Source organism: Prionailurus viverrinus, chromosome B4 (assembly GCF_022837055.1).
Source record: "Prionailurus viverrinus isolate Anna chromosome B4, UM_Priviv_1.0, whole genome shotgun sequence".
NCBI lineage: Eukaryota > Metazoa > Chordata > Mammalia > Carnivora > Felidae > Prionailurus > Prionailurus viverrinus.
The window spans coordinates 40745529-40799086 of record NC_062567.1 but is presented as its reverse complement, the minus strand read 5'-3'; the positions used below and the strand labels follow the sequence as shown (position 1 = coordinate 40799086).

At 38.4% G+C, this 53558-nt stretch overlaps 2 protein-coding genes across 3 annotated transcripts; one reads left to right on the top strand and one right to left on the bottom strand.

Annotated features, from left to right (window-relative positions):
• Positions 1-14069: 14069 nt before the first annotated feature.
• LOC125171205 (C-type lectin domain family 2 member A-like) lies at positions 14070-28109 on the top strand. The gene is made up of 6 exons (XM_047868413.1): positions 14070-14286; positions 15645-15795; positions 16461-16604; positions 21744-21913; positions 24896-24999; positions 26016-28109. Exons 2-6 carry the CDS (start codon positions 15750-15752, stop codon positions 26137-26139), a joined length of 588 nt encoding a protein of 195 aa, XP_047724369.1. The 5' UTR covers positions 14070-14286; positions 15645-15749; the 3' UTR covers positions 26140-28109.
• Positions 28110-32400: 4291 nt separating this feature from the next.
• Positions 32401-43649, bottom strand: LOC125171204 (killer cell lectin-like receptor subfamily F member 1). Of its 2 annotated transcripts, none has more exons than XM_047868412.1 (6): positions 43513-43649; positions 42498-42596; positions 41017-41106; positions 38383-38537; positions 37612-37724; positions 32401-35049 (listed from the first exon to the last, which is right to left on the bottom strand). In XM_047868412.1, exons 1-6 carry the CDS (start codon positions 43622-43624, stop codon positions 34917-34919), a joined length of 702 nt encoding a protein of 233 aa, XP_047724368.1. In that variant the 5' UTR covers positions 43625-43649; the 3' UTR covers positions 32401-34916. The 2 variants fall into 2 exon arrangements, 1 of the variants encoding a protein (XP_047724368.1); XR_007154220.1 differs by having other exon boundaries at positions 35019-35049; positions 37497-37724.
• Positions 43650-53558: the final 9909 nt, after the last annotated feature.

Below are 53558 nucleotides of genomic sequence, written 5' to 3'. Positions count from 1 at the left end.
TAATTTCACAACCCCTGAGGAATGGATATGTTCTATAATTTCAATAGTGAGAAACATATAAACAAGCATGCTTTCCTCCCACTTTTAGCTACCAGAAAGCTCGAAGTTAGATTCGGTATTTAATAATCACAAGTTTTGTCTAGTTTTATGGCAATATATTAAGGTGCCTTCCCATTCTTTGGTCCTGATAGTGAATAGAATATTGCCTCTAAGTGTATATATTCCTGCAAATCAGCTCAGAAACATTTAAAATAAATTTTTGTAGCAATAAGTGTGTTTTGTTTATATTGTTTACTGTGTTTGAGGCACCTCCAGGATAGTTCTTCTATTTGTAGAGGCCTAGATTTGGATTCATACCAAAGCACCCTCCAGAATAATTTGAGAGTAGGTTACTGAGTACCAAGAGGCTTATTTTTATGTGCATTGCTTCCTGTCCCTTGAGGAACTATATATTTTGCCTCTGCTATGAACACAGTAGGGATTTGAATGAATTAATTAATAAATGAGTGAATGAAGTAAATGCCTTCATTCTCAAGATGCTTGGTAACACCAGTTAAGCTTCTAACTCTCCTTTCTTTGTCTAAGCAGCACTTCTATGAATTCAAAGGATTCAGTTGTATCTCAAGTTTCTATCAGAAGAGTCCTAAGGAGCTCATATGAATAACTGGTGTAGGAATTGAGTCAATTACCAGTTTATCGCCTCTTTGCTCCAAATCTATCATTCACCATCTCCTCTATTATAATGGACATGGCCTGTACGTTTTTCTGCCATGCCAGCTGGCACAGTGCTAACGTTTGTCAGTTGAAGGAACTGAAGAAGGAAGGCAGTCAGAGGAAGGAGTTTCTCTTCCTGGTTCCAGTGTCCTTTGTTCACCAGGCTGTTGCACAGTTGGGTTTCCTTCACTACCCGATGGCCAGCTGCATGTAGCACCTGCCCCCTGGGGAAATTTGAATCACACCTTGCCAGGTGCCTTCATAAATGAGTGGTCCCAGCAGGGCAGCTCTGATGGTGGGCTTCTCCTCATATAGGATCCGGTGGCTCTGGAATGAATGCCCAATTGTAACACCTTCTTGTGGATGCCCTAAAGGCCAAATTTTCAGGTTCCTGCTGATGTGGCACTTCAGCCAGCATCTCAGTTATCTGCTGAGCCACACTGGTGTCCTCTGCTGAGGTCAGGATTTCAGTCTGTGGTGTGGTATGGGAAAAGCCTCTTCCTTCAATGTACTATCTCAGCCCAAGAGCTGATGGCTGCTCCCTGTGTCTGATCTTGTATTCTTTAGAGTTTTCTTTACCTCCTTTTAACCAAGGCCCTGTAACTTTAATCCCCTACTAATAACTTTATATATTAAATTTTCCCAGTTCCAATTACCATGGGTTCTAGTCCCTTGATTAGAATTTGATTGATGTAAGAACGATTGATTGACATAAGAATGTAGTTCATTCAACAGAAATTTTACATGAGCCATTTTTTTCGCCTCCAGAACCTCTTGAAACTTCCCTCTGATTCAGTGGTATTCAAATTCTTTAAGTAATGGAATCCTGTTTAGAGACAAAATCCCGTGTGGAATACCAACATGGATAAAATACCAACATGGATAAAAAAAAAAAAAAAAATAGAGGAGCTTTGATTCCAGTGGGGTTGGCTCATAAGATGGCCCAGGTATGACTTCTCCTCCTTCTCCTCACTCTCTGTCCATGATGGTCTTGAAACATCTCTCTGGAGCACAAAAGATTCTCAGGACGCTGTCTTAGTCAGTTAGGGCTGCTGTAACAAAACACCACAGACCGAGTAACTTAGAAACAACAGAAATTTAGTTCACATAGTTCTAGAGACTGGAAGTGCAGACCAGAGTGCCAACATAGTCGAGGGAGGGGCCTCCTCATCCAGGCTTCAGACTTCCAGTTGTATCCTCACATGGTGAAAAGAACCAGGAGCTCTGTGGGGTCTCTTTTACAAGGTGCTCATTTCATTCATGAGGGCTCCACCTTCAAGAACTAATCACCTCCCAAAACCCTCACCTCTTGATACAATTATATTGGGCGTTAGGATTTCAACATATGAGTTTGGGGGGCTACAAACATTCAGACCACTGCACACAACTTGAGAAACAGCTCTGACTCCATCTTGCGGGCAGTAAAATAACCCTTCCTCTAAATTTGACAAATTATATTGGCATATTCACTGTAACCAGTAGGCACTGGATGGATATCCTGTTTCTGTTTCATTCAAGAAATAAAATAATGTCCTTTTAGATTGATCCAACTATCTAATCCTGGAGCAATAGGATATAATAGCCAGAACTTAAGGATCTCGGGAGGAAATGTCCTTATTTCTATTAAACCAGAGTTGACTCAAAATGAGAGACAGCGATAGGGCAGGATGGAATATTTAAAGGAAATAGATTTCTAACCTCAGTGCTGAATATTTAAGAACATAAACTTCTGCTTTCACTTCTTGAGTGGAAGACTCAGAAACTGCCAGCTTTTCTGGAAAGTCCCTATTCTTACTGGGGCAAAAAAGAAAACACTGGGGGGAAACAGCTTCTCTTTTTATAGAGGCATGTTCAGCCTATAGTAGACCTACCTTCTCAGAAGTCCTCAGTCTGAAATGTCCTCACCTCAAATCTGCACCTTAACTTAACTTTATCCCCTTAAATTCAGAGAATGAGTAAATATGAGCAACACTGCAGAGGTCTCATTCTATAGAATTAGCATCTGTGGACTGGACCCAGCACAGCCCATCAATATTTTGAAATAAAGTGGAATAAAATTATTCATTTTTGCAATTACTGGCTTTCCTGACATCAACATAAAATATCTCTGGTTTTCAAAACAGTATGGAGAGAACTGCAGTGTAGTGATCATACGGTACAGATTTGGGTGTTCTGGAAGAATTTCATGGAAGGAGGGAAGCACAAAATAAATTAAGAATGTCCTAAAAATAAGATTCATTCTCGTAAGTTTTCCATGTAATTGGTCCATTCTGGAAACAACAGATCACCAGGTTTCATGTTTGCAATCGTTCATAAAAGCAAAAAGACACAGAGAAAACACTTGTCCCCAGCTCCTCTTATAAAAAGAACTATAATAGAAAGGCTCATGAACTCTAATTCCCAGACTGTGCATTGATTATTTCCAATTTGATTCCACACATTTGAAACAGGATGACATAATATTTTGAGTGTAAGGAAAGTGAAAACCAATGAACTTTAAGTTATTGAATACAGAAGTTCAAATTGCCAATTGAGTTAGGAGTGGAGAAGGTGATAGAACAGAATTGACAACTCAAACTTCTACAAAAGTCAGGAAGTCATGTGAGTGTGGAAGTTTAGTGAAGACCATGGAAAATCAAAGAACACATATGCCACATTAGTGTCTGCACATAGAGTTAAGTATGGCTGAGCCTCCATTCAAAGATTACCATGAAGTTGGTCACAAGTGGGACCTAGGCATGTGTGTTTTAAAATCAAAGTGCTTCTGTAGCCAAGAATCCCTTATCCAACAAGGCTGTCATTCAAAATAGAAGAAGAGATAAAGAGTTTCCCAGACAAAAACTAGAGAAGTTTGTGACCACTGAAACAGCCATGCAAGAAATTTTAAGAGGGGGGCTCTGAATGGAGAAAAGACAAAACAAAACAAAAAAAGACCAAAAGCAACAAGGACTAGAAAGGACCAGAGAACATCAGTAGAAACACCAATTCTACAAGCCATACAATGGCACTAAATTCATATCTTTCAGGATTCACTCTAAATGGAAATGGACTAAATGCTTCAATCAGACGACATAAGTGGTCATAATGGATTAGAAACCAAGAACCATCTATATGCTACTTACAAGAGACTCATTTTAGAACTAAAGACACCTGCATGTTGAAAGTAAGGGAATAGAGAACCATCTATCATGCTAATGGTCATCAAAAGAAAGCTGGAGTAGCCACACAGCAGCCACACAAACTGTATTTTCAAATAAAGACTGTAACAAGAGATGAAGAAGGGCATTATATCATAATTAAGGGGTCTACCCACCAAGATCAAATAATTGTAAATATTTATGCCCCCGATGTGGAACACCCAAATATATAAATCAATTAATCACAAACATAAAAAAAACCTCATTGATAATAATACAATAGAAGGAGACTTCAGCACCCCACTTACAACAATAAACAGATCGTGTAAGCAGAGAATCAACAAGGAAACAATGGCTTTGAATGACACACCAGACCAGATGGACTTAACAGATATATTCAGAATATTTCATCCTAAAACAGCAGAATACACATTCTTCTCAACTGCACATGGAATGTTCTCCAGAATAGATCACATACTGAGTCACAAATCAACCCTCCACAAGTACAAAAAAGATCAAGATCATCCCTTGCATATTTTCAGACCACAACACTATGAAACTCAAAATCAACCACAAGAAAAAATTTGGAAAGACCAGGAATACTTTGAGATTAAAGAAAATTCTACTAAAGAATGAGTAGGTAAACCAACAAATTAAAAAGGAAATTTAAAAGTACATGGAAGCCAATGAAAATGAAAACACAATCATCCCCAACCTTTGGGATGCCACAAAGGCATTCATAAAAGGGAAATATGTAGCAATCCAGGACTTCCTAAAGATGGAAGAAAGGTCTCAGATACACAACCTAACCTTACACCTAAAAGAGCTGGAAAAAGAACAGCAAATAAAGCCCAAATCAGCAGAAGAAGGGAAATAATAAAGATTAGAGTAGAAATCAATGATATCGAAAAAAAAAAAAATGGAACAGATCAATGAAACCAGAAACTGGTCTTTGAAAGAATTAACAAAATTGATAACCCCCTAGCCAGATTGATAAAAAAGAAAAAGGAAAGGACCCAAATAAATAAAATCATGAAAGAAAGAGGAGAAATGACAACCGACACTGCAGAAATACAAACAATAATAAAAGAATATTATAACAATGATATACCAACAAATTGGGCAATTTGGAAGAAATGGACAAATTCCTAGAAATATATAAACTACCAAAACCGAAGCAGGAAATAATAGAAAATTAGAACAGACCCATAACCAGTAAAGAAATTGAATCAGTAATCAAAAATCTCCTAGCAAATGAGAGTCCAGGGCTGGGTGGCATTCTAGGGAAATTCTACCAAACATTTAAAGAAGAGTTAACACTTACTCTTTTGAAACTATTCCAAAAAATAAAAATGGAAGGAAGACTTCCAAACTCATTCTAAGAGGTCAGGATTACCTTGATTCCAAAAGCAGACAAAGACCCCACTAAAAAGGACAACTACAGATGAATTTACCTGATGAACATTAATGCAAAAATTCTCAACAAGATACTAGCCAACTGGATCCAAAAATATTTTGAAAAAATTATTCACCACAATCAAGTGGGATTTATTCCTGAGATGCAGGGCTGGTTCAGTATCTGCAAATCAATCAATGCGATACATCACATTAATAAAAGAAAGGATAAGAACCACATGACCCTCTCAATAGATGCAGAGAAAAATATCTGACAAAATACAGCATCCTTTCTTGCTAAAACCCCTCAAGAAAGTAGGGATAGAATGATCATACCTCAAGAGCATAAAGGCCATATACAGAAGACCCACCACTAATATCATCCTCAATGGGGAAAAACTGAGAGTTTTCCCCCTAAGGTCAGAAACACAACAAGGATGTCCACTCTCACCACTGTTATTCAACATAGTGTTGGAAATCCTAGTCTCAGCAATCAGACAACAAAAAGAAATAAAAGGCATCCAGACTGGCAAGGAGGAAGTCAAACTTTCACCCTCCTCACAGACAACATGATATTCTATGTAGAAAACCCAAAAGACTCCCCCCAAAAACTACTAGAACTGATCCATGAATTCCGCAAAGTCACAGGATATAAAATCAATGTACAGAAATCGGTTGCATTTCTACACACCAATAATGAAGCAGCAGAAAGAGAAATCAAGTAATAGATCCCATTTACAATTGCACCAAAAACGATAAAATACAAAGGAAGTATAAAGATTGAATCCCATCAATAAGTCACCTGGTTGTAACTTTTGAATTGGAGACTTCCCCAAGGAGATCTAAAATATACAAAAGGGAATTTGGCTTTGGAAGAGAAACGCAATGGAAAAAACCATGAATTTGGGAATCAGACAACCTATTTTTAGGTGTGTCAAACCGAGTTGCTTAATCTTTTGGTTCCTGTTCTCTAAAATGCACATAGTAAAATATTTGCTACCTAGAAAACAGAATTTTCATGAGGATCAGCTTTGCATGGGAAACTATATTGTATTTTTCTGAAACTTTGACAAATTTTTTTTTAGGTTTGGGGTTACATGCCACACTTTTAACCTCAAACTTTCTTCCTTTTTGGAAAACAGGAAGATGTAAAAAATAAAATAAAACCAAAAAAAGGCAAAAAAAAAAAAAAAAGAGAAAGGAAAGGAAAGGAAAGGAAAGGAAAGGAAAGGAAAGGAAAGGAAAAACACAGATGCAAGAATCTTCTCACTTTCTCACTGTTATGCAAGCCCTACCATCATCTGGACCATCTTTTCCCTCTGATGTTACTTACCACTTCTCAATGTAAACCTACACTCCAGCTGGGCCAGTCACCTCTCTGTTGTTTAAAAAAGACATAGCCATAATTATTCCAAAAGTAAGGGCCTCTGGTATTTGCCTAGGTCTGGATTAGAAGAGCAATTGTTCCAATAAGGGAAGGGAAGCAAAAATAATATAAAAATAGGGAGAGGGACAAAACATAAGAGACTCTTAAATATGGAGAACAAACAGAGGGTTACTGGAGGGATTGTGGGAGGGGGGATGGGCTAAATGGGTAAGGGGCATTGAGGAATCTACTCCTGAAATCATTGTGGCAGTATATGCTAACTAATTTGGATGAAAATTTTAAAAATTAATAATAATACATGAAAGAAAATAAAATAAAACAAAATAAGAGGAAGAGGGAGAAGAAGATGGAGAAGAAGAAGAAGAAGAAGAAGAAGAAAGGCAATTGTTCCAGAGAAGGTGAGAATTGTGATCCATGAACAGGTGGCCAAGCGTCAAATGAGGTAGCAAAGTAAAACTGAAACACTAAATGAAGGCCCCACTGCAGCAGAACATGAACCCTATCTTGTCCCTCCAAGAGGCATATTACTGCCTGAATTTGGGAACGCTAAGGTAGCAATGGAAACAGCTTCTGGGAAAGGAAAAAAAAAAACAAAAAACATTCGTCTGTTATAGTACTAGCCTAGGGTCAAGGTATGAAGAAGTTTAGGGTGATGGAAATAGCAAGAATGAAAAAAATGCTGGTTACTTTTTTATGAGGGCCTCGCAGGTCTGTACCTTCTTTGCCATCAGTGTAAATTATCTGGTAGAATAATGCCAGCTGATACAAACTCCCTTGTATAGCTTCTGACAATGATCCAGAATTCATATGCCCCCGTCTCCCATCTCCAATCTTAAAAACAGAAGATCAGATCCTGGATTACCCCGAGGTCAATGCTATCAAGTAAGGAATGCACAACACCTGTACTAAAGAGGTAACATCTACTTCCACTGTCCTTTTTTTTTTATCTTTATTAATTTTGGAGAGAGAAACAGAGTGCAAGTGGGGGAGGAACAGAGAGAGAGGGAGACACAGAATCCGAAGCAGGCTCCAGACTCTGAGCTGTCAGCACAGAGCCCGACGCAGGGCTCGACCCCACGAACCAGGAGATCATGACCTGAGCTGAAGTCGGACGCTTAACCGACTGAGCCACCCAGGCACCCCCATTGTCCTTTTGTAATGAGAAAATAAACACATTAAAAATAAACATTGAGCTACTTTTTGTCTGTTTAAAAATATGTCAATCAAGCAATCTAGTGGCGGGTAGTGAATTAGTAGGTAGCCCTCCAAACATCAAATGCTTTAAAGAATCTGAGTTAAAGAAAAGTTAAATAACTGGTAATCAAACAACAAATTTGAGGCTAAAAGGAAAAATAAATTATTTCACGTCCCATATACGAGGTTTGAAACGCAGTGCAATAGACCTTAACTTTACAAAATTGCATGTGAGATATTTATTTATATACATGTTGATTCTTTTTTTTTTCCTAGCAATGGAGGTTTTTATTTTTATTTATTTTTATCTTTTAAATATAGTTTATTGCCAAGTTAGCTAACATACAGAGTATAGTCTGTTCTTGGCTTCAGGAGTAGATTCCCATGATTCATCACTTACATATAATACCCAGTGCTCATCCCAACAAGTGCCCTCCTCGATACCCATCATCACTCATGGCAGGGAAAAAGGGTATGTGTTGATTCTTAAAGGTAAAAGTTAACGTGACATAGAAAAATTTCATATGTATAAATAATTAATTCTGCATTAATAAGCAAATTAATAAATACTTTGTGTTATAGAAACAAAGTTATGAATAGTCTATGAAAATGAAGGTACCATATTTGTTGCAAAGAAAATTGCTCGAATTTCGTCAGTGAGGATTTGACTTTCATTATTTGCTATTGCTCTGAAACAATCCACAGAACCCACGAATACAAACGTAATAATGAAACATTTGTTCTTCCTATCCATTGGCTCAATCTATTTATAGATAGGAGCTCAGTTTCTGCAAAAAAATGGAACTAAATTGAATTGTTGACTGGCGGTTAGCTTTGGCCTGGGACCCAGGTTTCACACAAAAGAAGGAAGCCATGTTGCCTAATAAATCGGGGAGAACAAAGGGGAAGCGGACCAAAGAATAAGACTGGGCAACATATTAGGGAAAAAGTATAAAGAATTTCCTTTTAAAAGTGAAGCAAAGTTTTTGGGAAAAAAATGTTAATTATAAAATAATGTGAATAATATGATAGTCCTATATAAAAATTTTATGCCTACTCCATACACTATTTATATGTACAGTTGACCCTTGAACAAATGGCAGGGTCAGGGGCATGGACCTACCTACCACACAGTCAAAAATCCAGTTAACTTTTGACCCCCCGCAAACCCGACTACTAATAGTCAACTGCTGATCAGAAGCCTACTGATAACATAAATAGTTGATTAATATACATTTTATATATGTACTATATACTTTATTCTCAAAATTAAGGAAGCTAGAGAAAAGAAAATGTTATTTAGAAGATCATGAAAGATCATGAAAGATCATGACTGTACTACATTTATCAAAAAAATTCTTAGAAAGATCATGAAAGATCATGACTGTACTACATTTATCAAAAAAATTCTGCATATAAGCATACCCACGCAGTTGCAACATGCGTTGTTCAAAAGTCAACTAGGCTTTTTTCCATACCCAAAGCTTCTGCCGACTCCTACATATGGACAATTTTTTTGCTTTAGCTTTAATTATATCTCTTCCCTAAAATCTGGAATCTTGTATACCAATGCCTACTAGACAACTTTACTTAGATGTTCAGAGGAACTTTAATATCGTTGTGCCCCCACATGAACTATTTATCACTAACTATGTTTGTTCTGTATTTCTTTTCCATTCTCTTCTCTTCTCTTCCTTTCCCTTCCCTTCCCTCCCCTCCCCTTCTTTTCTTTTATTTTTTCTTTTCTTTTTTTTGAGAGAGAGAGAGAGGGAGACAGAATCCCAAGCAGGCTCCTCACTGTGAGCACAGAGGCCAATGTGGGCTGAGCTGAAATCGAAGGCTTAACTGACTGACACACCCAGGTGCCCCTTTTGTTCTGTATTTCCTTCTTTCTTTTTCTTTTTATTTAAATTTTTTTCACATTTATTTTGAGATGTTTATTTATATTTGAGAGATTATTTATTTATGAGCGGGGGAGGAGCAGAGAGAGAAGGAGACACAGAACCTGAAGCAGGCTCCAGGCTCTGAGCTGTCAGCCCAGAGCCCGACGGGGGGCCCGAACTCGCAAACCGCGAGATCATGACCTGAGCCAAGTCAACCGCTTAACCCACTGAGCCACCCAGGCGTGCCTGTGTTTCTGATCATAGCTCTAGCAAACAAAATCCGCTAGCACCAATGGAAAACGTTTTTGGCCCCATGAACACACTGCAATTTAAATATTGCTCATGTTATTATGCCACTCCTACCCAAGACTGACTTCCCCACTTCCAATGCTTCTGTGCATAAATAGCTCCCTACTCAAGGTTTGACTAGGGCACATCTAAGTGGACATAGCCCGTATGCCCCTCAGCATCCTAAGTTCCAGGGGAGGTTGGGAAAGTGAACAGCTTTTTTAGCTTCTATGGTGGGGAAGGGCTTGCCTACCATCTGGATTCATGTAGCAAAGACTGCCTCAGCAAAGGAGAGTGACTCAGTTGCTGCACATCTGAAATGATGACAAATAAATATCCACTATACCATATTCTTCCCAGTCATCCAAATCAAATGCCTGCAAGTTATCCTACAATTATCTGTCTCCACGCATAAATCTTTGATGGGATGTATCTTTTTTTTTTTTGAACTTTTTAAAGTTTATTTATTTATTTTGAGAAAGAGAGGGAGAAAAAGAGAGAATCCCCCAGCAGGCTGCACGCTGTCAGCACAGAGCCTGACACGGGGCTCGCTCTCACGAACTGTGAGATCATGGCCTGAGCCAAGATCAAGAGTGAGACACTCAACTGGCTGGGCCACCTGGGTGCCCCTCAATGGCATGGATCTTGATGGCGACAAAGAAAAGTGGAGCAGAGGGCCTTAGTATGACATTAAAGAGGGTCGACAGAAAGACAAATTTTATTTATTTATTTTTAATTTTTTTTTAACTTTTATTTATTTTTGAGACAGAGAGAGAGAGACAGAGCATGAACAGGGGAGGGGTAGAGAGAGGGAGACACAGAATCTGAAACGGGCTCCAGGCTCTGAGCTGTCAGCACAGAGCCCGACGCGGGGCTCGAACTCACAGACCGCGAGATCATGACCTGAGCCGAAGTCGGACGCTTAACCGACCGAGCCACCCAGGCGCCCCAGAAAGACAAATTTTAAAATAAAGGCATACTAAGTAAATATATTTTAAAATACAGGGATACGTGACACGATAGGTCTATGTCTTAAGGCTACCAACAACCGACAAAGATCTCTTACAGGAAGGTCTCTAGGGGTCCGGTGAAAGAAATGGCACAGAAACGTGTAAAAACACACACGTAAACACACTCACACTTCCATATGTCTGTAATTGTTCATATATTTCTTGAAAGTCAAGACCTTATTTTATAATGTATATTTCACTATACTTCCTTTTGGCCCTTTAAAAAAAAAAAAAAAAGGACAGGGGCACCTCGGTGGCTCAGTTGGTTGAGTGTCCAACTCTTGATTTCAGATCAGGTCATGACCTCACGGTTCATGGCATGAAGCCCCGTGTCAGGCTCTGTGCTGTCAGTGCACAGCCTGCTTGGGATTCTCTCTTTTCCCCCTGTCTCTTTCTCAAAATAAACAAATACACTTTAAAAAAAAATTTTTTTTAAAAATTTTAAACAGCACAGAGCTTGCTTGGGCTTCTCTCTCTCTCCCTCTCTCTCTGCCCTTCCCCCACTTACACTCTCTTTGTCTCTCTCTTTCTCAAAATAAAAATGAATAAGCATTCTTAAAAGTTATAAGAAAAATCTTTTTAAAATGACGGTACGCAGCACAGTTTAAGTTGCATGGCCTCAAAAAATGTCTGGTCTTGACTAGAGTTTCTATATTCAGTATTAATGAATTGAATTCCCATGCAGAATTCAGAAGTTAAACTCATAGATTAGAAATATTAAAATCAATGGCATTTTTTCCCCGAACAAAAAGAAATCTCAAATAGTAGTGATTGCTTGGGCACAGTGAGCAAAAGCATGTTTTTTTTCCTGAAAATATGAAAAGTGATGTAATGGAGGTGGAAAAACCACCTGCTCTAATATTTTATAATAGACTTCTCATCTTCAACAGCTTTTATGCATGTTATGCATTTTATGCATAAATGCAACAGCCTTTATGGTTAGCTGTAAGAGGAAGAGGGCAATGAACAAGAATTTGAGAAACCCTGGTCTTTCCTTCCCTTGGACATGTACTAAAACTCTCTATCCTGAAAGACTTTACACAGTGGTTCTCTCAAACAATATTTATATAGTAAAAGAAGGGAGGTCACTCATATAAAAATATCATTACTAATACATGTATATATGAAGAGTTCCAAATAAGTTCTATCGACACTATGAGAGGGTACAACTATTTTGAAGGCAGATTAGGGGCACCAGGGTGGCTCAGTCTTGAGCATCTGACCTTTGATTTCTGCTCAGGTCATGGTCTTGCGGTTCATGGGATCGAGCACCGGATCAGGCTCCGTGCCGGGTGTGGAGCCTGGTTGGGATTCTCTCTCTCCCTCTCTCTCTGCCCCTCTCCTGCTCACACACACTCTCTCTCTCTTTCTCTCAAAATAAATAAATAAAACATTGGAAGAAAAAAAATGTGCATGTTTGGAAAATGATGCAAAGTCCACTATGGAAAAGAAGGAAAAGAAATGACCTGGATGGGGGCGCCTGGGTGGCGCAGTCGGTTAAGCGTCCGACTTCAGCCAGGTCACGATCTCGCGGTCCGTGAGTTCGAGCCCCGCGTCGGGCTCTGGGCTGATGGCTCGGAGCCTGGAGCCTGTTTCCGATTCTGTGTCTCCCTCTCTCTCTCTGCCCCTCCCCTGTTCATGCTCTGTCTCTCTCTGTCCCAAAAATAAATAAACGTTGAAAAAAAAATTAAAAAAAAAAAAAAAAAGAAATGACCTGGATGATGTAATTTCACATTTGAATCGCTTGGAGTCATTCCAAGGAGCCTACTTTTTATTCTGGAGATGACAGAGAAGAATTGAAAACAATTAAGCAACGAGACTTCTGAAGAGATTTATGATGTAGAAGAAAAAATGAGAGTAATGTGAAAGTTGGACTGAAAGAGAAGGAAAAGACTGGGCTGGAGGCAAAGTAATTAGAGGCTGTCATAGATGTGTGGTTGAGAGACGGTAAGACGCTAAAATATTTAGTAGAATTGGAGTGGGAAAGAAATATACACATTAGAAAGATATCTATGTATAATTGTGACCAATCTTATTTGTGGGAGAATATTTAAGTTGAATATTAGTCCTCAGTCTCTGCTTTGAACGTCATATGAGAGTTGAGAACAGATTTCAAATCCCAAGCAAATTTATCTACAAAGTTGGACATAGAGGCTGGAGAGAAAATGAATTGGCAAACAGAGAGTCAGAAGCCTTTACCAATCAGCTGAGTACCTTGAATAATTTATGCATTTATGCCTGGATTCATTTCCTTTATCTATAAAATTCAGTGGTTGAAATAGGGTCTTTTGTCTCTAAAATCATGACTCTACTTGTATGGATTAATTTTGCATTGCTATACAACTTTGTCCTTGCAAGTTAGATTACTGGATCTGCAACATTTATTTTTGAAAACATAACAGAGCCAGCAGGAAATGGACATATAGAGGAGTGAAGGAAAAAGGAACGTGATAATAAACGGAAAAAATACGAAAAGTTTACATGGAACTAATTTTGAAAAAAAAGGTTAATCCTACTACTTAGTATAAAGATGCTATCTCCCATAAGGGAAAATCAGAGGCAGAAAGCAGCACTCAGAGGCAGAAATCAGCACTCATAGGTAAAGTTCTTCACTGAAAACCAAAACAAAATCAGGGCACCTGGATGGCTCCGTCAGTTAAGCATCAGCGTTTGGCTCAGGTTCACACGGTTGGTGAGTTCGAGCCCCGCATCGGGCTCTGTGCTGACAGCTCGGAGCCTGGAGCCTGCTTTGGATTCTGTGTCTCCCTCTCTCTCTCTGCCCCTCCCCGACTCGGGCTCTGTCTCTCTCTTTCTCCCTCAAAAATAACCAAACATTAAAAACAAAACAAAAAAGACCTAAGAGACTGATTCAAAAAAAAAAAAAAAAAAGGCAAAATGTGACCAGGAGGGTTCCAGAAGTGCTCTAGCAAGTTAGGTTGTGGCCCTAGTTCACTCCTTGTACCCATACAGCTTTGCAATTCCTCTTAAGGGTAGTGAAGTGCACTTCCCCATTCCTTGCCTTTGAGGTCAACCAGGAGATAACCTTCAGCCAATGAGATGTTAATAGTGACTTGAAATATGCGGAATTGATGAGCTTACCCTCTTGTACCTCTGACATCTCTGTGCGAAGAGCTTCTGGAGTAGCGGCTGACTTTTCCGCCTGGACTCCGGGGTAGCCAAGAGACGAGCACACCAGACTCACGGCTTGAGGCAGGGTCACAGCCGCAATCAGCCTTGACCGGACAACCCAGACAACTTGGCCAACGCAGCACAGACTAGTGAGTGAGCCAGGGTTTGGGGCGTGCTTTGTAAAATAGCCTGAATACGGCAAGAGCTAACCGGTACGCAGGGAAAATGTATGCTTTTTAAGTAGCACGTAGAGTATTGGGATAATCTTTGCTTCGGATAAAGGCTTGAGAAAATAACCTAGCCATAGATTTCCCCATTTTCTCACTCTCTCTCTCTTTCTAACACATAGCCATGGCTCCTGAAATAAACGTTTTATTTGGGGATATGAATTAATAATCATATATTAAAACCATCAATATGCAAAATTAGAGAGAACTCTATAGCTTATAATCCAGCTTTAAAAACTGTCAACCCATTACTTTCCGTTTGTCTCCCAAGAAGGGGACTTCAAAATGCTGTTGTTGGGGCACCTGGGTGGCTCAGTCAGTTGAGCGTCTGACTTCGGCTCAGGTCATGATCTCACAGCTCGTGGGTTGGGTTCGAGCCCCGCATCGGGCTCTGTGCTGACCGCTCGGAGCCTGGAGCCTGCTTCGGATTCTGGGTCTCCTTCTCTCTCTGCCCCTAACCCACTCGCATTCTGTCTCTGTCTCTCTCAAAAATAAATAAACTTAAAAAAAAAAAAAAATGAAATGCTGCTGCTGAACGGGAGGTCTGCTTTCTACATCTGGAAATAGAAGTTGAGCATATGAGAACGCTCACAGAAAGGACCAGAACAGACAGAAGCAGTACAGTAGAGCAGAGTCGTTCAGTGATCAGAGCCAACGAATATATGTTTGGCCACATACTGGCTATATTACTTTAAGAACCCTTTTTACCTCTCTGTTACTTTCAGGAGGTTACTTCCTCTGTAAAGTAATGATAATAATAAGCTCCTGTTTCATTTCATTGTGAGTATAAATTAAGTCCTAAAACTGAAAAGCTCAGAACCAGGGCTACCATAGAGTGCACACACAATACACCTGAGGTATGATTGTTTCTATTATGATTATTAAAGTGATGCGATGTTCTTTTCACTGCAGTGTAAATTGGTATTTCATGCTGGACTTCTTTAGGATTGTTCTGTGGCTTGGATCCATCATGGTCAGAATTAACTACAAATTTTGGTAGGTCAAGGGGACGGTGTGAAAACTCTATCTGTCGGCCTCATAAACTACTGGACCTGGCTTCCTTTCCACTGAACCCCACAGTCAAAAGAATCATTTGGGAGGCCCCCACCACCTCCAGTGGCTCCTCAAACCACAGGGTAGCGGAATGATTTCCGGATGGCAATGTAGCAAAAGGACGGGAGTCGCATGATTGCTCAGACTTCCGAGGCGGTTTGTCATAATTTTGATATTGATGTGGAATTCTCATTTTAGTTTGCCTTAACTTCACTTTCTCATTTTAGCTTGTCTTCATATTGCTGACACTAAATCCAACCGGCGGGCGGAGATCTGGAATCCTGTGCATTCCCTACGACCAATCTGTATCGTTGCTTTGCTGAAAAAGAGACATGGACGATGGACTATCGCTGGGGAATTCAGATTTCCAGTCTAAGGGTAAGAAACGCATGCGTGACAGGCTCTAGGTGCTATGTGTGCAGTAAACAAATTTACGTTTGGTGGGTACCTGCTATCGATTCTGAGTCCTAACTCTCCTCAGAGAGTTGGTATCTCCATGCTCATTTCTTCTAGCCATGGCGTATTATTTTCAGCTATCGATCCAAAGTATCTTATAACCAGATCCACACTGGGTGGATAAAAGATAACGAATTTCTGTACTATTTTTAACAGCATCATTAGATAAAATTGACATACATTGAAATGCTTAGAAACAGCTTGCCAATTTCCACCCCCCTCCAAAAAAAAATGCCAGCTGAGAATTTTGTTTGGGATTATGATGAAACTATACATTCATTTGAGTGAAACTGACGACTTCACAAAGTGAAGTCCTCTGACTCACGAAAACAGCATCTTTCTCCATTTATTCATGTCTGTAATTTATTTCAGCAATGTTTTGTCGTCTTCAGTGTACGTTTTGCATGTCTCTTGTCAGATTTATCCATAAGTATTCAATATTTTATGCAGTACTGTAAATGGTATATTTTAATTTTCCATTGATCACTGAGAGCAGATAAATATGATCAGTTTGCGTATACGGATCTTGTTCTTCTACCATTCCAAACTCGAGTTAATAATGAAAAACTGATTGATTGTTTTAATAGGAGACATTATCACTTTCAACCTTACCAACAAACCACAAGGACCCTCAAAAAGGAATAAAGAGAGACTTTGTATCTGTAAAGTTGTCACCATTGTCATGTTCTTTCTGATGATTTTGATAACTGCCCTGGCCACAATTTTAGCAGGTGGGTTGCCCACTTCCCAAATACGCTCATGTTAACTCTTATAAAATATTTCACTGTATGTGTGCTTTAAGGGTAATTCTTGAACATCTTTGTGCATGGAATGGACATATGTTTCTTCTTCTATAAACTGAGGATAATAGCTGTATTTCATACTGTGAGGATAACAGTAACGCATATGAAACTTTCTTCTAAACCAGTGTGACTTATAGTCCTTACAAGGTAAGGGGCTCATGGTAAAATAGTACATCTCCATACTGCATCCTTCATCAAAAAAGTCTCATTATGAAGAAATATAAAAAGAACTGCACAGTATATTTGTAGCATAGTTAACAATGAATCACCAGGTCCTTATCTCCCTGTGGACTGGTAGCAATTTATAGAATATTATCTAGTTGGGGACTACCTTGCCCTAAACCATATACTTTTACATATATATTAGTATTTTTTTTTCTAAACTGCTTCTAGTTAATGACTATGTTGATAAGAGTGGAAATTGAGTTTAAGGTGCAAAACATTTGATCTGTGTCTGGTTGTGCAGCTTCCAATGATGGGGTCACATTATCAAGCTCCAATTAAAATTCACAACTATACATATGGGCTACAGAGAATTGGACAAGAAGAAATTGTTACTATCCTAATGACCATATTTTGTACACAAAATATCAATTACTCTGAGATTCTAAAAGGAAGTTTAGAATGGTATATCGCCCTCTCATGATAGTAAACTATGTACGTATTTTCTGAAAATAACTTGAAACAATTTTAATGAGATGTTTCAAAATATATGCATAAGTATATATGCATTTGGTGGGCATATATAAATGTGTATATGATTTACACATGAATATATGTATTATACATGTATATATGTACATATATACATGTATATATTTCTGTACATGTATAGAAATATATATACATGTGAATACCCTGTATGTAGATAAATAGATAATTAGATAAGGAGATGCAGAAAGAAATCATTATACAAACTCGGCATTAGGCTGTGTGTTGACAACAAAGACAGATACGATTCCTGCCTTCATGGAACTTACTCCACAAAGCAAAGTCATGAGTCAAATAATAAGAATGATGAGTTCCATGAGAAGGACATAAGTAATGAAGTCCAGGTGAGTAAACAGCTTTGCCAAAAAGACTATGACATCATATTAGGTGAATGGGCTTAAATATTTACAGTAAAAATTTTAGCACCAAACTATTCCTCTTTGAGGCATGGTCTAAAGTTATAATTTATACCTAACTACAAACTAAGGAGACTGTTGCCCAAATAAAAGCATAAATGATATCTATTGGTCAAGTTAAGGAAATAAACATTATTGATATTTTTGCTCAGCTTAAATTACACTGTAATTACAGTCATATAACTTCTCTGGACAAAATAATAAAAATAATTAAGAGGAAGGAGAAGGAGGAGGAGGAGGAGAGAAGCTGGAGGGAGAGGAGGAGAAGGAGAAAGATTTTTGATAAAACCAAATATACATTTGTAAAGCGTTTTATGCTTTATAAAATATTTTAATGCACAACATTTTATTTGCATTTTCTAGTGACCCAGAGCTGTAGTAAAGTATTAGTGTTCTTATTTTCTTTTGCTATACACAAGGACTTTGAACGTCAGAGATAGCAGCTGTTTAAAGACCGTTGAGTAGACCCAAGTTACAACCTGAATCCAAGTCCTCTGCATTTTATTCATCATTCTTACAATATCTACAATGCTGTCTCTCTCTTTTTTGTTAATTTTTTTTTTTAATCTTTATTTTTACTTTTGAGAGGGAGAGAGACACAGAGGGCGAGCAGGGGAGGGGGCAGAGAGAGAGAGGGAGACATAGAATCCGAAACAGGCTCCAGGCTCTGAGCTGTCAGCACAGAGCCCGATGCGAGGCTTGAATTCGCGGACCGTGAGATCATTACCTGAGCCGAAGTCAGACGCTTAACTGCCTGAGCCACCCAGGCGCCCCCAATGTTGTCTCTTTCTAAGTGAGCTTATTTCCTATGGTTTATATAAAAAAAAATACCCACTTATTTGTTAAAGGAGCTGAAATATGTGCAACCTGTTCTTAGAAACGTAGGGTTTCTTCCAGGCCACCTACTGCAGTCAGTACAGGCCATGCTCACAGATGCTCCTAGTTTTCTCTCAGTGGAATTTATTCAGTGGACTTCCTACGGATCCTCATTTGTGTTCTCTGATTCAAGCCATGTTGAAGAGAATATTTTATAAACTGGGTCACACAACGCTACAGACAGTTGATAAAGGTTAATATGCTTTATCTTGTAGTGATATTGAACTATGGGACCAGAATTCCATCTCCCAGTTTTATCTTTCGTTATGAGTCATCCAGGGTCTAGCATCTCAGTTTCTCTATTTATACAGCAGAGGACTGGATTCAATAGTTTTTAGTGCTGCCTGTGATGCTAAAACTCACTGATTTCCTAAAGTTATCAAGCAAAAGTAAGGGGTATTTAACACAACCTAGGATGCTAAATTCCTGTGACCCAGATCAGATGATGCAGTTTGTGCGTTGATGTAAAAACGAGCTTTTCTTACTTAATAGATATGAATACTTAGGTTAAAATAGGCAAAGGTCTAATCAGGTCTAGAATAAAAATTGTTCCTTCACTTAGGTATACTTGAGAACAGTTATATAGATTTTTCTTGGATGGGTATAACTGCTATATATTTTGTTGATTTATGCAGCAATCAGACATGACATAATCGCCAGGTATAGCAATTTACCTATAGAGAGGAATAGAGAGATAGAGATAGAGAGATAGAGATAGAGAGAGAAGAGGCAAAAATTACATATATATACACAATATATATAGCTATATATATAGTGTATATATATGTAATTTTTAATATTACATATTTAATATTAGTTATAGCTATATATATAATGTGTATATATATGTAATTTTTAATATAATTAAATACATACATACATAAACATAATATGTAATTTTTAATATTACATATTTAATATTAGCTATAGCTATATATATAATGTCTATATGTGTAATTTTTAATATAATTAAATATAAAATATAAATATAAATATAAATATAAATATAAAATATTTATAAAATAAATTTATAAAAAAATAAAAAATGTAAATATAAAAATAAAATATAAAATATATTTATTTTATATATATAAATATATATATATAATATTTATATTATATATATTTATATAAATATATTTATATAAATATAAATAAAATATATATATTAAAATATAAATAAATATAAAAATATATATTTTAATATAAATATATAGCTATAGCTATATATATAATGTATATATATGCATAAATATATATGTATATATAATGTATATATATAATGTATATATGTATATAGCTATAGCTATATATATAATGTCATAGCTATAATGTATTAAATCTGATAGTCTATTAGAAGCCAAGAGCATGGAAAGTAGAGTATGATCAATTCCAATGGGATGGAGTGGAGGAAATTCATAGAGGAAATTGTGCTGTAACATAATAGATCATTTAAACACAAGGAGATACTTGCCAGTTGGACAGGATGAAATTGTTTTATTGCAAGTTAAGGTGGGGGTATGGCATTGAAGAACACAGAGCAGCGTGAGCAAAGGCCCAGATATTACCTAAAGTAACATGACATGTATAAGGGACTAGGAGAAGTTTGGTAAACAAGAAAATGGAGACAGAAACAAAGGGCCTACAGAAAAACCAGATGAAATAAAGCTGCAGATGTAAACAGAAATCAAATTCTGATGCACTTTTCATTAAAGTTCAAAGAAAAAGTTTGACTTTAAACATAACTTAAGCATCATAGAAGCATATGCAGAACCGGAACAAGTATCTCCCACTTAGTTATTTTGTGCACTTTATTTTTTTATTATTTTTTAATATATAATTTATTGTCAAGTTAGCTAACATACGGTGTATACAGTGTGCTCTTGACTTTGGGAGTAGATTCCCGTGATTCCTTGCTTACATACAACACCCAGTGCTCATCCCCACAAGTGCCCTCCTCAATGCCCATCACCCATTTTCCCCTCTCCCCCACACCTCCCCCCCCATCAGCCCTCCGTTTGTTCTCTGTATTTAAGTCTCTTGAACACTTGTCTTTTCCCCAAATCTATTTTTCTTCTAACAAGAATTTTAATGAATCAACAGCCCCTCAATCCAGTCCATACATCATCACCTATCTCTAATTTTGAGACAATCCTTTTAGTGTAAGGCGTAAAACCTTAACCACGTGTATAAGCAACACCTAGCTCCTGTTCGATTTTCTGGCCTCGGTTATGGTCCACTGATGCTGATTTTCCTTTCTCAAGTGAAAAGGACCTTTACCCTCCAGGTCCTTTACACGCTCACTTCCTCTTTGCTGAGAACGTGCTCTCCTCATCCCTCGTCTAGTGAGCTAGCTCTCTGCATCCTTGAAGTGTCACCTGAAATGTCGACTCCAACCCCCACCCCTGAGCGGGACCAACTCCCCTCAACTCTTGTTCTCTTAGTACCCGTGGCTATCCCTTTTGTATCACTCCTTGAAATTGTTAATTACTTGTTCACTCTCCATCTGCCCCACTAGGCTCTCAGCACAATGATGGCAGGGACCATGTCTGTAATAAATACACACAACGATGCTTAACATAGGGTACACTCACAAATATATATTTTTTTATTGACTGGATGAGTGTCCATTAGGCAATCGTATATAGGAGATCTCTGACGAGAGGCCTGGGTTGGGCACATCAATTCAATAATTATCAGTATAAGCATGACAGCGTCATGAGAATGAGTGTGCTCACCTAGGAGGAGTGTGTCACCGGAGAAGAGCAGGGAGTCTTGAACCCGAGCAATGCCAGCATCTACACGAGTGGCGTCTGCCATGGATTTCTTCCAACTTAGCAAGAAAATAAATAAGAGAATTTACGATCTGTCCTCATTTGGAGAAAAACGAAGAATGACTAAGGACATCCCGAAACTTCAGACTGAAGGGCCAAAAGCTAATCTGGTGAATTTCATATCTAGGGATAAGATAATCGTTTTACATCAAATTCTAATGCGCCTCAGAGCAGAACATTCAGGGCGTGCCACCGCCTCGGTAGTTAATATATCAGGAAATTGTTTTCAGTTGAAAAACACAAATCTTCCGCTGAACGCGTGTCATGCTTGGATGGCTGGATTGGTTACCTAGGAAAGTGCTTCTATTTCTCCGAAAGTACAAGCACCTGGACAGCAAGCCAGAACTTCTGTGCCTCTCATGCAGCCACTCTTGCTGTCTTCAACACCACAAAAGAACTGGTAAGGCAATTCTTTTAAATTATGATTATGTTCTTGGGGGTTATAGCTGATACGGAAGATGCACACTGGAAATGGAAATGGTCCAAAAAAGACCCTCTCATCCATCATAGAAGAAACCCCCCCCCCTTTTTTTTTCCACATCAGCTTAATCAAAGAAAGAGCTCACGTCAGACCACACTCACCTCCCACGTCAGGTCAGATCAACCCTTAGAGTAAAAATTATTAGACAACATTTAGGACATGACTTCCCCCACCTGACTTTTCCAACTGGGAGTAGAAAGATTTAGAAATAAGTTACATACTAGGCATTTTTCCCTATGCCTAATATAGAGCAGCTTATATATTCCTGCCTCGACTCTAAAAGCAGGGTTAGAGTGGTATATCTCCCACCAGAAAGATCCGACTATTCTTCAAAAAAATTCAACTGCATAATTAGCTAGCTCTATATTTTTGAGTGAAATACAGCAGCAAAATCCAGGGAAAGTCCAAAACCACTTCCCACGAAGCTCAGACCCATGAAGCCATAATAAAGCCCTCAGTAATGAACTGTTATTGCCTACCTGTTTTACACCAAATTAAAGTTGCTTTTTGTGGAACTATATTCAAAAAATAATAATAAGCAGAAATTCATGGCAAACCAGGTGTCAGAGATACTGGAAAGGATTAATAAAGGAGTCAAGCATAACCAAGAAGGTCTGGTAGGTTCAAGGCATAGAAAAGGGTTAATGGAAAAACTTAAAAGCACACAGTACAAACTTCCCCCGACCAGAAATAATAGAGATAGAGAACAATAGAGGTGGCAAGAGACAAAACAGTTAAGACCTCACGGAGCACAGGGATGCATTTAACATTTATTGAACCCTTACTCTGCCAGGAAAGGACAGAACAGGGATTGTCCTAAATTTGAACTAATTTTGTAGCTCGTTCTGACAAGGAGTTTGGGATAAGTACATTCAGATGGCTGAAAAGTAGAAATGAAGTCATACATTCCATTCTATAGAATAATCAAGAAACTAGAGCAGTGAAAAAACGGGAAGTATCAGATGAATACGGAAACAAAACAAAGGAAATACTTTGACTGAAAAGCACAGTCACTGAAATAATTTTTGGAATAAACAAACAAGAGTTCAACAAAATAATGAGGATATACAAAAGCAATGCTGGTTCTGTACATAGAAAGAATTGATCACAGAAAAAAAAAACAGATATATGCACCTGATTATAAACAGTAGAGATTATAAGCAGTAGATATTTTTTTTTAATTTTAAAAATTTTAAACTTTTTAATTTTAAAAATTTTAATTTTAAAAATTATAAACAGTAGAGATTTTAAAAAATTTTTTAAATGTTTATTTTTAGTTTTGAGACACAGAGAGAGACAGAGCATGAATGGGGGAGGGTCAGAGAGAGAGGGAGACACAGAATCTGAAGCAGGCTCCAGGCTCTCAGCGGTCAGCACAGAGCCCGACGCGGGGCTCAAACTCAGGAACCGTGAGATCATGACCTGAGCTGAAGTCGGACACTTAACCGACTGAACCACCCAGGTGCCCCTAAACAGTAGAGATTTAAAAGCATAAAATCTTACAAATAATTTTATGCCAATGAATTTGAAAACTTTGAAGAAATGGATAATTGTCTAAATAATTATTTAAACAATTGTGTAGACAACCGAAATTTGGATATGTATGGACAGACATATTCTTAAAAAATTAAATTGTGAGCATTAAAGGGTAAAAAGTGTTCAAACAAACTAAAGCATTCAAATAAAGACATAGAGAAAGTATCAACCCAACAGAACTCACAAAAAGCTAAAATAAGGGGAAAAAAAACTAGTAGTCAAAAAACACGACACTGACAAATCCAAATACGACAGCAATCGTGATAAAATGATTTTTAAATGCTTTTAATTTGTTTCTTAAATGAAAAAAAAATTATCAGATGGTTTAAAAAAAAAAGCAATAAAGTCCAGTAACGTGCTACTTACGGAGACATAAGCACATACGCATACACACACGTGTGAACACACACATAAAGGTTAGAAAAATGAAAGGAAATATATGCAAAGCAATTACTAACCAAATCCAAACAAAACGTAAAAGCTAGGCTATTGGTAATAATGTCAGAAACTATAATGTATCAGAATGAATTACGAAGATATATAAAACCTGAATGAACCAATTGTGCAATGTATTTTACTGCTGAGATTGTCCTGTTCCAAAAGGCACCAAACCTAAGGTTTACTGGCAAATTTGACCAAGCCATCACAGAACAGATCATGTCTGTCTTCTAACAATTCTTTTAGAAATGAAAAAGAGGGGCACCTGGGTGGCTCAGTTGGTTAAGCATCCGACTCTTAATTTCGGCTCAGGTCATGATCTCATGGTTCATGGGTTTGAGCCCTGCGTCGGGCTCTGTGATAGCAATGCGGAGCCTGCTTGGGATTCTCTATCTCCCTCTCTCTCTGCCCCTCCCCTGCTCTCTTTCTCTCTCTCTCTCTCTCAAAATAAACAAACACTTTTTAAAAAAGAAAATAGGGGCGCCTGGGTGGCTCAGTTGGTTGAGCGTCCGACTTCAGCTCAGGTCACGATCTCACGGTCCGTGAGTTCCAGCCCCGCATCGGGCTCTGGGCTGATGGCTCAGAGCCTGGAGCCTGCTTCCGATTCTGTGTCTCCTTCTCTCTCTGCCCTTCCCCCATTCATGCTCTGTCTCTCTCTGTCTCAAAAATAAATAAAAATGTTAAAAAAAAATTTAAAAAAAAGAGAAAAGAAAAAAGAAAATAGAATAGGAAGAAAGCTACCCAATGCAATTTACTAGGGTAGTTGTTACAGAAGTAACTGAACCCATGAACTAACCTGTGAACCAGATAAGGACACTGCCGCCTTCCAAATATGAAAGTCTGTATTTCTCCAAAAAGTATAACGAGACAAAAGAAAATCCAACCGAATGAAGCATTTGCTATTCATCCTAATATACTTTCTTAAAGGATTTCCTGAAGCGATATTCTGACCACTCTCAATATTGGATTGGACTGAGTCGAGAAGCAGGACAGAGCTGGAAGTGGATAGATGGAACCATATACAGTGGTTGGTAAGTCCTGGGTCTGTAATTTATCCACCGAAAGCTGGGGCTCTAAGCCCTTTGCCACCACAGAGAGATCTGAGCTAAAATCCATACACACCATTCTCCTGGAAGTTTCCTTTGTGGTGGAGAGTAAAATGAGCCCAGAGAAAAAGTGGTGATGTAAATTATTGTATAAAGTAAAGGGGCGCCTGGGTGGCTCAGTTGCTTGAGCGTCGGACTTTGGCTCAGGTCATGATCTGACCGTTTGTGGGTTCGAGACCCACACCGGGCTTTGAGCTGGCAGTGCGGAGCCTGCTTCAGAGTCCGTCTCCCTCTCTCTCTCTGCCCCTACCATGCTTGTGCTCTCTCTCTCTCAAAAATAAATAAACATTAAAAAAACGATTGTACAAAGCATTTAATACTTGTAATGTTCCAAACAATGTTTCATATCATTTGACTTCCACAACAGCCGTGGGAAATTGGCATATTTATCTCCACTTTACGGGGGCGAGACATCAATGTTCAGAGATGTGACTACTTCTAGAATTTCACAACACATGTTTAACACGTGCTTAGCAGTAAATCCTGCACTTCTTCACCATATAGGTTCCAGGTTTTTTTGAGTTTCTGAAGCCGCATTTAAGGCCAACGCATATGAGTTCACTTTGCGTTATATTCAAACACTACCGTGTTGGGTAAGAGTAAACGCTCCCTGGGGCGCCTGGGTGGCGCAGTCGGTTAAGCGTCCGACTTCAGCCAGGTCACGATCTCACGGTCCGTGAGTTCGAGCCCCACATCAGGCTCTGGGCTGATGGCTCAGAACCTGGAGCCTGTTTCCGATTCTGTGCCTCCCTCTCTCTCTGCCCCTCCCCCGTTCATGCTCTGTCTCTCTCTGTCCCAAAAAATAAATAAACGTTGAAACAAAAATTTAAAAAAAAAGAGTAAACGCTCCCAGCAGAGGAAGATTTTTCTGCAGTCACGCCAGTCAGGACTCACTCATCCTGTCGCCTTTGTTTTTTTCCCCCTTCTGTGTTTCGTTTTAGGTTTCAAATCATTGGAATTGGAGAATGTGCCTATCTACACAAAACGGGGATCAGAGGCTCCAGTACCCGCTTGGTTAGAAAATGGATTTGTAGCAAATCAGACCTATGCATACCCAGAAGTTAAGACATCATGGATCTAAGATATTTTACGTAAAATAGTGTAAAAGGAATAATTTTATTCCTCTTGAAGGAAACATATTATATTAATATGAAAGTACGTGAGATTCATGTTTAGAAATTTCCATTGGTGTTTTACTCCGCGTCTCTACACCCATGTTTATAAATCTTCTAGAGTCTTAGGATTCAAGAAATACATGCCCCAACGTCTGTTCCCAAATCTCACAGAATAAAACTTCTGATACGTAATACATCAAATACGAATGAAAAACTTAAATGACATTTTACGGTATTTACGCCTCTGGATTCAGAGTAATGTCATTTAAAGTGGCTTGTTTTTCTAAGAACTGCAATATTTTTGCCCTGCCTCCTTACTTTTATTATCGATACTAGTTGATGTTCTTTTGGTTTTGCAATATGTATGAGAGTCACTCGTGAATGTAGCGTTACGGAAACACGAGCATCGTGTTGAAATGCGTTGAGTTACTAGCTAAACGAATCGCTTTCATGCGCCAACCCCACAGGCCATCATGTTCAGACCATCAGGATTTTGAGTAAATAGTCTGAACTAGCACCTGTCTAGTAGCGAATGCCAGGAACCTATTGTACAATGGACAATACCAATAGTATAAATTTGGGGAACAAATGGGTGAAGGAGGTATTTGAACTCTGCTGCTCAAGCCTCTAGTTGAGAAAACGACAAATCAGGTTCTGTGGCAGAGTGTGTAACTTTTCAGAGAATATGATCTTCCCAGTGACTCGAGGTTAACGAGATCTGTTTGTTAAAAATGACCCTTGCATTAAAGTGAAATCTGTGATCTGCATCTTATGGGTACGTAATGTAGGCTCACTGCTAGAAATGAAAACAGTTGTAATAGAACACAGACTGGAGAACGGGACAAGTAAGAACTCAGGAAAAGAGCAGTGGGGTCTCATTCTTGTATCTTTTCCAAGCCAGGCCAAGGTTTCCATGTTTCCATCCCCTCTCCGCACCCTCATTTTCACTTCCCTTTCCTCCCTGTACTTCCCTCTCTCCTATTCTTCAGAAAATCAGAGATGGGACAGATGAACCTTTCACGTTTAATTATCAAACAATAGAAGAAGTGCACAAACAAATGTATATCTTGTATGGAAAGGTTCAGCGGCAACGGAAGGAAGTGCGTGCCCAAAGCCGAGAAGGAGGCTCCCAGTGAAATCATTACAGGGGAAATATTGTTTGTTTTTTAATTTTTTTTTAATATTTGTTTATTTTTGAGAAACAGAGTGAGACAAAGCGTGAGCAGGGGAGGGGCAGAGAGAGAAGGAGACACAGAATCTGAAGCAGGCTCCAGGCTCTGAGCAAGCCGTTGAATGCACAGTTCTGGAACTCATGAGCAAGTCTGGGCTGGATACACGACATGGACACGAGTAGAGCCCCCAGAGGTCCGAGGGAATATGTTGACCTGACGAAAGTAGAAAAGCCCTTGGTAGCAAAGAGTCATTGCTTGCCTTATGAGAAAATAATTTTCTTTTACAAATGCTTGTTACTTGATTTTTGTTTTATTTTTTAGGTAGGCTGTAAAGCTAGATTGCTTAGTCTTAGTCACAAAGCTGAATCTGTGCCCATACGAGCACTAATACAACAATAGTATAATTTCAGACAAATAAATTAGTTCATATGTATTTACAGAACTATTAAATGAGAGAAGTGCATTGTTTTCAGAAGATGAGATGCCGAAACGTTTGGAGATGGTTGGACTTGCAAAACTTCCAATACTGGATAGTGTCCAAGATCACATAGGAAAATGTAAAATGTTTCTTTGCCCTTTCAAGTTACAGTTTTAAAAATGAGGTGATCATTGTATCTATATAATAAAGCAAAAATGTCAAGAATCCCTTTGTATGACTCATGGCTTTTATGGCACCCAGTGCTATTGCATACAGATTTTAAAGTTATCTGCCTCGAGTTTACTAATTAATACTGAAATAAAGCTGTTCCTGTGAAAACAAATTGAGAGTTTTGGTGGTTTTGTTTTTTTAAGTTTGTTTATTTATTTACTTGGAGAGAGAGTAAATGGGGGCAAGTGAGGGGGGGGAGACGGAGGATCCAAAGCAGGTGCTGCACTGTCAGCACGGAGCCTGGCATGGGGCTCGAACTCACAAACCATGAGATCACAACCTGAGCCGAAATCAAGACTCGGAGACTTAAGCGACGAGCCACCCAGGCCCCTCAAGTTTTGGTGTTTTGTAAATAAAATAAAAATATTCATACATCTTTCTTCCAAGACAATAATGAATAATTATGCTTCGAAGTGCATATCCCTGAGATTCTAGAAAGACAAGTTCTTTTTTTTCTTTTTACCATCTTATTTAGTTTATTTTTTAAATTTACATCCAAGTTAGCATATAGCGCAACAATGATTTCAGAAGTATATTTCTTAATGCCCCCTAGCCATTTAGCGCCCCCTCTCCCGCCACCCCCCCAGTAACCCTCTGTTTGTTCTCCATATTTAAGAGTCTCTTATGTTTTGTCCCCCTCCCTGTTTTTATATGATTTTTGCTTCTCTTCCCTTACGTTCATCAGAAAGACAACTTGTAAAAGTTAAAATATGTTTATACTTGACGAAAATTTTTGTTATACTTTTCAGTATACTATCTATATGCACTTAAGTAGGAGTATATATGTATATGTTATATATATACACACACACGAAGTATATATTTTTATTTTTAGTATGTATATATTTATAGTATATATATAATCAATAGTGTATATATTTTTATACACATACAAGTATTAAAAAGTATGAAAGTAACATGGCAATTTATACAGTGATTAGTGGAGAAGCCAGGGTGTTCAAGACAAATGAGGATACATGAAGGAAAAAAGATATTTAGGAATACAATGTTATCATTGTGTAAGAGTGAATATATGACACTTCATTTGACTTGAAAAATGTTTACTTGGAAATGGGAATACTAATCCAGTTGCTATACAGTATCTACAGGGATATGTTCCCAGAGTAGTAATTTAATACTCATGAACAGCTTACTGTTGAGGGTTTATTGAAAGATTCTCTTCTTCTTCTTGCGAGTTCTGCGTTTGATCTGGCCTAATGCCATATCTGATATGTATCTCAGACCTACCACTTTGGAGTTGCCATATCATCCAATGTGCATTTTAACTATTAAAATAATCTCGGGGCGCCTGGGTGGCGCAGTCGGTTAAGCGTCCGACTTCAGCCAGGTCACGATCTCGCGGTTCGTGAGTTCGAGCCCCGCGTCGGGCTCTGGGCTGATGGCTCAGAGCCCGGAGCCTGTTTCCGATTCTGTGTCTCCCTCTCTCTCTGCCCCTCCCCCATTCATGCTCTGTCTCTCTCTGTCCCAAAAATAAATAAACGTTGAAAAAAAAATTAAAAAAAAAAATCTCATTTTTTGGTCTTTTTTTGGGGGGGGGGGAGGATAATCAAACTGGTTTCTGGGAATTAAAAAAAAGTTCAGTGGGAAAATAATAATGGCATAAAGGGAACCCTCAAGAGTAAAGAAGAAAAGTGGTATGGAGAGTTCCTTAGCCAAGGCTATTCCAACAGGTTCACCTTGGTGACCTGGCTACCCAGCAAATCAACGCGAAGGGGGCCATGCACTGAGGTGCACCTTACTGTGTGAACACAGTGTTAGAGAGAAGCGTGCTGAGAGGGGCCGGGGTGCAGTACAACTGGTTTTCTCTTTTTCACACTTCTAACCACCCTAATGTTGGGTCTTTTTCTGTTATTAGAGGTAACATACCAGATGAGTTGAAAAATTGTCATATAATATAAAGTTTGTCAAAGAAGGGAAGAAAGGGCCAGGGAACAACGGGAGCAGGAAATGACATAGTAAAATTTCAGGAGCAAAGGAATCTCAGCCCTTCTTCCTTTCTGGGGAAAGGGAGGCAGATTTAGCACTTGACTATAATAGGAAAATAAGTGGGAAGTTGAAGGTGGTCTCATCAAAGCCTTTACCTACTGAAGCAATAATTTTCCCCAAGCCGCATACATACACAGAAACATACATGAATTCCAAAAGAAGTCTGAAGCTTAAGGATAACAACTTCTAAGGTGTCATAAATTATGAATTTATTCCTAAAGGATTTTTCACTCAGAATCTTCTTAAAAAAAAAAAAGAAGTTTTAATGTTTATTTATTTTTGAGAGAAAAACAAAGTGTGAGCAGGGGAGGGGCAGAGAGAGAGAAAGACACAGAATCTGAAGTAGGTTCCAGGCTCTGAGCTGTCAGCACAGAGCCTGACGTGGGGCTCCAACTCCCGGACCATGAGATCATGACCTGAGCCAAAGTCAGACACTTAACCGACTGAGCCACCCAGGCTCCCCTCACTGAGAATCTTCTAATTTACGTTATTTAATATACTCCCTTCGCAACAATTAGAATCACTATATAATTAAAAATATTGAATTGGAGAACTGGGTAATCTAAAAATATCTTTAGTTGTGATTCAGGCGATCTAATCCCTTAAAATATACACATATGTAGACATATAATGGAAATAATAAGACAAGCTTTGCTTTCTATTAGGATTTTTAGACATGGCTAATTAAATTCACAGTAGTTTTAGAATTCTCATATCAAAATTTCACCAGTTTAATATTTCCTTATGTGCAAACACACATTTTACAACTTAATCAGATATATTATTTTGAGAATACCCCTTGGATAGGAATTTTTTAAACATCCAGGTAGACTAATTGTTGTATGTTTTAATATTTAATTATTTCAATGCTTGAATGTTTAAACCAAAATCTGAGTTTCAAGGAGCATTGATAACTTGGCTTTGAATTTTATTTATTTTTTACTTTTAATTTATTTTGGGGAGAGAGGAAGACAGAATGCAAACAGGGGAGGGACAAAGAGAGGGGGAGACACAGAATCCGAAGCAGGTTCCAGGCTCCGAGCTGTCAGTGCAGAGCCCAACGCGGGGCTGGAACTCACGAGTTGTGAGATCATGACTTGAGTCAAAGTCAGACACTTAACCGCCTCAGCCACACAGGCGTCCCTTGACTTTGAATTTTAAAAAGATCCACAGAGTGGAGGTTCCTCAAAAAATTAAAACTAGACTACCCTATGACCCAGCAATAGCACTGCTAGGAATTTACCCAACGGATACAGGAGTACTGGTGCCTAGGGGCACTTGTACCCCAATGTTTATACAGCACTCTCAACAATAGCCAAATTGTGGAAAGAGCCTAAATGTCCATCAACTGATGAATGGATAAAGAAATTGTGGTTTATATACACAATGGAGTACTACGTGGCAATGAGAAAGAATGAAATATGGCCCTTTGTAGCAACGTGGATGGAACTGGAGAGTGTGATGCTAAGTGAAATAAGCCATACAGAGAAAGACAGATACCATATGTGTTCACTCTTACGTGGATCCTGAGAAACTTAACAGAAACCCATGGGGGAGGGGAAGGGAAAAAAAAAAGGAGGTTAGAGTGGGAGAGAGCCAAAGCATAAGAGACTGTTAAAAACTGAGAACAAACTGAGGGTTGATGGGGGGTGGGAGGGAGGGGAGGGTGGGTGATGGGTATTGAGGAGGGCACCTTTTGGGATGAGCACTGGGTGTTGTATGGAAACCAATTTGACAATAAACTTCATATATATATATTTTTTTAAATTTTTTTTTCAACGTTTATTTATTTTTGGGACAGAGAGAGACAGAACATGAACGGGCGAGAGGCAGAGAGAGAGGGAGACACAGAATCGGAAACAGGCTCCGGGCTCTGAGCCATCAGCCCAGAGCCCGACGCGGGGCTCGAACTCACGGACTGCGAGATCGTGACCTGGCTGAAGTCGGACGCTTAACCGACTGCGCCACCCAGGCGCCCCTAAACTTCATATATTGAAATAAAAATAAAACAATCCTAACAAGAAAAAAAAATAATAATAAAAAATAAAAAGATCTACAGACTCGATCTTTCAGCATTTTTTTTCTCCCTTCCTCTTAAGTGTAACTTCTCTCCTGTCATTTTTTCCCACATTTCTCAAATGTTCACATTAATAAAATAATATGTATATTTGCATTCATTATACTAAACAAACACGGATTTGTGCTCTCTGTGTTTAATTTTTTTTTTTTTTTTTTCAACGTTTATTTATTTTTGGGACAGAGAGAGACAGAGCATGAACGGGGGAGGGGCAGAGAGAGAGGGAAACGCAGAATCGGAAACAGGCTCCAGGCTCTGAGCCATCAGCCCAGAGCCTGACGCGGGGCTCGAACTCACGGACCGCGAGATCGTGACCTGGCTGAAGTCGGACGCTTAACCAACTGCGCCACCCAGGCGCCCCTGTGTTTAATTTTTAAAATGAGCTGAAGTTTTTATATTTCATTCCCTGTAAACTATAATTACTTCTGTTCACACATATCAATTTGGAATCATTTTTCTTTTAGAAATTCATGTATGACCTTTCAGTTTTACTCCTAGTGGATCTAAGACCTTAAAGCAGGTTTCCCACTGATGAATTTATATCTAATTAACAAACATTAATGTAATAATCTCCATATAGGCTCTAGGTTAGAAACAGAAACAAACAGACAATAAACCTGGAAAATATCATCTATTAACCCATGTAAACCTAACACTGACCTTTCCTGAAAAAAACAAAACAAAATAAAACAGAGTGGTTTATTTGTCTACATGCAGATTGTGATTATGTAGATCAAGGGAAGCTCTCCACAACTAGGAAAAGTTGTTCTGGGGAAACATTAAGACATGTTACAAAGAATACTCAACAACATAACAAGAGCTTACTCTTCATCCATCACGCCGTAGGCATCTTGTCCCTCCCGTACAATAATGGGGATCATTGTCCTCCCAGAGCTCACAATACAGATAAATAAACAGTGGTCAAAAATCCAGTATCAAATATTAGGATTCGATAAGTACAGGAAACTATGAACATATTCACAAATGCATGTAATGTAGTCTGGAGCGGAGAATGGTTAAGGAAATATTTTCCACTAAATGGCGTCTAACTGGCCGTCTGAACAATAAGCAGGAGTTCAACAGGGGAGTACAAAAGGGAAGAATGTTAAGCTGAGGCAGACATGAGTAGATTAGAGGCAAGAGAGAGCGTGACCCATTTGGGAAACTGAACAAAATTTAGTGTGTTTGCATCATTATAAGCATGACAGTGGGAAAGAAATGAACACGGGCGAAGACAGCCAGGTTCTGGTAAGAGATGATCAATGAAAAACAAGGCAAAGCAATGAAAAGTCCCTGCAGGAAATCAAGTAGTGAGTAATGTGGCCTGATAGGAGGTTTAGACAATTGCTATGATCACAAGATAGAGAATGGACTTTGGCAGACAAAACTAAAAGCAGACAAAAAGACTGTTGCAGGAATCGAGGACAATAGGGTGGCTATGAGGATATAGATGGATTCAAAAATAATTATGTAGTCACATTGACAGGATTTAAATGAGTGACTATCGAGGGTAGAAAGAAAAAAAAAAAAAGTCATGGTTGATTCCAAGCACTCTGGCTTAGGCTAATGGGCACATTGCTGCCATTCACTAAGCTAATGAGTTTAATTTTTAACACGGGAAGATTGAGGGGCTTTGAGATGTCCAACCAGAGATGTCCAGTGGGCAATCTGCTGTAATAAGGTCTGGGTTAGAAATATGGGCTTGGGAGTTATCAATAAATTGATGGTAACTGTACCTACAGAGTGGATGAGTTTAGCCAAGAATTGTGTATGAGAGAATTCATGCAAAACTCCAAGGAATGTCAGTATTTAAGAGATCAGAAGAGAGAAGCAATGCTTCAAACAAACAAACAAACAAACAAACAAAAAACTGAAGAGCAATGGCAAGGAAGGGAGATACGAGTTCAAGAGAGCATTGTGTCATAGATGCCAAGGTCAGAGACTATTTCTAGAAGAAAGGATGGGCCACAAATGAACAACACTGCTGAGAGTTAAGAGGAAAGCTAAAAAGCTGTCATGGTGTTTAGGCAGAAGAAAGGCATCCTTGACGTGATGAGAACACTTTAGTGAAATAGTGGGAAAAGCAGAAACCAGATTGCAGAAGAACCTGGAGTGGGAGGTGAAAAGAGGAAAAAGCAAGTATAAACAATTTCTCGGAAGTTTGACTTAAAACAGGTGGGAGACACTGGATAGAAACTGGAAGCCACAAGTGGTTCAGGGAAAATTTTCTTGTGTTCTTGCATTTTCATTGCCGAAAGAAAAGGAGGCGTAAGAAGAGAGAGGTTAGAAGTGGAGGTGATGAAGGAAGGAATCTCTTTGAAAAAATGAAAAGAGATGTGATCCCGGCTGTAGACTCTGAGATTTGATTTAGCCAGACAGAGGAAGACCCCTTCTTTGGAAATAGGAGGAGAAGGAAAAGAAATAAGTAAGATGCAGACAATTGTATAGACTCAGTGGTGGAAAATTCATGAATGTATCATCTGACGGCTTCTCTTCAAAAAAAAAGCTCCCCTGCTAATGGTGAATGGGGGCTGTTGGGAGAGAACTGTTGAAGAGATGAAAGGCCAACTTCTGTCTAAAAGAGCCACTATGATGAATGGGGGATGACTGCTGAATTATAGCACCAGTGACAAGAGTGACAAGGCCACAAGGAATGAGTTAAGCCTGATTGCCCAGAGTTATAGTGACACAAATCTACACCATTATCATCATCATCACCATAATATTTGTTGTAAAAATGATGTACATCTACAAAAATACATAAATAAAAAAAGACTTCCGAATTTTTTTTTTTTTGATAGGAAGGATAGACTGCAATCAGTTTAGAAGTCATTGTCTGAAGAAATCACATGTTGACAAATCCAGTAACTCTCATTACAACACTTTTCGGAAAACACACCCTTCTTTGTTATTACAGCACAGGCGTTATCTTCAACTTGGCCCATGACTTGAAATCTGTAGATGAAAAGACAATGTTCTGTTCTCATTCTGCTAAAAACACAACCGTGAAATTTTGTGTGTTTATCTCCCGCCTTGGGAGGCATGTGCTCTCCAAGCTGGAGATCTAAGTAAGACTCTAAATTTTCAGACAAGGAGCACCCGTTAAAAAATGACATCTTTAATGAAGGTAGCTGTTCCAAATAGTTTCTTAACCAAAAATGGCCATTGGTAAATGGAAATGCTGCATGGAATTAAAATAAAAATAAAAATGTGAATAAGAAACACTGGTTTTCCCAATGTCATGCCATCATACAAAAACATAAAGATCTTAGAGGGCTGTTACTTGTTGTGGTCTGAATGTTTGTGTTCCCCCCCCCAAATTCATATGTTAAAATCCTAACCCATAAAAGTGATATATTAGGAAGTGGAACCTTCGGGAGGTGCTTAAGTCATGAGGTGGAACTCTCATTAGTTCCTTATACAAGAGACTCCAGAGAGATCCTGACTTCCTTCCACCATGTGAGGTCATGGTGGATGGAATGTGGCTACCAACCAGGAAGAGGGCCCTAACCCAGACATGACCACGCTGATATTTTGATCTTGGAATCCCATTTTCCAGAACAGTGAGAAATAAATTTCTGTTGCTTATGAGCTACTCAGTCTGTGGTGTTTTGTCAATAGTAGCCCAAGTGGACTAAGACAGAGGACGATCCTGGCCTTTTAGGAGAAAAATTCATTTTATCACTCAAAAGATTCCAGATTCAACTTTCTGAGTATGTGCAACAATGGAATGATACCCCCTTTAGGACGGACAATCTCATATTTATCATTCTGAGATTTAGAAATGTCAGCACATCTAAAAACATGCAAAACATGCGTGTTCTTCAAAAAGTACTAAACTGACTTTCTGAGGAAAGCTGAAGTGTTACCTTTTTCACTTTCCAGACCCAAATCCCAAGTATCACATCTTTCAAAAATCTTCCTTCACTGTTTGCCTATAATAAGCAATCTGGCTTCTACAGAAGATCCTAAGAAAGAGGAATACTCTGGTACCTCTATACTTTACATGTTAAATGTAACCCCAGACAGAATGGGGGAAGGAGTGAGTGTTGGGGTGAGCAACCAGGAAGAAGACCTCCCATTTTTAAATGTTTTAAACTCACACAGACACCTCAGCAAGAGAATTTCTGCTCATTTGTGTATATATGGGCATACCCAAATCCTTTTACCCTTTATACAAAAGAAGGAAAATTCCCCTAAATTCTTTTTTTCCATGATATTTAAGCCAACGTTTCTCGTCTTAGACAAATAAGCCATAAGGCATCTGAAAAGTCAGACAAAGGGGCATCTTTGGTCAGTTAAGCTTCCGACTTCAGCTCAGGTCCTGACCTCACAGTTCGTGAGTTCAAGCCCCGCGTCGGGCTTTGTGCTGACAGCTCTGAGCCTGGAGCCTGCTTCAGATTCTGTGTCTCTTTCTCTCTCTGACCCTCCCCTGCTCATGCTCTGTCTCTGTCTCCTTCAAAAATAAATAAACATTTTTTAAAAATTAAAAAAATTAAAATAAAAAAGCAGACAAAACCCCTCAATTAAAAAAAAAAAACAGATAATTCTAAGCCAGTTTGCAAGTGGGTTGATGGAGCATCGCTTTAAAAACATGATGATAGATTTCTATTAGCGATAAAGATCAAGTTTTAAAATTATTTTAGCGTGATGTACAGAGAGTAGGCTATGGGTGGGTATAGAATGCAAGTTTTAAAAGAAATATTATAAATAGTCTTTGGGTAAGCATATTCATTTGTAGGGTGACTTTCTGTTTCAGAGCATTTTTTTTTTTACTGCCCCTCAGCCAGTCCAGTGGGCCTGCTTTATCACTCCAGACCATCTATATTCTCCCTAAACTCCTTCACATCTCTTTGAGATGACACAACAAAACTCCAAATTTTCAAGAAGTAAAATTAACTTTTGATGATCCCCAAAACCTTGATGCTGAAAGTAGCAAGTTTTACCCTGGACCCCCAGGAGCTTCTGCCTGTGTTCTGGGGATTAGTTAGTGCCTAGCCCCCCAAAGATTTTAGCACTCTCTACCCATGGAGTTTAAACAAAAATGAATGAGTAGGATGAATTAAGCAGAATGAATGGAACGGGAGCAGAAAGTAACTACACATATTGTTGATTAGGGTGACAGTATTAAAAACAAGTCAAATGGCTATTTGTTGTATTACACATAACATATTCCTTAATATTTGAAATATTCCCACTAATTGAAATCTTCCTGTAAGTTAAAATAAGGGTTGTTTTGTAAACTTTTAAGAAACACTTCAAAAGAAATGAAATTTTACAGAATTTCAGGTTAACTACAATTTTCCATTTACATCTCTAGCGTCATGGATAAACTAAAAGAGAACCCGAATAAGCAAATAAATTAGCCTCCTTTCTGTAAGGTAAATGGCTTAATCACTCACACATTAACAAATCAAAGTCTTCGATCTCTGGGAACCATTTTGACCATCTGGAGTTTCAGGCGGGCATCCCCCAGCACGGGTTGGCTGGTGAGAGACTCCAATGCCAAATACTCACAACTGTAGATTTAATGGGGTGCCGTCCAGCCAGGTCCATGCCTTTTGTGGGTGCGTGATGTTCAGACCCATCCAAAAGTAAATTCCATCCGGTATACTACTCTGTATGAAATTCTGTGAAAGAGAACCCAGAGGTAACGGAGTTAAATGCAGTAAAATAGCCTCTTCTGATCTTCGCCCAGACTTGAGAAAGTTTTGCCAGATACTGATAATGCTCAAAGAGCTTATATCTTTCTCCCCAAGAAGTGATGTGGAAAGACAGCATCGATATCCCAGCTTTGCCACTGACATGTGAAATAGCATTGTTACACAACCTGTCAAGTTCAGCCGGATTCTTCTTATGAAAATGGAAAATACTGCCTATTTCGTAAAGTTATTGTGAGCACTAAGTTTTATATAATTTGTGGCATGCCTACCACAGTGCCTGGTATATGCTAGGAATTCAACAAATGGCTGTAATTATCAGCAGTATAATTCCTTTATCATAAAATGTACTTTGGGGGCGCCTGGGTGGCTCAGTCAGTTAAGCATCCGACTTCAGCTCAGGTCATGATCTCACAGCTCGTGAGTTAGAGCCCCGCGATGGGCTTTGTGCTGACAGCTCAGAGCCTGGAGCCCGTTTTGGATTCTGTGTCTCCCTCTCTCTCTGCCCCTCCCCTGCTCATACTGTCTCTCTCTCCTTCAAAAATAAACAAACATTATTTTTTTGTTTTAATTTACTTGTTTCTCTCGGTTTTAGAAGCGCTAATTTCCCTGGCAAATTAGCTCTTACCAGTTCAGCCATGTCTTGGATCATCAAGAGATGTGATTTCATTACTAAGCAGGATTTTTGGCTATCGGTCCATGATTTAAAGGTTTTTAAGAAATTATAGCATTTCCCTTTTTTCTGCAGCCAGTTATTAGGGCATAAGCTTAGCGTGGACTTTGCTGAAATGGAAAAAATGGAAGAAACAGAAGAGTAAGGTTTGAATATCAAAAAAATGCACTAATTTCTAAACTTTTCCCTTAAAAGTAAAGATTTTGCCCCACTTTTTTATAAATATTTTTTTCAATGTTTATTTATTTTTGGGACAGAGAGAGACAGAGCATGAACAGGGGAGGGGCAGAGAGAGAGGGAGACACAGAATCGGAAACAGGCTCCAGGCTCTGAGCCATCAGCCCAGAGCCCGACGCGGGGCTCGAACCCACGGACCGCGAGATCGTGACCTGGCTGAAGTCGGACGCTTAACCAACTGCGCCACCCAGGCGCCCCATGATTTTGCCCCACTTTTAAGCAATGAACTCCCTTGGGGCACCTGGGTAGCCCAGTCAATTGAACATCCTATTCTTGGCTTTGGCTCAGGTCATGATCTCACTGGGGGTGGAATGGAGCCCCGAGTAGGGAATCCCTGCTTGAGACTCTCTCTCTCCCTCTCTCTGCCCCTCCCTTGTTCACGCATCTCTCTCCCTCTCTCTCTCTCTCTCAAAAATAAATAAATAAACTTAAAAAAAAAAAAGAAATTTACATGAAACAGCTTAACACAAGCAAACACCAAAGTCTGCGCGTGCACGGAGGCCCAATAATGAACTTGAGACCCAAACAAATGACCGAGTCAGGCAGTTTTTATACATTTTAGACTAAGAGACAATAAATGTGTGAAGCATTGACAGGATAAGGCAAACGGGTTTGGGAGCCTTAATTAGCAAGGAATTCTAAGAAGTGGGGCTAAGGTAGTGGATTAGAAAAAAAGGAACGAGGTTTGTTTTAGATTTTTTGGCATTAAAGTGTCTATCTCTGGTGATAAGGATGTCTTTCCACTTCTTAGTAAAAGGGGTACCTTTGGGGGCTCCTAGGTGGCTCAGTGGGTTCAGCCTCTGACTTGGGCTCAGGTCTCATCTCACCGTTCATGGCTTTGAGCCCCCCTCCGTCGGGCTCTGTGCTGACAGCTCAGAGCCTGGGAGCCTGCTTTGGATTCTGTGTCTCCTTCTCTCTCTGACCCTCCCCCGCTCGCACTCTGTGTGTGTGTGTGTGTGTGTGTGTGTGTGTGTGTGTGTGTCTCGAAAATAAATAAACATTAATTTTTTTTTAAGGAGGGTACCTTTGATACAGGAGATTTATTTCCCGCTTTCAGGGGGACAGATATGTCCCAAGTAGCTCCAATTTAAAATAATTAATATGCTATTGTGGTACTTATGGGCAGCCTGCCCTTGGCCCCTACCCGGCCTCCTCTGCCCCCGTTTTCTTTTGTCTTATCTGGAGATGGTACGTAAGGTGGTGGCCTGGGCTATTTTGGGGGGGGTCACCCAGTTTTCCTGGGTATCTTTCATGTCTCCCAGATATATAAGTGTTATAAAACTTCCGTATTTCTCCTATTAATCTGTCATTTATTGCATAGGGGGGTCTGAGTCGAAAACCTATCAAGATAGAGGGGAAATTATCTTTCCTTGCCTACCGTGCCCTGGCCACTGGTTTGCATTTTAGAAAGATCCTACTGGCTGCAGTATGGAAACGAATAGAAATCTAGATGAGAGTAAATTGGTAATTAGTAATCCCCTTCTTCATGAGCCATACTGATCTCCAAATGCCTTACAATTTGATCTTTCCACTCTGATTTTTAAAGAGTGACCTAACACCTTAATCACATAGTATAACAAATAATAATTACAAAAACGGCAACCGCTATAGTAGAGAAGTGACATCCACATGGGTAAAAAAAGGTACATAATCCTGGTATAATGTCCCGGGAAAGTTTTATCAGTTTAAATTGCATATGGCAGTGCCATTTGACTTTATGATCTCACGCATTAATCATGAGGTGGGTAAGGGCAGGGACTTTTGCTTAAATTCTTTGCTATCTTGTCAATAAACAAATTATTTTGTATATGCCTAATGCAATCAACAGGTGCAGAGAGAAGCCTCTTCGGAGCATCCCTTATCTGACCAAAAATAGAAGCTTCTGAGATATGAGGCTGCCATAAATTCCTCTTTGGAGTGGTTTACTCCCAGGGGGAAAAAAAGGACTAAGAACTCTACCATGAATCCCCTTCCTGGACGAATTTATGACGATGAAGAGGGAAAGACTACTCACCACCTGTATATGCAGACATCATTACTAACTTCATTTTCTCCAGTTCGGTCTCCTGAAACACCTACTTGCTCGTCTTTCCTGTGGAAATGTACTTGTTTTTCCCAAAGAAAGTCTTCCCCCTTCCTTTCTCCTATTAAGCTAGGTATGGAAACCTTTAACTGTAACCAGGCAAAGGCAGCTACTTCTTTTGTTACCTCTCCTATGAGTGCAAATAAAACTTTTCTTCTTGTTCATCGGTCTTCTGACAGTTAATTCACACGCCCCCCCCCGGTAGTAACTTAAAAGGGTGGAGGAAAAGTTTTTCCTCCCCTACAATACAACGAAATATAACCACTTACTTGTGAAGTTTGTATTGTCCTGTTGTTTCCTGGGAGAAATATTCATGCCATCACAATCTTTGGTTCCTTTCTCACTACTTAGGCGACATACTAGCAAATAAAGTAGTAACACCAGTTAGATTTCTACAAGTACGACCTTGTGCCTTTTAATTATCACTAAAGCAGAACTACAAGTGAATGCTCACACTGCTGGTTGAGAAATCTGTCTATAGCATTTCAATATTATAATGTGACAAAATGAATAAACTTAGAGACTCTGGAGATTTCCACTTGAGAACAAGTAAGTAGAAACAAACAATAACAAATTATCTAAATAAAATGAAACTATATTGAAATTTGTATCTGTTAGGTATGACAGGTTAGACTGCTGTGTGATCTTGAACAGATTACTAGCCTTTTCTGTTTCTCAGTTCCCTCATATATAAAAGGGGAAAATGTTGAACAAACCTAGAGTATTTTGAGGCTAAAAAATAATGCATGTAAAATGCTTAACACAATTCCTAACACATAGAGGGTCACAACAAATAGAAACAATAACAGATATAATTAGCCATAGCTCTTCTTGAAGCAGAGCTCATTTTAGGACTAGATCTTAACTTTAACTGGGCCTTAAATTTTCAAGCAGCTCATAAATTTTCTCAAAACGTCAAAAAATCAAGTGACCTCTAACGTCCAAAAGTTTTATGTAAAGTGCCAACTCAACTTCCACAAAACGAAGTGCTTTTACCAAAATACAAAACTTCAATTCACAGAATTGTGACAACCATATCCACACTATTTACCAATTGATTATAAGCGGGGACGCCTTGGGCAGCTCGGTTGGTTAAACATCAAACTCTTGATTTCAGCTCACCTCATGATCTCACAGTTTGTGGGTTTGAACCCCATGTCTGGCTCCACTCTGGGCAAGGAGTCTGCCTAAGATTCCCTCTGTCCCTCTCCCTCTGCCCCTCCCCCACTCATTCTCTCTCTCTCTCTCTCTCTCTCTCTCTCTCTCCCTCTCTGTCTGAAAATAAATATATAAAATTAAAAAAAATAACTATGGGGTGCCTAAGTGGCTCAGTCAGTTAAGCATCTGACTTTGGCTCAAGTCATGATCTCATGGTTCACGAGTTCAAGCCCCGCATGGGGCTCTCTGCTGTCAGCACAGAGGGCGCTTCGGATCCTCCTCTGCCCCCCTCTCTCTGCCTCTCCCCCACACACTCTCTCTCTCTCAAAATTTTTTTAAAATTAAAAAAAATTAAATAAATACAATTATAAGCAGAATAGACTTTACAAATTAACAAGTTTGTTGTTTCCTCTGTATAAGAAAAAAAATACTTGGATTAATGAAAGTATCAACTGTGTCCTTTAATATCGATGCAATTGAAGTAACAGGTAAATGTGCAAAATGATTCTGGGAAAGTTAGAGAAATGAAGGTAAACGCCAAGGAAAACGTATTAACTTCTCTAGTTGAACAGACAGCTTTCAATTTACTTACCCAAAATGGTTAGTCCTATCACTATGGCAATGAGAATAACCAGTGCAATGCCGGACAATCTCAGAGCAGTCTGATGCCACTTGGGACATTTAGGGTAATCTGTAATAAATAATTTTTCTTTCTGAATCATATAGGCGTTAAAAAGGAACTTGAAAATGTGTCGTAGAAATGTAAAATTCTGAGGGTACCCTATGTCTTAAGGAGGGGGGAAAGAAATATACAGTCTCTGTTTAAATTACATTGATATGATCACATACATAATTATCTTGAAAGAATTGGATTTACTGATTCTAAGAGGTCAATATCTTTTGTTTACTATTTATTAACTATCCCTTTTATGTAACACTTCTAGGAGAAAACTCCAATCCACAAACAATCAAATGGGTGGGGTATTAGCTGATCAACCGGTTAGTTAAAACATTTCCACTAAAATTTGTCATCTACCTTCATTTACATCTTTTCTCCATCACACAGGTAATATTTAGTGGGTTTGAAGTCCGGGAAGGCAAAATATAAGTAATACCAAAATAACTGACTAATAATAAAAATGAGCATCCAAAAAAGAAACGTAAGATTGAGTAGTGTAGCCGCCTCCTCGAATGTTGTTTGAAATAGAACTCTTATATTTATATCAATTAATGAAACCAAACTCAGATGCTAACTTTTATAATTATGCACTTTGCCTAATACAGCAGCATTATAACACTTCCACAATCTTCAACCCAGGTCAAATCACACCTGATCGATTACATTCAAGTTAACAATATTTATAAGTATATAACTACATACCAGAGGCTGAAATGGGTGTGAGTCTACAGATATAGAAAAGGGTACAGTCTAGTGAAGAGGTATCTATGTAAACATGTTAGTTAAAAATAAGATAAAAACGTTTCTGAACAACAGATTCTAGTTCAAGTTCTTAAAATTTCTCATTAAAAGTCTAGGATTAAAAGACCCACAGAAAATTCTAGCTATATTATAACCTGTGGTCTAATGGGAGGTTATGGATTCCTACCTTTGCATGTCCACTTGTGTTGACAATGATAGGGATGCTTTCTTGTCTTCTGCATCATTGATCCCTCTGCGTTTTGCATCTGTCCAAACATCCTATAAATAGAATAATCCATATTTGAATGAGATGGAAAGAGAGGCATTACCTGATCAAAGCAGAGTCGGTTTCTCAGAACTGTGGCATTGAAATAAACCCAACAGCTGTAAAACCACAAAGGATATGATTTAAGAGTGAGGTGACCTTCATTTTTTTTTTTTTTGAATAAACTATTCCTTTCAGGATCATTTTAGGTAGGCAGAAAAATGGTGAAATTAGTACAAAGTCCCCATATACATAGCACCCAAATTTCTCTATTATTACCATGTTACATTAGTATGGGACATTTGTCAAAATTAATGAATCAATATTGTTGCATTATTACTAATTAAAGTCTCTACTTCCTTTTTACTTACTACCTTTTCTATTGAAGAACCCCATTTTGGATACCACAGTATCTATTTATTCTTTAAAATTTTTTTTTAATTTTTATTTATTTTTTGAGAGAGACAGACAGAATGTGAGCGGGGGAGGGGCAGACAGAGAGGGAGACACAGAATCTGAAGCAGGCTCCAACTTCTGAGCTGTGGGGCTCGAATTCATGAACCACGAGATCATGACCTGAGCTAAAGTCAGACGCTCAACCAACTGAGCCACCCAGGCGCCCCATATTCTTTATGTCTTCTTAGGATAATCTTGGCTGACAATCTCTCTTGTTTTTGATGTATCGTTTTGGGTTTGTTTTTTTTTTTACGGTTTTGAGAACTGTTGATCATATGTCTTGTAGAATATTCTCCAATTGGAATAGTCCGATGTTTTTCTCATCATTACACTTGGGTTAAAGGTTTTTGGAGGAAGACCATAGGGATAAATTCCCATTTTTATCACATCTTGTAGAGTGCGTAGGACCAACATGGCTTATCACTATTATTATCTTTGATCACGTGGCTACAGTAGTGTTTGTCAGTTTTATCTACTATAAAGTTACTCTTTTTTCTCCATTTCCATACTGGACCCTTTGAAAGGAAGTCAATATGTGCAGCCCACAGTTTAAGAAGTGGAGAGTTATGCCCCACCTCTTCCATGACAGAGTATCTACATAAATTATTTAGAAATCTGCAGGTGATTTTTGTGTAGTCTCCCATTTACTTATTTATTCAATCATTTATATCAGTAAAACTCATTCAAATTCATTTTATACTTTTCTGTTCTAGCCCAATACTACCTTATTTATTTTGTTCCTCACATTGTTCCAGTTTAGCCATTGGAACTCTTTCAGCTGGTTCCATGAGTTCATGCGGATGAACTTTAATAAATTACAACACAGATCCTCCTAACCCCCACCCTTTCACTTCCATTACCTCCTGCTCCAGCAGTGAGAAACATGGCTGCCACCATCACCATTTATTTACTTAATTGCTCAATTCCAGGATACATTTTTTGTGGCTTTAGAATTGTTATCTCATACCTTGTGGGAAACTACCAAAGACAGTGCTTATGTACAATTCCTTTTGTTACTAGTCTTACAAGTTAAAACTACACATTTTCAAGATTACTTAGATCTACAGACCTTATCCCCACATCCTTCAGTGAGGCTGTTTCATACGTCTACAATACATCAGATTCTTTTAGCAGTTCTTGCAATTCATAGTGGGGTACCATGGTGTGCTTGTTGTGTTTCACTGAAATAAAAAGATAGGGAAATAAAGGATTTAGGAGACATAATTGGAAAAAGACTGATGTGATTTTGGACATAAGTGTGAGATGCCTATTAGATATCCAGAGGGAAATGTCAAATAGGCAGTTAGATATTTGTACCAGGAACTCAAGAAAAAGAACCGTACATGAAGCAGAGGGAGCTCACCTAGATAAAGAGTACTGACACAGGGTTGAGTCCTGTCCTTTGGGGATCATGACCTTGACTGTTGGAAAGCTAAAACAGAGGGGAACCAGTAGGTAAGACGGAGAAGGGGCAGCTAAGGATAGAGGAGGAAATACAAAGGCATGTTCAGAAATCCATAGAAAAAAGTTTTTGTCAGCTGTATTATATGCTGCTGAAAGGTCAAGAAAAGCAACAATAGGAAAATGGCCATTGAATTGGCAATGTGGAATTCCTAGTGACGTTTATCAGAAATGATTTTGTGAAGAGAATAGAATGTATTGAAAAGAGAACAGAAGGTGAGGAATTTGAGGGTGTGAACTTAGCCAACTCTATGACAAGTATACTCTGAGAGGAATAATGGGAGAGTAGCTAGAGGAATATGTCTGATCAGGGTGGGTTTTTTTAATGTTTATTTATCTTGAGACAGAGAGAGAGACAGAGCATGAGCAGGGGAGGGGCAGAGAGAGAGGGAGACAGAGAATCTCAAGGAGGCTCCACACATCAGCGCAGAGCCTGACACAGGGCTCACACCCACAAACTGTGAGATCATGAACTGAGCTGAAATCCAGAGTCAGATGCTTAACCAACTGAGCCACCCAGGCGCCCCCGGTCAAGGGAGTTTTTAAAAAATATAGCGAGTGCTAGTGCATTTTATGACAATAGAAATGAATCAGTGTAAAGGAAAAGAATTGACACTGCAAGAAAGAGTGGAAGAGGAATAATTCAATAGCTTTTTGAGAGGTCAAGAGAAAATGGGTTTCAGAGTACACGTAGCTGGGTTGGCTTCTTATAGGAGCAAAAACATTATTTCTACTGGAACAGTGGAGAAAATAGGTAAGGACAAAGGTTTTAAATATATACCGTTGGTGACTAGAACAAGGATGATTCTATGCTTTGAATTCTAGACACGTTTGGTTCAATCTGCCGAGAGTTGTGTGCAGAACTACAAATTGTTTTTGTACATCAAAGAAAAGCAGCTGTGGAAGGCAGCCACAATCTCATCCTCTGCTGGCTACTCATTTCCTCTCTGCAGTGGTTCTGGCATTTCTCGGGTATATTCTGAAGACTGTGGTTAACCTAAAACTTTCATATAGGTCCTATGCTTTCGTGATTTGTTTGAAATTTTGCAGAAAAAATAACAAATTAGACCAGCACGCATTTAAATGGAGATGACAGCAAACTGACTGCTTGGAAGCTAACTATATTATCAGTGTGTGTATGTGTGTGTGTGTGTGTGTGTGTGTGTGTGTATGATATCATGTGTATTATATTAAAAGGAGAAGATTTGGAAGTAAAGGAGAGGCTCTTTCAACGGTATCGTTGCTTGAAGAGACTACTCTCCAAAAGGCTGGAGGGCAGTGAAGGAAATAAAGGGCAGAATATTGGGGTAAAAAGTGAAGAAAAATGACAGAGGCTTAAAAAGAAAATGCTAACAAGATTATGGCAATAGAATTCCTAGTAATTTAAAAAGCAGAGTAAAAAGCTAAGATTACCTTCCAAGATTATTGAGTAACTAAGAATTTTTTGAATTCTTCTACTTACCTTATGAATATTGGAGTTAACCTGTATAAGTAGTAGACATAATTTCTTGTCTGTCTTTGGATTTACATCACCTGGTAGAATGCTTGACAAATGGAGCTTGAAAAATAGATGTGTGTTGGAGGAACCTGGGTGGCTCAGTTGTTTGAGTGTCTGACTTCAACTCAGGTCGTGATCTCATGGTTCGTGAGTTCGAGCCCCATATCGGGCTCTGTGCTGACAGCTTGGAACCTGGAGACTACTTCGGATTCTGTGTCTCTTCCCCTTCCCTGCTCATGCTCTGTCTCTCTCTCTCTCTCTCAAAAGTAAAGAAACATTAAAAAAAAATTTTTAATATGTGTGTTGAATAAACAAATACATGAATGGGGTTGATGAAGTCCAGTTGAAGCAAAGGGCGGTTTGTTTACACAAACACACTCTGATTTGTGTGCCTTATGACTGGAGACAGAAAATGCAAAAGATGAGATAGGTATGCATTTATTTTGAAATAATAAACACAATTTGTGACTTCCATCACTTACTTAAATAATAGATATTATTTTTAAATTGTATTTTTAAATTGTATTAAATTAAATTGACAGCTGGGTGGTTCAGTCGGTTGAGTGTCTGACTTCAGCGTAGAGGTCATGAACTCACAGCTCATGAGTTCGAGCCCCGTGTCGGGCTCTGTGCCGACAGCCCAGAGCCTGGAGCCTGCTTCAGATTCTGTGTCTCCCTCTCTCTCTGCCCCTAACCCACTCGCATTCTGTCTCCATCTGTCTCAACAATAAATAAACATTAAAAAAAATTAAAAAAATAAATTACATTGATTATTTACAATATTAAATGGACACATATTATCTCACTTAAGCATTCAAACCACTCTATGAGAGCTAGAATGTACAGTCTAGCTGGATCTGTACTGGATCTGTACAGTCTGATGCAGAGTCTGAACTCTTAAACCTATGGTTATATCATCTCTCAAAACACACATACAAACACACACATTTACCCAAAGGCATCTATTCCAAACCATCTAAAAGTCTCCATTATCTGTTTATGAGAAATTTTACCTGTTATTATCAATGTGTGAATAATCATCTTTTTAATCACCTACTGTGCATTTGGTTCACCCAAGAATAATATAATAAAATAATAATAATAATAATATAGTAATATAATAACAATTAGTTGTTATTAAAGAAACACTTTGATAGGTAAAATAATCAAAATGAGCATTAGGAACTTCGGGGTCTCCAAAACTAAGAGAGCAGAGTAAAGTGGTCTTTGGACAACCACACAACAATTTAGTCGTGTGGAGGCTAGATCAAAGATTCAAGAAGGAGAAATAGGTTATATAGAGAATGATTTTCTATAGCTGTCTAGAAAAGACAGGAACCATAGAGAAAAGACAGATTTACAAACAGATAGATAAACAAATGTAAAACTTGTGTATACCATACCAAAAATGAAAGAAAAATAGTATGGAAAACATTTGCAATGCATATATAAAATAAGGAGTCTTGATACATAAGAGGCTCTTTCTAATCAGTGAAAAACAAAACAAAACAAACAAAAAGAACCCCACAACAATGGCAGAAAATATGCACCAACCATTTATGAAAGAAGAAAATGCATTGTCAGTCCCACCTGAAAAAAATTCTTACTTGTATGAGTAAATAGCCCATCTGAGAGCATTGACTGTGTCTCCATTTGTTTAGACTACAATGTATAATATTATTAAAGATTATAGTATCCCACAAAAATGCATGACATGTTATGGAATTGGTAGATTCCTTCCCTTTTCAATACCATTCGCCACATAGTGAAATAACAAAGCAGTATTGGACGGCAGGCAGGTAATTTATTCAATGGCCAGAGAATGTGTAAGGGGAGCTCGTATTCTAAAGGCACTTTCTCCTGAGAGATGGGGGGGGGGTGTGTATATGACAGGGCTCAGGCAGACCCGCTCTGTTTGATGTCAGCCAGATTCCAGGGGGAGGAGGTGGAAACTTCCAGGAACATGGGCCACTCCCTTTTTCTTTCTTATTTGGCCAAGGGTTGCCTGTCATAACACTCTGGGGGAGGAGATTTTAGTATGTTAAATGTAACATAGTGGAGGAATCATGTGATCTTTGGCCCACTTTGTCATCCTGGGCATGTCTAGTTGAGATACTAGAAAAACACCCAGCTTTTAGAAAAATTCCCTGTGGAGTTCTTTGGGTACTCACCTGATGACAGAAACCCACCTTTTTATATGTTAGTTGATTAATTATATTTTCTCTTATATTTAAAATTTTTTAACAGATCTATGGCGGTATAATTGACATAAAATAAAAACCATATGTTTATGGAATACAAATCGATAAATTTCCATATATGTATGCACCTGACGCCATCACCACAACTAAAATAACTAACATACCCATTATCTTCGAGACTACTTCTGCTCCTCTGTGACCCTCCGAAAGGCCCCTCTCTGCCCCACCTCAATCACTAGGCTATGTCTTCTGTCACTGTAGTGAGGTTTGAACTGTTTTTGGAATTTTATGCACGTTGAATAATAAAGTATACACCGTTTTATAAACAGACTTAGTTCCTTCACTACAATTGGTTGAACACTCATTGGTCGTATTTTATATGCCATATGTCATTGCTATTTTATCACTGAATAGTATTCTTTTATATGAATATATCACAATTCCTTCAACCAATTCACTTGTTGTTGGACATCTGGCTTATTTCCGGTTTGGGCTTGTTACAAATGAAGTTGCTATGAATATTTGTATACAAGTCTCTGTATGAACATGTGGTTTCATTATTCTTTGAACAAAACCCAAAGAGTGGGATAGTTCAGTCATATGATATGTGTATGTTACCTTTTAAAAAATAACTTTATTGAGATAGGATTTACATACCATAAAGTTCATCAGCTTAAAATGTACAATTCAAAGTTTTCTAGCATACTCACAGGGTTGTACAATCATACATAAAGCTCTGTACCCATTAGTAGTCACTCGCTCCCCATCTCCACCCCGGTCCTTACCTACCCCAAACCCTAGGAAACCACTAATCTATTTACTATCTCTACAGATTTGTTTATTCTCGGTGTATGGGCATGTTATATAATATGTGGCCTTTTGTCGCTTAGCACGTTTTCCTCTTCAAGAAATGCCAACGTTGTTAAAAAGAAAAAAACACCACCAATAAAACACAAAGAAAGAAAGAAAGAAAGAAAGAAAGAAAGAAAGAAAGAAAACCAACAACAAAAGAAGAAATGGCCAAGTTCTTTTCCAAAGAGGTTGTACCATTTTCTGTTTCCCCACCAACATCGTATGAGTTCCAGCAGCTGTGTGTACTTGCCAACAGTTAATGTGATCAAATTTCTTGATTTTGTATGTTATAATGCAGGTGTCCTCATATCAGATTTTTGCTTTGATTTTCATTTCCTTAATGACCAATGATGGCAAGCATCTTTTCATATGTTATCTACCACCCATGTATCTTCTTTTGTGTAATGTCCAAATATTTTTGTTAGTTGTCTTATCATCGAGTTTTGAAGGATATAGATAAGAAATATCAATATATAAATATGTTTTATCTGTAACAGATATAAAATATGTATTTTTTTAGCCTTGTAGGAAATACGTGGTTTGCAAAAATGTTTTTCCTACCCAGTGGCCTGTCTTTTCTTTCTTTAAGAGCATCTTTCAAAGACCTGTTCTTAATTTTGGTGAAGTCCAATTTATATTTCTGTTTTCTTTTGCATATTCTGTATTTGGGGTTGTATCTTGAAAATATCTGTACTTCTCTCAAGCTCAAAAGGGTTTTTTTCTGCTTTCTTCTAGAACTATTATAGTTTAAGGCTTTATAGTAGATCAATGATTAGTAGATTAATTTAGAGATAATTAACTTTATCCCCAGGCTAATATTTGCATATGGTGTGAATCAAAGACTTAAGTTCATTATTTTTGCATATTGATGTTATATGCTACAATATTGCTAAACTCATTTGTTGACTGTAGCAACTTTTTTCTATTTTCTCTAGTATTTTCTACAAGTCACCTACAATTCTACCTTTCCAGTCTGGATACCTTTTATCCTTTTTTCTTGGCTTCCTGCAGATCTTGTACTTTTAGTACAAAATTTGGAGGAAGTTATGATAGCAGACATCGCTATCTTGCTTATGCTAATAATTTTAGGGAGAAATCATCGAGTCCTTCACAGTTAAGTATACTGTTAGGAGTAAGGTTTTTGTAGATACGCCTTATGAGGTTAAGATAACCTCCTTCTACTAATTTGCTGAAAAGCTTTATTAAGAATGAATGTTGGGTGTGAAAGGATCATATATTTTCCTTTTCTTTCTCTATTAGTAGGTGAATAGATTAACTAAGCCTCACATGAATATATAAACCGTACTTGGTCATGATGAATTATCTATTTATATCTATATTTTCAATGCTAAGAACTTTTGCATCTATATTAATGAGGAATAATAATTTCTGTTATACTTCTCTTGTAATGTCATTTATCTTGCTATTGGATTAATGCGAGCTTCATAGAATGAGTCAGAAAATATTCCCTTCCCTTCAATTTTCAGGAAGAAGTTGTTTTGTTTCTTTTTTAAATGTCCTCAGTAAAGTTCTCAGTAAAGCCATAAGGGCCTGGAGGTCCTTGGTGGGAATAATTTTAACTGCTAATTCATTTTTATTATGTAGGTATAGGGATATATCCAAAGTATCTATGTATGAGTGACTAAGCTTTGATAGATTGTATATTTCAAGGAATTTGTTCATTGCATCAAAGTTGAATTTATTAGGATAAAGTTGTCCATAGTACTCCCTAACTGTTCTTTCAGAGTCTGTAGAATTTGTAGTAACCTCACTTCTCTCAGTTTTGATACTCGAGCTTCTGTCTTCTTCCTTTTTTTTCCTCATCCATCTGGCTAGAGGTTTATTAATCTTAATGTTCTTGACAAAGAACCAGCTCGTGTTTTCATTGATTTCTATATTGTTTTTCTGTGTTCTATTTCATCAACTTTTCAATTTTATCTTAAGGTTTTCTTTCTTCTGCTTACACTGGATTTTATTTGCTCTTCTTCCAGGTTTGTAAGACAAAATCTGTAATCCTTCATTTAAGATTTTTCTTCTTTTTTAATTTGGAATTTAGACCTAAAAATTTTGGAATAAGTATTGCTTTACTGGCATCTTGCAAATGTTTGTGTTTGTGTTAATTTATAAATAGTTTCTAACTTTTCTCCGGATGTCTTATTTGACCCACAAATTATTTATAAATATATTGTTTAGTTTACAAATATTTGAGAATGTCCTAGATATCTTTCAGTTGTTAGTTTCTAATTTATTTCCATTTTGGTCTAACAGCATGTTTTTTATAATGAGTAATTCTACATCTGTTAAGATTTGTCTTGTTTTATGGCCCAGAATATAGCCTATCCCATTAAGCATTCTGTCTGCACTTGAAAAATATATTTATACTGCAGGTACTGGGTGGAATGTTCCATAAATGTTAATTCATGCAAACCACAGGTTGGGAGAAAATATCTGTAAATTATATATTTGATAAAGAATGTATAAAGAAGGGGCGCCTGGGTGGCGCAGTCGGTTAAGCGTCCGGCTTCAGCCAGGTCACGATCTCACGGTCCGTGAGTTTGAGCCCCGCGTCGGGCTCTGGGCTGATGGCTCAGAGCCTGGAGCCTGTTTCCGATTCTGTGACTCCCTCTCTCTCTGCCCCTCCCCCGTTCATGCTCTGTCTCTCTCTGTCCCAAAAATAAATAAACGTTGAAAAAAAAAAAAAAATTTAAAAAAAAAAAAAAAAAAAAGAATGTATAAAGAACACTTACAGTTCAATGATAAGAAAATAAGGAACCTAAATGAAAAGTGCTCAAAATACAGGAATAGACATTTCACCTATGAAGATATATAAGTAGCTAATAAACACATGAAAAAATGTGTCCAGGATACCACTTATGAATGTGGATATTAAAAACTTAACAGCGGCACGCTTTTCTCTTGTCCTGAAAATTCCAGCAGCCTTTGTTTCTCCGGTCTTCAGGCTTCTTCTCAACTCAGGGAGACTACCAGGATGGGCTTTATCTGGAGTCTCACTGCACTGCAGCCTGGAAACATCCTCAAGTCAGTAAGCTAGAGCAATCGCAGAGCACACCTCATTTATTTCCCATTTCTCAGTGATGACTGTCGCTGATGTGCAGTGTTCCTAAAAGCCATTTTTGTAGATACAGTTTGGTTTTTCACTTGTTTCAAATGGGAGGAACAGAATTAATAGGAGATATTTGTTTGTTTGTTTGTTTATTACAGTGGTTGACTCGTGCAGTTATGGAGGCTGATAAATCTTGCAATCTGCTGTCTCCAAACTAGAAAACCAGGAAACCTAGTGTAATTCGGTCTAGTTCAAAGGTCAGATAGCCACGGCGTCTAAAGGCAGAGACGAGATGGATGTCCCAGCTGAAGCAAGCAGAGCAAATTCACCCTTCCCCTGCTTTTTGCTCTAATTCAGGCCCTGAACAGATTGGATGACGTCCACCTGTATAGATGAAGGTGACCTTGTTTACTCAACCTGCCAATTCAAATGCTAA

Excerpts from the sequence above, each read along its gene's own strand:
- LOC125171205 (XM_047868413.1), top strand. The coding sequence starts at position 15,750 with ATGGACGATGGACTATCGCTGGGGAATTCAGATTTCCAGTCTAAGG. Across the intron at positions 21,914-24,895 it reads TCAACACCACAAAAGAACTG|GATTTCCTGAAGCGATATTC; the intron begins GTAAGGCAATTC and ends ACTTTCTTAAAG. Across the intron at positions 25,000-26,015 it reads GGAACCATATACAGTGGTTG|GTTTCAAATCATTGGAATTG; the intron begins GTAAGTCCTGGG and ends GTTTCGTTTTAG.
- LOC125171204 (XM_047868412.1), bottom strand. The coding sequence starts at position 43,624 with ATGGATTATTCTATTTATAGGATGTTTGGACAGATGCAAAACGCAGAG. Across the intron at positions 42,597-43,512 it reads ACACAAGTGGACATGCAAAG|ATTACCCTAAATGTCCCAAG; the intron begins GTAGGAATCCAT and ends TATTTATTACAG. Across the intron at positions 38,538-41,016 it reads GGACAATACAAACTTCACAA|CAAAGTCCACGCTAAGCTTA; the intron begins GTAAGTGGTTAT and ends TTTCCATTTCAG.